General features: G+C 36.4%; 2 protein-coding genes and 1 pseudogene across 2 annotated transcripts; 1 reads left to right on the top strand and 2 right to left on the bottom strand.

The window, feature by feature from the left end:
• Positions 1–30,410: 30,410 nt before the first annotated feature.
• Positions 30,411–31,917, bottom strand: LOC143550109 (uncharacterized). The gene is made up of 5 exons (XM_077040836.1): positions 31,809–31,917; positions 31,648–31,705; positions 31,231–31,357; positions 30,923–31,090; positions 30,411–30,815 (listed from the first exon to the last, which is right to left on the bottom strand). The coding sequence occupies exons 1-5, from the start codon at positions 31,915–31,917 to the stop codon at positions 30,411–30,413; spliced, it is 867 nt and encodes a 288-aa protein (XP_076896951.1).
• Positions 31,918–32,028: 111 nt separating this feature from the next.
• On the bottom strand, positions 32,029–33,538 carry LOC143550105 (uncharacterized). Its single transcript, XM_077040833.1, has 3 exons — positions 33,385–33,538; positions 33,143–33,280; positions 32,029–33,026 (listed from the first exon to the last, which is right to left on the bottom strand). The coding sequence occupies exons 1-3, from the start codon at positions 33,536–33,538 to the stop codon at positions 32,029–32,031; spliced, it is 1,290 nt and encodes a 429-aa protein (XP_076896948.1).
• A 15,048-nt stretch (positions 33,539–48,586) lies between these two features.
• On the top strand, positions 48,587–62,514 carry LOC143550095 (WAT1-related protein At2g39510-like; annotated as a pseudogene).
• The last annotated feature ends 9,575 nt before the right edge of the window (positions 62,515–72,089 follow it).

Below are 72,089 nucleotides of genomic sequence, written 5' to 3'. Positions count from 1 at the left end.
ACTGAAACTTTGGTATAAAATGATTCATATAAATTCCTAGTCAAACGTCTTGGCACCCACAACCATAATAAATAGCAAACAAACAAACAACCAAATAAAAATTGTCTCAAACAAACATAATAATAATAATAATAATAATAGTAATAAAATAATAATAATAATAATAATAATAATAACAATAATAATGTTAATAATAATAATAATGTTAATAAGTACTACCTCCCATGCCCATGCCCATACCAGGCCTACCATCGCTGATGCTTGTCAGTTTCTCGGGTGCTCCTGGTCAAAGGGTCCCCACTGCCTATCCATGCGCTCACCCAACTGAAGAATCTCTCTCCTCGTATCTGCGTCCTCTGTGGCTTGCTGTGCGTTAGGATCAGCAATCTGTCCTGATAACCTGTCAAAAGAAGCGACGGTGTGAGTCTAGAACTGGTCAATGAGCCGTATAGCCCCTCGAAAGAGTACTGGTTATGGTATGATGAGTTGGGGCTTGCTTCTAATGATGAAGGTCCGCCCTGCTAAAAGTAAGTGAGGCGGTGGGTCTGACGTGACGGTGATCTTGTCCCCCTCTCAAGTATGTCGTGAATGGTCATCTTAGCAGGGTCCTCAGGATCCCAAATCTGTTTGAGGGCATCCTGAAACCTCCACTGTTCTAGGTTTCTACTAATTTGCTGGACCATCTGCATATTGATACAAACGTTGAGGTCTAGTGGGATCAGGCTAGGGATGCGTGTTCCTTCCCTGTCTGCACCATAAGCTTTGTAGAGCTTATAAATCCATTCACCACCAAAGATCGAGGTATTTAGGCAACTTGCATTTGCATTAGATCTAAACAGTTGATAGAATAGGTACGTAATATTGCAAGGTACCTAGTTCTAGATGCAATAAAGGTCCCATAAATCCCTCAATCCTACGATCCCCTCGCTCTGGCCATGCTGAGTGATAGTATGACTCGGGAGGTGGTGGATATACCTCTTCAGCGGGCCACGTAAGGCAGTGCTCTTTGTGCTGCTTGGATAGTATCTATCATCTCCAAAACTTAACAGCTCCCATGCTTGCATCCTGGTGTTTATTGGCTCACTCAAATCATCAACATCCTCATCTGCAAAGGTTATCCCGACCTCATACCATATGTGCATCGATTACAAAGACCTGAAAAAAGCATGCCCCAAAGATTATTACCCACTGCCTGAGATAGACTTGAAAGTGGACTCAGTAGCCCCCATACCGCTTCAAAGGCTTCCTGGATGCGTACAAAAGTTACCACCAAATTCACATGGCGGAAAAAAGATCAGATAAGACAACTTTCCACATAGACAAAGGCACATTCTGTTATAAAATGATGCCATTTGGATTAAAGAATGTAAGAGCCACTTATCAACGCCTGATAGATAAGCAGTCCGGGGAACAGATTGGAAACAACCTGGAAGTGTTTATGGACGATCTGGTCATTAAAAACCTGCAAGAAGATCAAATGATGCGAGATATCAAAGACAATTTCCAAAGGCTATGGAAGATTTGCATGAAGCTAAATCCTAGCAAATTATCATTTGGGATGGATGAAGTAAAGTTCCACGGCGTGATTGTCGCAAAAAACGGATTCAAATCTAATCTCGAGAAAGTACAAACAATCTCCCGCATACCCTTCCCAAAGTCACCGAAAGAGGTACGGACCCTAAACGGAAGGCTGGTAGCGATGAACAGATTTCTAAAAAATCATGCCACCAAGTCATTCCCATTCATGTCTACGTTGCAGAACTGCCTAAATAAATCACAGTTCCAGTGGACACAAGAATCAGAGCAAGCCTTTCAAGAAGTAAAGAAATGTTAGATCGAATTACCAACACTGACGGCACCGCAGAAAGACGAATAGTTAATTATGTACTTGTCCGCATCAGCCAAAGCGGTGGGAGTAGTACTACTAGTGGATCATGAAAAGATTAAAACACCGATTTATTATGTCAGCAGGATCTCTCAGATGAGAAACGAGATATTCCATCATGGAAAAACTAATCTTAGCACTAGTATACGCATCAAGACGCCTCCATAGATATTTCCATGGTCAACCCACGAGCATGCTGACGAATTACAAAATTCAAAATGTGCTCCAGAAACTAGAATTATCAGGATGACTAGCAAAGTGGGCCATTGAACTAGGAGAACATACCATTCAGTACAAGCCCATGCCAGCGATCAAAGGAAAAGTTCTGGCGAACATCATCGTGGAAGTACCTTCCGAGAAAGAAGATGAATGCAGGGCAGAGGAAAAACCGATCGTGATTATAGAAGAAAGCGAAGCATAGTCATTATTCACTGACGAAGCAGGTAATGATGAAGGGTCAGGGTCCGGATTGAAGCTAATAAGCCCAAGCAAACAAGAATTAACATATGCGATCCTCCTAGACTTTCAAAGCACAAACAAAGAGGCGGAATATGAAGCATTCTTGGCTAGGCTATGCATAGCTGACGAATTTAGGGCACAACACTTCGAAGCACACGTTGAATCAATGCTCATAGCCAGCCAAGTTAATGTTCATATGAAGCCAAGGATGAAGTCATGGCGTCCTACTTGGAGCAAGCTAAAAAACTGATCCGAAAATTTAAATCATGCAAAATAAAACACATTAAGAGAAGTGAAAACAAGTTAGCTGACGCGCTAGTCAAGCTAGCAGCAACTAGCTTTGAACAACTGGAAAAAGAGGTCAGCCTGGAAACATTGGCGGAACCATCTGTCTCGCCGAGACAATTCTGTATCACACAGAGTCCAGATGAATCATGGATGACTCCCATCAAGGTATACCTCGCAGTAGGCCTCCTACCACAAGAAAAAGTAGAAGCTTAGAAGATACGACACAAAGCGTTGCAGTACCAGACGAAAGAAGGAGTCATATATAGGAAATCATTCTTAGGACCATTACTACGTTGTGTAGACACTGATGACGCTAAGTACTTGATAAGGGAAATACACGAATTGATCTGTGGGTTACATGCGGGGCCCAGTATGGTCACGGAAAAAATCACCAATGCCGACTATTATTGACCAGGCATGCGTAAGAACGCCGTAAAAGAACTACGGAAGTGTGATACGTGCCATCGACATGCGTCGAATACCCTCAGACCTAAGAATGAATTGGTCCTAGTCTCCTTTGCATGTCCATTCCAAAAATGGGCCATCGACATAGTGGGCCCATTCTCTGAAGCGCCTGGAAGGTGAAATTCTTGATAGTAGCAATCGATTATTTAACAAAGTGGGTCGAAGCGAAACCCCTAGCATCGATCAGCACTACTGTCGTCGAGAATATCATATGGGAATTCATAATATGTCGCTTTGGACTACCTCTCACGATAGTCAGTGATAACAGAACCCAATTCGCAGACATGACCCTCCAAGAATGGCTCGCGGAACTTCTAGTTAAGCAGATATTCACGTCAGTGGCACATCCGCAAGGCAGTGGCCAGGTGGAAAGAACCAACCGCACCATTCTGGAAGGGATAAAATCAATATTGGGACTGAAAAGAGCTGGCTAGATAGACAAGTTACCACATGTACTATGGGAATATAGAACGCTGAAGAGACGAAGCCACGGCGAAATACCATTCAGCCTCACCTACGGGACAAAAGCGATGATACCGGCGGAAATAGGACTCCCCTCTTCCAAGGTACTCTTGGCCGAGAAAAATAATGAGCCTGAATTACACTTGAATCTAGACATGTTTGAAGAAAAAGGAGAATCGGGAGCGATGAAAGAAGATAAATACAAACGCCAACTCGAAAAGTAGTATTACAATAACATAGTAAAAACAAGCATGTTCAAAGTCGGTGAATATGTGTTAGGCGACAGAGAAGTATCCAAATAGGAACCGCCGGGAAAATTGATACCAAAATGGGAAGGCCCTTATGTGATCTCTCAGATATTAGGCAAAGGGGCATACTCCATAGAAAATATAGATGTGTCACAAATCCCAAGGACATGGAACGCAGCACTGCTGCGGAATTGTTACCTTTGAAATCTAAGATCATGTATTAAACGGGCCAAGGGCCACTTTTGTTTCAAGATTAATAAAATCCTTTCTCATTATTTATCTTTTCAAGCATATTCTTATGATGTTTGACAATAAACGCGTAACAGAAAAGCAAACATGAAAAGATCAGACAAAATAAACCAAAATCATTGCATTATTACTACCATAAGTGGAACGGAAGGTCTGCAGACAAAAGATAATCGGAAGCAAAAGTGATGCCCGAAACATATAAGTCCATAACTAACAATTCTTACATAACCATGACACATACAAAAAGGGTTAGCAAAACTTCAGAGTCCGCACCCCCACCAATAAGAAGTTAAACCAGCACAACACAAACTAAACTACAAACTCAGTCGTAGTCCACCGCTTCTCCCCCTTCTTCATGCTTGAAGCCATCACCGTCGTTGTCGCTATCACTGCCATCGCCTTCACCGTGAACACTACAAGAAGGACCGCCAAGTCCAGTAAACGCAGCTTTGAGTTGGACAAACCCATCAGGTCTTTCAGCTAACTTAGCGACAGTCCTGACCACCCCAAAGGACAAATTGTCATACTTCACCTGCATATTGTGGTATTGCTAATCATAATAGATCTCATGCATTGGGAAGTCGGTCAATGGGTTGCCAACAGCAGCAAGATCATGAGCCTCCAGGAAACAGGCCTTACATCCAGATTCGCAAGCAGCAACAAGTAGGTCCACAACGAAAGTCAATATGTTTAGGGCCATCCTTAACAAAGTCAACGATCTGAAAAAATAACAATAAAGTGATGAATAGAGGAGTTTAATAAAAAATATGGGAAAACACGAATAACATACCTCATGGATGAAGTCGGTCATCAACCACTTCTGGTCTGCTTGCAAGGTCTGAACAGTGAAATCACTAAGGAGTTGATCCGTTTGGTCGTCCCTAACAGTTTGGAGAACCGCATTCTCCTTGGCCAAAGTCTCCAACTGCGCATCCTTGGAGGCAACCACTGCCTTTAACTCATCCAACTCGGCTCGCACACGAGCCAACTCCTCATCCCTACCTTCAACGACACCATCACGGGTGGCCAAAGAGTGAGTAAGATCAACAATGAGGGTGTCTTTGTTTTTAACGACAGCCTCATGAGCCGACTCCTGCTCCCGTAGCATGTCAAGAGAATTCTTCAACAACTCAAGCTCGGACTCCACTCTCTAAAGCTTATCCCGAATACCATGCAACCGAATGTTCTCACGCTGACATGATTCTTCCCAATGCTTCACAGCTTCACCATGAGCGGTCAAATTCCACTCGGCAGTTCGCGCTTCATGGCGATGATCTTCCGCTTCTCGCAACAATCTTTCATGGTCAACATTCAGGGCTCCCTAATAATACTTCATCGCTATTCACTCACGCACAATTTCGTGAGTTGTAAATAGAGTATAGGCGGTCCCGCGAATATAGTCATCGAACATGTCACCCCGGGCATGACCACGTTGATACTCAACATCCGCATGAGGGAAGCAATGATTAGGAAATCTTGACAAACTCTGATATCCTGAAATCTTGAATAAGGGGTAAGACCTCAAAAAGGTACATAAAAACTCACATCATCACGAGGATGAGGACCAAAGAAAGGACCCTCACCTCCATCATAATTATCACCACCTCCACCACCAACGGGACCAGGCCTACTCCCACCGGCGCCGACACCGCCGACAACAGAGCCAACCCGAGTAGCGGAAGAATCTTGAAAAGTCGAATGCAGAGGAGTAGGTTGGCGTTCACTTACAACCTCAAGCGCTTGAACAAGCTCCCTTTCCCCATCCTCAGTTTCCGCCTCCCTTAGAGGTGAAGGAGACTAATGAGGCATATGGAGAAGACTATCCTCAACAACACGAGGCGAAGAAGGTTGACAGCCAATCTTTTCTTTTAATATGGGCTCACCAGACGACCCAACAATAGTATTTTTCAAGGAACCTATGATAAAACAGAGTTAGAAACAGAAGTATAGATAGGCATAAGAGTTCAAGAGTCTAACCTAGAGAAGAAGCGGATTTCTCTGCGAGCTTCTCACTGAGCCTCGCCTTCTTCATGATGGGAGAAAGAGTGTCCAGGTTGAGCGAACTCCCATAAGAAACAGGTTTCGCGGAAGGCTTCACAGACACAAAGATTATAGACTCAACATTAACAGACTCAACTTGAGTAGATTCAACCCGAATAGTTTCAACAATAGGCCTATCTCGACGCTTCTTCTTCTTGCGAGGCTTCTTGCCAGGAGAACTACTGAGATCAACATAATCCTAAGACACGGGACCTGTTAAAAGCAACGCATGAGAGTCAGGAGAAGAACGCAGTGAATCATTAGATTCTTCACTAGTCGATAAGATCATCTGCACACCATCCGCGACCATAGAAATTATAGGTTGAGGATTAAGAACTGGCTCACCAGTACCTTCAGCACCAACCAGTGGAAACACAAAATTCCCGCGGGTTTCATCAAGAATAGGGGTTCTCCCCTCAATAAATCACGCAGATTCATGGCCCAAGCTCCATCCTTAAGGAGCGAATTGATGACACTGCCAATGCCTACAAACAACAAAAACAAGTCAGAAGAGACACATAACGGGCGGAAGATAAAGAATACTCACAAAAACTATCGAGACCACAAATAGGAGTCTTGTGGGGCCGAGACCAGATCCTAGTCATCCCAGCAACAACCAAAGCATACTCTTCAATGTAATAAAGAGGAGTCTCTCGCGCAGTAAGAATTTGTACCAAGACTGATCTTGGAAATCACGCGGGGGTTCATCTTCAATGGGAACAGATGGATCTCGGAAATTCATCGGTACAAAAATGGCGTTGGTGCTGATAAAAAAAATTGTTGCTTCCACTCGTGGAGCCTCCCCAACAAAGGTCACCTCCTTGTCACAAAGAAGGAAACCATACCAACCACCCTTGGTATACATTTTATAAAACACCAAACACTTATCAACAAAATGTGTGATACCCTGGCTACGGTAGAAAAACTCAAAATGATGTAAACGCATCATACTCAGTGGATGAACTTGGGTAATGTGCAAGTTGTAATGCAACATCACATCAAGAACAAACGTGGTAATATGGAGACGGAAATTCTCGTGACCACAAAACTCAAAATACAAACTAAGTTTTCTCGGAGGAGCATCCATGGCAGTGCTACCACTGGGTGGAAATTCTGGTTCCTAAGCTTGAGAGATATGATATGATGAGATAATAGTTTCATAATCAGATCAATGACATTAAATGACGACATCACGTATAGACAAGTCGCTAGTCTTCTTTTTACTTTTCCCCTTGCCAGACTTCTTGCCGGCAGATGTATAAGCCATCAAAGTGCAGAATAAGCAGAAGGAAATATGAGAAAAATTGGGAAAGAAAAGAGGAAGATGAGGAGAATTATAAGGGAACAGCCTATTTATATTAATCGACGGTGGCGGTTAAAGTAAAAAATGGAAGTCTCCAAATTAATGGATGACCAATGAGGAAGTGACACGTCACGCGGGAAGTTAACGAATTCAGAGCAAGTGGGTGCATGAACAGCACACACGCACAGTTGAAAAGACATGTTTGATGCAATCGCCGTTTGACGTCTGCCGAGACAGGTTTGTTTCCAAAAAGATCTTATTTGTATCAGAAAATATGTGTGTACAGTCACTTTTCAGAACGTATTTAATGCTACACAACAATAGACTCGAGAAGAAAACATCACGGAAAGATACACCTGAAAAATACATAGTTATAACAGAACGTTATTTCAAAATTTTCCAATACACAGCGGAACAATAACATGGGGAAAATTCCAAAAATACTAAACCGTCACATAGATAACTGAAGCAAAGACGCTTGACTGGAATGAAGCTTGGTCCAAAAACACCGCGACAACTCACCAAGAGAAACCCAAGGAGCATACGCAATAATTTGGACCAGGCAACACACCAATTAGGATAGTCAAATTGCACGAAGGAAGAAAGTGAAGAATGGAAAGAAGCACCCAAAAATGGAATAAATAAGAACGGACACCCATCACTCATTTATACCCGAAGTAGTAAATGAGGTAGTTAGACAGCTGGATATCCGGTTCTAGAAAAAACCATTAGAATGCGGCCACGAGTCGCGAAACACGGAGAATTCAATATGCGGGGATGAAACCGTTTACTACCGCCATAAGTACCCGCTACCTAAGTAGCAAAAAAGGAAATGCTAGAACAGAATAAGTCCAGTATTCCACCAGCAGATTCAACCGCGGAAGCAACAATGAACTGGGGGGACTTGTGGGGGTAAGGTACCAAACACATCATACAAATAACAAATCAAGATGATTGACCACGGAAATGATATCTTCCGCGAGAGGTTACAGGCCATCGTGGAAGATACTCCCAAAACAGTGCAAAGTAACAAAGGACAGTAGAAGTGCTGCCATTAGTAGGACACGTGGTGAAATACCACTGTGTAGTACCTGACAGTTATATGTGTTAGTTCATGGTTTTGTCGTCTCGAGTCTTTGTATTGGTCATTATAATTTATTATTATTATAAGTCCCATACGTTATGTTATGGCTCATTCGTTAAGGATGTTTAATGAATGAGACCAATCGTGTTTATTATTGTTCATTCGTTAAGAGACTATCTCCACTATAGAAAGAAAAAAAGTAAAGAAAGATCAAATTCACTAGTAAATACTAGAAAAAAGGGCTTTCTACATAAGCATTGTCTAAAACAACGATTTTTATTAGCTATAGAAAAGAAAGAAACTTCATAGAAGTTGAAATATGAAGAAAGGGATAGGCCTAGCTATTTTAGTCTATGGGTAAAGTATCTAATTGATAGAGTAAGCACCGTAAAGATCAATTAGCGAGGTTTTGGCTGATACAATAAGAATTGCTTACTTTATGTCATGATGTGAGACAAACGTTAGTAATCAACTTATGTAATAGAGTTGATCCACTAAGGTATTTAGCAGCGGTGTAGGATCAGATCCCAAAGATAGTAAGTCTTTCCTTTCGAAAGTCTTTTTCAAAAATTCTATATAATCTAAATTTCTATATGATAAGAAACTGACATAGTTACCTTTTAGAAAATTCTAATGATAGCAGAAATGTCTATGTTTATTCTTCTAAAGGTGGGAGAAAAGATAAAACTAAAATAAACCGGATTTTTAATCCAAACATAAGATATAAGTTTGAAACTCATTTTATTAACTTCTTTTAGTTAACCCGAAAAAATGGGATAGATCTACGATAAATCTTATTCAGTTAGATACGGTAGATTCAAATGTGATAATGGGATACACAAAGAGTTGGCCGGCGAGCCATATGAGGTAGGAAACTCTCAAGTACGGTTATAAGGGAAGGAATTAACCCACCTATTCCGACTGGGGAGAACAGGCCATTCACCAGGGGGATTCTGAAATTGCAGAGGCTTGGTTAAGCCAAGCCGCTGAGTATTGGAAACCGGCTATAGCACTTACTCCTGGTAATTATATTGAAGATCATAATTGGTTGTAACAAATTAACCTTAATCGTTATTTTTACACGTCCATTCGTTAAGGATGTTTAATGAATGGACCTTAGTCGTTATCTATTGTATCCATTCGTCATGGAATGTTGACGAATGGGGTATAGCGAATGAGTCATTCGCTATACCATTTTGGTATCTTTTGTAACGAAGAAGAATGAAGACCATCCGTTATGGGATGTGCAATAAATGGCATTCATCTTTATTCCTAAGCTTAATTTAAGTGTTCTTAAAGTTATTTCTGGCGTACTCTTACTCTGCCCAGTTATCCTCCCAACACTTCTATTAACATTATCAAGTTCTACTAATCGAAAACGTATATCAATTAACTAGATCCTTGGTTCAATCGATATGACGGATTCTATCTATTAAAGCTCGTTTCTGTTTCTACAAGTGGTATCAGAGCAAATCCAGGGTTAGATTACGTTTTTGTTAAGGTATTTGATATGAATTAAATGTTAATTCATTGTTTAATTGGTCAATTAAGATCTGATATTATGTTTTACAATTTTTGTCGAATTAGAAGGTTAAAATGATCATTTGATGTTGGATTGAGTGTGTTTGGATTCAGATTTGATAGTGTAAGGTTTATTAGTACTGGACTAGATGATTGACTGAATTTGGTATGGATTATTGGTGATTTTGGATACAGTACGGAACAGAGTGTTCTGGTTATTGATTTATTGAGTTCAGACTTATTTTGGTATGATTATTGATGTTCAGATTGGTTGGTTCTTGTTCGCGTGATCAATACGAGTTGATTAAGCCTTAGTTTGTGTAATTTGGTTAAGAATTGAGTAATTTATCCATATGTTTGGATACTTTTAGATTGAAGTTTGGATTTGGAAATATTTCAGATCTGGAAATTAGTTTGAAGGTTTGAAGATACATATGTTCATTCGTCATGACCAACTTGATCATTCGTTACATATGTATTGTTCATTCGCTATCAAATCTTAACTGATTCGTGCCACGTGTTAAGTTTGTTACAACAAAATAACAAACTCATTCGTTATAGGTTGAAGCTGATTCATTATTAGTTATTCGTCATTCGCCCTCACTCGTTCGTCATTCGTTCGTCACTCATTCGTCAACCGTTCGTTAACAATTCGTCAACCATTTGTCACTCATTCGTAAACCTATTAGTTACCCATTAGTCAACCATTCGTCAATCATTCGTTAAGCTATTTGTGTTCCTCATTCGCTACTGACATTCGCTATTGTTCATCATTCGTGCTTACTCATTCGTCTTCCCATTCGCTATAAAATTTCAATTTTAATCCTTTAAGTTTGAAGTTTGTTATGTTTAAATCATTAAGATGGCTCGTTATTATGCACTGGCTTCTCAAATCGTGTTGATGCAGCTAATGTTACATCTTGATGCTGAAAATGGATCTCATTTGAAATGTCCTCATTTGATGAAGTTAATTGATTTTTCTAAATAGGAACCACGTTTCAGAGCACATCTAGGGTCTGTACATCCTGATTGTTCATGATGTCTTGATGATGTATACAATGTTCCTATGCTTGGTAGTGAAACTACGGGATTTACTCCAAAAGCTTTTTCTCAATACTCTCAAGAAGAAAAGAAATCTCTCGAGATTGAAACTAAGGCATATTCCACTTTAACTATGGCTTTACCTGACAATATTTTCCATCAAGTGGGAAGTATAAAAATTTGTGCCTCCTTGTTTCAACATATCAAGATGAGAAGTTTGGGTAACACTGAGGAAAGTAAAAAGGTGATGTTAAAGTTTCAATTTCGAAACTTTAACTTATTGAAAGGAGAGACTGTGGAAGAAATGCTCTTCCAAACTCTTATTCTAAGATGAATAAGTTAAAAATGGAACTAGGTGAGTCTGATAAAATTGACACTGTGAAGAATTCTCTTCCAAACTCTTATTCAACATTTCTCATGGTTCTTAAAGAACATAATTTCTTTAAAAATGATGATCTTACTGCAATGGAGTTTATATTAACAATTAAAGATAGAGAGTATGATTTAAAATTTCAAAATTCATCAAAAGAAACTCAAGATCCGACATTGTATGGAGGTTGTTTGCCTTTGAGTAATACTGTTGCTCCAATTAATACATTTCTTACTCAAACTACACAAGAGGGATAATCTTCATACAGTGATCCAAATGCATGCTTCATGACTTCTGGGATCAATGACATATGATGTGCTGAACGCGGTAGACATTCTAGTTTTATTTTATAAATCTAGACTCTCCTAATGCTAGACACCTAGACAGGCAAGTGTTCCTATCGACTATAGTAAAGCCTAATTAAGTCCGGATATCGAACCCACAGGACACTAGCAACACCTAAACTAGACTCTGACTAATAACTTAAATAAATAGATTTAATTGATTTTTGTGTTTTTTTAATTATGAACTATAAATTAAATAATACTTAAACTAAACTTACACGAATAAATAGGGGTGGAACTCAAATAGGGTGAAACAACTACCTAGGTAAGGAATCCTACTAGTCAACTCGTAAAATCTTAGAATTGGATTTATGATTGGTACCGTATTCTAATTATGGAATAACTAAAGTATGCTAGATCACCTCCCGGTCTCACCAACAATACCTAAGAACCCTAAATATCATTTAAGCTCAACGGTTTAATGGTTCGGATCACCTCCCGGTCTCACCTTACCTAACTATGCTAAGGTAACCAAAGATTAAATCACCTCCTGGTCTCTCTAATCACAGTATACCCTAAGGCGTAAAGGAGTATTCTTATGTAATACGATTATAACTCGGATCTGTAAGAATCTAAAGGAATCTAGGGTAACTCACTCCCATTCAATCACTACCCAAACCCGCAAAAGACCAAAACAGACGACACTTAATTACCTCCCGGTCTCTCAAGTGACTATATATAAGGTATCTCTAAACTCTCAAATACCGTTCCTATGGAATACGTTAACAATAAACCATAAACTAGTTGTAAACACACAGTAAACAACCTAATATGCATCCATACATGAAAGACATTCACAAAGACGTATATGGAACAAAAATTGATCATAAATTAACACCAAATACGCATAAGCATCATAACCAAATAAAATAAATACTTTACCAAAACAACACCAATCAATAAGAAATCCTAAACCAAAAATAAAACGAGTCTATAAAATAATCATCCAAACCCAGGCAGTATAACAATTTAGCCAATCATAATTACGAAAGAAACAAAGATAAAATATATTACGGTTCATCGTAAAAAGATATAAATATGATTGAGCTACTAGCCTGGTTAAATTAATTCACCTAGCTGCTTGCTTTAATTAATTGAGCCGTGTGCCTGCTTCTTTAATTCTCTTTTGGCCATGAGACTTTTTGACGTGTGTGCATGCTTTTCTTCTTTTCTTTCTTGATTTTTCTAAATCTGCACCAACAGGGGGTAGCCCCAATCAGCCGTGCGTCTCCTCCTCACCTCCTTGCGTGACCTCTTCTTTTATTTTTGTTTTATGTGGGCCATGATCCAATTAGGGATTGTGAGCTGTATATTCTGAATCAAAATATAAAAACAAGTTAATTGTTTTCATTAATTTTTATACCTATAAATGTATTTATGTTATTACGAGAATATAAAATTCCTCATACTCTTGTTTTAATTATCTGTACACGAAAAACTTGATATTTCTTGTTACTTTCTTTTTCATGGATTTTGAAAATAATAACAATAATAATGGTCCATTCAACCGTTAGTCTCAAGTTTAATAAAAATATTTTATTTTAGATCGTAGTCTCATGAAACTTTATAAAATCCAAATATGAGCCAACAAAGACTAATATTTTATAAAAACCAACTCAAGACAACTCAAAATTTTAGGGCATATTAATATAAATTATGTATATTTTAGACCATATAAAATATCCCCACACTAACCTTTTTCGTCTCTGAAAATGTATTTTGCAATGGAATCATAATTCAATATTGATCTTTCAAACATATAGGTTAATTCTTAAGCATAGATAAGCGCAAAAACTGCGATTGCCGATATTGTTGTCCACTTAAACCCAGCCACCTGCCTATCAAGCCCCCAATTGCATTAAGCGTTTTGAGTTTAAAAACACGGCTACACCTACCACATCTCAGACAAAGAGAGCTAGAAAAATTAGAGTCAAAGCAGATTGGTTTGACAAATCACCATAAGCCAAGGACTCGTTGATGGTACTACGTAGATGCACTCGGTGAAATTTGATGGAAGAATGGTCATGTGGAGACCGTACGAGCATACCCTAAATACTATTGGACTTTGTCCTATATATTCCCTAAAAAAATATTTGTTAACTAAAACCTTCGAGCCCCAATATTGTATCCTCAGAGTCACTATCCCCTTGTTAACACGTAAACTCTAAATCTCGTCTAGTATGTGCACTTTGGCCTCTTTTACTAACTTTGAGAATGCTTCTTTGGCATTTTACAATACATAACTTTCTTATGGTCATTTGCTTTTCGGACCAACTTTTCATAATACACTTTCAGAACATACTTTTCTTTTTCTTTTTTTTTCTCTTTTTTTTCTTTTTTCTTTTTTTTATATCACCCTAAAGTATATAACTATTTCTAAGCTCGTAAAAAGATGGACATGTGGTCGTGTGCTGGTTTGAGTGCATCTATGTCACACCCGACTTAGGGCATAGGCGTATGATCAATAGTTGGTACCTGTTTTGTAAATACATCAGAGTTGCGGGTTATTTTAGCAGAAGACTTTAGTTAAATAAAATATTAAATTCATTTGAAAACTTCTCAGATAATAAATACCCGATGTTTTATAAAGCTTGTTGAAATACCGTTTGTAATATTTTAATAATTAAAAAACTGAGCCATCATTACCTTGCGAGCATCTAATTCCATGAATGTCTTTCTACCTGTACTAATCTGTATTCCCTGAAATGTGGGGAAAAGTACATCAGCTATATGCTGGTGAACACGTATGACTCAATAAAACATTTTGAATGACATTATAATACAAATGTAGTTTTCTTGAAAATCTCAGCGGAAGCATTTCTACTTCCGGTATATGTACCACGGCCCTACACACACAACGGTATTCCCCGAGCCAAACGGCCCTAAACTGAGAACGTTTAAGCTCGTGGATTCATTGCCTTTGATTGAATGATTGTTTGAGCTTTAACAGTTATGTTTGGATCCAGACACATGCGTATTCGGTCTGAGTTGATATTATTCTCTACTTTGTATTATAATGTTCTAGAGATTTCATTATCTCATGTAGACAATGATTGACTCGTTAAGACAAACACCCGTTCGTCTCATTGAGTATAAATATGTTTTGACTGATTGAAAAGGTTAACGTATTCACGTTATAAAAGGTTTGAACGTATTTACCTGTGATTGTCTGTTCTGAATGATATGGTGATTTCGTTTGAAACCTTGACTTTGTATGAATGATTGATTGACTGACTGATTGATTGAGTGACCTATAATAAAATAGGTATATAAATATCCGGATCGTCTCTTGATCCGGCTATAGACCTTTTGTCTGGTTTAAATAGCTTTAAACCTTGATTGATCATTTGTTTGAATAAAATATTTAGACCCGTAGTCTTTTTGTTTATTTACCAAATCATATGATGAGTTTCTTTTTAATGAAGAAACATCTATAATCTGTTTCTTCTTCAAGAAGAAACATTCATTGACTGCTATGCATGTAAAACCTTATGTTTCTTACACATGAAGAAACAATGTTTTAATTATATTCGTTGTATATAAATGCTATGTTTCTTAATCGTGAAGAAACTATATTTATTTATGAATGTGAATATGATGTTTCGTAATTGTAAAGAAACACTATGATAATCCTTTGTATGTTAAAGCTTATGTAAACATATTTATGATCAAGGTTTGGGCTATACCCATGACTATGGTCCAAGACATATAATAATAATACCATAATGACTTAGGTCAGAACTCTTACCTTACACGGTATTCGAAGTTAGATACCTAAGTTCATACGAGCAGCACTTCTACGCTATGTAGCGTACTGGTGTTTAGATTGTCAGAATTTCGGGGCTAAGCACGAACTTCGAGGTTGACACGTAAAACGAGGCAACATATGGTGGTCGTCGTGTTGTGCACCTACTTCGAGATAGATTGTCGGGTTATTTTCGGGTGGCACGTACTTCGAGTATCGTCGGGTATGTGGCACAGATTACGAGGTGATGATTGTCGGGTCCGGCATGGAAACAGAGGTAGTGAGAGAGTAATTCTAGAGAGAGAATCTAGAGATGTGTGGTGAATGAGCTCGTGGCCTCCCCTTTTATAGCTGATTTTTGATCCTATCGCGATACGCGATAGGTCCCTTGTGGCCCGTCGCGTATCGCGCCGCCGCCATTTTACACCGCCTTATGCGGTGATGACACGTGGCATGTCATATTGTGCCACATGTCGACACGGTGTTCTACACGTGTCCGGTGACTCACCAAGCCCATCGCGCTACGCGATGGGCTGATTGTTACCCCATCGCGTATCGCGATGGGAACAAAGTTTCAGAATTTGCACTTTTGGTCCCTGTCTTTGATAGCTTGTCATTTCTTGGCCTAACTCCCATTGTCCAAAAATACAAAGGAGTCTCTCAAGTGGCTCACGGAGATGCGAGCGTGCGAAATGCCCATCGCCCAACGCCCTTCGCCCGTGCCCGAGCTCGAGCGCGTGCGCGTTGGGTGCTTCGTACCCTCCGCTAGGACCACTGGGTGCATGCTAGGCATATAAGAATATTATTATGGAAAATTTCTTCCTTATAAAGAGTTTCAATTTCTTTACCACTTTCCATGTGAGATGGGTTTTAATTTCCTTATTTATACCCATGTGAAATGCTTTCACTTTCTTACATCTTTCAATGTGGGATGGAATTTCCTTATTCCATATCCTTAACATAAGATGGAATATTTTAATTTCCTTATAGAATGGTTTTATTTTCTTTATTTGAATTTTCCCAACACTTATTTTAGGGAATAATTTTGATCCTCCAACTTAACTTAGTTGTCAAATTTGGATCGAAATTTTGGGGATGTTACATCCTCCCCACCTTGGAATGAATCTCGTCCTAGAGATTCGTTTGTGAATGATTTCTTACTCGTTTTCTTTACTAGCAAATTCTTTCTAATCTGTTTCTCGAGTTTAACTCGAACTGTTTGAATGGTTAAAATTCCTGATTTGTTGTTAACTTACATCTTTGGATGATGTATTCAGTTAATAGTTCAGAATGCCATAAGTAATTGTAAATTGCTAAGCACAGTGGCCAGTTGTGTTTAACTATTTACCTTACCTTGTGTATTCTAAACATTTACTGATGTTAACTAGATTGTATCTTGAAATCAGTCTACCGAATCCTTTATTCATATTGATAACTTTCAAGATATTCATTCTTGAATAATGATATCCTTTACTTATGATCTTGACGGATTCCTTCCGTTTATTTCCTTTATGATCTTGACGGATTCCTTTCGTTTATTTCCATTATGATCTTGACGGATTCCTTCCATTTATTTCCATTGATTATACCATTGAACTTTCTAAGGTTTGCTAACTGATTCTCCTTTGAGAAGACATACTTTTATGTCTAATGAAATTCATTATTCTCTTTATTTCATCTTTCTATAAATGATGATCATTAAATAACATAGTTTCTTATATTTCGAGAAATTTCGAATTTTAACTATCTCTTTTCTTAATAGTATTCTTTATCATGATCTGTATGCTAAGGGATTTAACTTACCATGTTATTGCTACAAAACCTTTCGTTTAAACATAAGTAGTCTAACTCTTTCTTAAGCCTTTGAGTCTCGGACTACTATTGTTTGTTTTTATTCTTGATTGCCAAATGCTCTTTGTGTTTCCTTCCTTCCTATTGTTGTTGATCCTTTAATTGCGTCTTTGAAAATTCTGTTTAAAATGCCCTTTTTCTCCAAAGATGAAACATGCAACTGCTTTCCTTCTACAGTCGTATTCAGAATGACCGGTTTTGTCATAGAATGTACACCTGACTGATGTATTGTTCTTGTTCTGTTTTTGACACTTTCCATCATGTCGTTTATCACAGTTCTGACAGATTGGTCTTTTGAATTTAAATGGTTTCTCTTTGTTTATGTTATTCTCTTGTTTGTTTGTTACCTTTTCTTTCTTTCACACACTATTTTTCTCTTTAACCTCCGTATTTCTTACAATACTATTAATTAAATATCTGGCCAACTCCATGGCCGAGGATGTAGTTTGTGGCATATGAGTTCTTACTTTATCTCTTTGGGTCACCTTTATATGTATTGAATAGCTTTGTTGTATTCTGAGTTGTCTAGATGCGAAGTTGATTGATAATATTCAAAAACTTAGTATTATAATCTAAGAGATTTGTAGCATCCATCTTATGGTTTAGAGACTTGGTTTGAATATGATTGTCTTCATGTATGGGAAAAACTTCTATAGTACGAGTTCTTTAAATACTTCCCATTTTATTTGATACAAGGTTTCTCTGCCCTTTAGAATGTTCCATTATTCTAGAGCATCACCTTTGAATTTCAGAGATGTGTACTAAGTCCTTTGAATCTTAGTACATTGACTAATGATAACGATGGACTCGATCTCTTCAAGTCATCGTAAAGTTGGTATAACACCTTGATTGCCATAGAACTCCTTTGGTTCGTAGGTTTTGAAGTTCTTAAAACTACAACCTTAAGTTACTAAATGGCTCTTGAAGTTCTTATTATCCGTATTGAAATGGTTTTTTCATGATGATAAGCATTTCGACTAGGGTGAGTTCTAATAATCTTATTTGAATGCTTAATTTTGTATATCTCCCATTTCATTATATCGATAAGAGATATCATTGTGTCAGGAATTCTCTCTTGCATTTTGACTAAATATCGTTCAGGAATCTCATGGTTAGATTGCGTCATATTTTTGTTGGTTCTCTGATTGGAAATTTCATCATTATTTACTGACTGTTTAGGTTAAACCTTCTATAAATGGAATTGCATCAGTATGAAAGAAACTTATATACTGATGATATATTGCGTGATATGTGAACCTAATGCTACAAGAAATCGTTTCATAGATGTGTCGTATCTTTTGAGGAATTTCCTTTCCACTTTTTCTTGGACCTTGATTAACCTTTCCTTAAGGTTTATTGTTTTGCGTTGGGCACAATCCATATGTTTTACCCTTTTGACTGAGAATGATATTAAAGAACTTTTATAAGATGATATATCCATATCTCTTAATTAACATAGCTCTTTCAGAATATCTTGTTGATAGGGTTCTACTAGTTTGTCCTTTATTGAATACTCTTGAAATGACTAGTATATACCTTGTGTACAGACAACCCATGAGAATTTCCATTTCTCTTTCTAGGTTTATTTACGTCCCTTTTTAAAATATTTCTTTAGCATTGGCTTGAGGTCACTTATCCTTGAGATTTTGTCCACCTAGACTTTTCCTTATACTGACATTCTCTTTCTTCCAGACCTTGCTAGGAGAATTACTTTAAGAGTTTCATTCTCTTGTTGTATTGCTATACTGATTATATCTATTAAGATCTTTATTGTCTACTCTTTCCAATGAATGATTGATTTCTTGAGTTTGTTTTTCCTTCTAGATGCTTTTGCTTATCTCCTTTTCTTTTGTCTTTCTTTGTTTTCCATTTCTTTCTTAAGTATTGCTTATACTAATTTGGTGACATTAATTTCGTAATGATCAGACTTATTTTCAATGTCATATATTCCTTTTAAGGAAATTCTAAATCGTATTCAAGCGTTTTTCCTTGAGTGTGAGTGTAGTAAGGATTTTGAAATGCTATTGTTTGTTCTTGATAATTGTCACCATTACTCTTTTCCCTTTTTTGACGATATTGATTTTGATTTACTTGATCCTATTCCTTGCGTATTCAGATTTACACTTATCAGAACTGGTGGAGTATCGAATGAATCTGAATTTCCTTCCATTGTTGTTTGATATGAGTCTTCGTTACTGGACACATGAATTAGGAGTAGAGACGTTTTCAATGTATCCCTTTCCTTTACTAAATCAAGGTCGACTGGTATAACTATTGTGATTGAAAATCTGCTTGAGATTTGATTGAAAGTAGGAACGCGTTCCTATCTTATTTGTACAGTTTATCTTATCAGTAATATTTGAATGTTAGATATTTTTCTGTTAAATATCTAATTTATCATGACCGATGATTATGTAATAAGATTGCTCTTTCTATTTATTGATTGTCAGGAAGATTCTTTGTTTGCCCTCTATATGGCAAATTAGGAACCGTTGATTGTTCTTGACTGATAAAGATTGTATAATAGCTGTCATTACTGGCCATATCTGATGGCTCAGATTTGAATGCAGTGATTGAATGTCTAACTATTTAGCGTATATGCCTAAAGTAGTTTTGTATATGACATTGATACGGATTATGTTTAGGGATATATAAACTTTCAGTCTTTGCTTATCCCTACTTATTCCACAAGAAATTATAGCTTAGGTACTAATATATTACTACCTAATTCGTTGAAACTGATGGCTCTATAATATGATTGATATTTATCTATGATCGAAGCCTAGGTATAATAAAATACCTAATTCGCTAAGATCGATGGCTCTGATACCAACCTGTCACACCCCGGCTTAGGGCCTAGGCGTATGACCAATAGTTGGTACCTGTTTTTTAAATACATCAGAGTTGCGGGTTATTTTAGCGGAAGACTTTAGTTAAATAAAATATTAAATTCATTTGAAAACTTCTCGGATAATAAATACCCGATGTTTTATAAAGCTTGTTGAAATACCTTTTGCAATATTTTAATAATTAAAAACTGAGCCATCATTACCTTGCGAGCATCTAATTTAATGAATGTCTTGCTACCTGTAATAATCTGTATTCCCTGAAATGTGGGGAAAAATACATCAGCTATATGCTGATGAACACGTATGACTCAATAAAACATTTTGAATGACATTATAATACAAATGTAGTTTTCCTGACAATCTCAGCGGAAGCATTTCTGCTTCCGGTATATGTACCACTGCCCTACACACACAACGGTATTCCCCGAGCCAAACGGCCCTAAACTGAGAACCGGTCGTGATCGTTTAAGCTCGCGGCTTCATTGCCTTTGATTGATTGATTGATTGAGCTTTAACAGTTATGTTTGGATCCAGACACATGCGTATTCGGTCTGAGTTGATATTATTCTCTACTTTGTATTATAATGTTTTAGAGATTTCATTATCTCATGTAGACATTGATTGACTCGTTAAGACAAACACCCGTTCGTCTCATTGAGTATAAATATGTTTTGACTGATTGAAAAGATTAACGTATTCACGTTATAAAAGGTTTGAATGTATTCACCTGTGATTGTCTGTTCTGAATGATATGGTGATTTCGTTTGAAACCTTAACTGTGAATGAATGATTGACTGACTGACTGATTGATTGAGTGACCTATAATAAAATAGGTATATAAATATCCGGATCATCTCTTGATCCGTCTATAGACCTTTTGTCTGGTTTAAATAGCTTTAAACCTTGATTGATCATTTGTTTGAATAAAATATTTAGACCCGTAGTCTTTTTTTTTATTTACCAAATCATATGATGAGTTTCTTCTTAATGAATAACATCTATAATCTGTTTCTTCTTCAAGAAGAAACATTCATTGACTGCTATGCATGTAAAACCTTATGTTTCTTACACATGAAGAAACAATGTTTTAATTATATTCGTTGTATATGAATGCTATGTTTCTTAATCGTGAAGAAACTATATTTCTTTATGAATGTAAAATTGATGTTTCTTAATTGTAAAGAAACACTATGATAATCCTTTGTATGTTAAAGCTTATGTAAACATATTTATGATCATGGTTTGGGCTATACCCATGACTATGGTCCAAGACATATAATAATAATACCATAATGACTTAGGTCAGAACTCTTACCTTACACAGTATTTGAAGTTAGATACCTAAGTTCGTACGAGCAGCACTTCTACTCTATGTCGCGTACTGGTGTTTAGATTGTCAAAATTTCGGGGCTAAGCATGAACTTCGAGGTTGACACACAAAACGAGACAACATATGGTGGTCGTCGTGTTGTGCACCTACTTCGAGATAGATTGTCGGGTTATTTTCGGGTGGCACGTACTTCAAGTATCGTCGGTATGTGGCACAGATTACGAGGTGATGATTTTCGGGTCGGCACGGAAACCGAGGTAGTGAGAGAGTAATTCTAGAGAGAGAATCTAGAGATGTGTGGTGAATGAGCTCGTGGCCTCCCCTTTTATAGCTGATTTTGGATCCTATCGCGATACGCGATAGGTCCCTTGTGACCCGTCGCGTATCGCGCCGCAGCCGTTTTACACCGCCTTATGCGGTGATGACACGTGGCATGTCATATTGTGCCACATGTCGACACAGTGTTCTACACGTGTCCGGGGACTCACCAAGCCCATCGCGCTACGCGATGGGCTGATTGTTACCCCATCGCGTATCGCGATGGGAACAAAGTTTCAGAATTTGCACTTTTGATCCCTGTCTTTGATAGCTTGTCATTTCTAGGCCTAACTCCCATTGTCCAAAAATACAAAGGAGGCTCTCAAGTGGCTCACGGAGATGCGAGTGTGCGAAGTGCCCATCGCCCAAAGCCCTTCGCCCGCGCCCGAGCTTGTGTGCGTGCGCGTCGGGTGCTTCGCACCCTCTGCTAGAACCACTGGGTGCATGCTAGGCATATAAGAATATTATTATGGAAAATTTTTCCCTATAATGAGCTTCAATTTCTTTACCACTTTCCATGTGAGATGGGTTTTAATTTCCTTATTTATACCCATGTGGAATGCTTCCACTTTCTTACATCTTTCAATGTGGGATGGAATTTCCTTATTCCATATCCTTAACATAAGATGGAATATTTTAATTTCCTTATAGAGTGGTTTTATTTTCTTTATTTGAATTTTCCCAACACTTATTTTAAGGAATAATTTTGATCCTTCAACTTTACTTAGTTGTCAAATTTAGATCGAAATTTTGGGGATGTTACAATCTAAGTCTTACCATCTCAAAGTTTTTAGATTATGGTAATCCTCCTTTAGCATCGAAATTTGGTTTCACCATTTTACAAATTATTAGATATATAAAATTAAGCTAAAGAAGACTATCAAAGCTAGTTGGGCCTACCGACACATCCCAAGCTTAGTGCGTTATCTTTTATTTAATCTCATACATAATAGTAGTTTAAAAAACCAATCTCAAATTTTTCTATCGTTTTCCATTATTTGCAAAAATTTTCGGTAAAAATTCGGAACATTTTTCAAATTTTTTTTACTTTTTTTTATTTTTTTGTTTTTTTGAAATTTTTAATATGATTTTTTTTATAGATAAAAATGTTAATTTTTCATCCACACACTTAAATGTCACATTTTCCTCAATGAGACAAGAAAAAGACAAAAATTAAAGAACATTCAAATATAAGTAAGTGGAACAGACTCCCCTGGTAAATATGATGATATTGCCTTGCCAGTCATGTCCTGTGCCCTCAAATCCGAACGAAAGCCTCACACTTCAGTGCTCTCTACCAAGCTGTCACTTACGAACGAAAGCGGCAATCAATAAGAAGATAGCCTCAACACACTTGAATCAAACCACATATCATCATTCATCCAATAACATCGACAGCAACCTGAAAGCAAACCAAGAAACATCCAGCGCAAGAAAACAAGAAAACCCCAAAAACAAAAATAAAAGCAAAGCAAAAACATTTTACCGGGTTGCCTCCCGGGAAGCGCTAAGTTTACAGAAGAGTCTTCAGCCAAACTCCCTCCTGAAATCTCAATCAGTAGGCTTTTCTTTATCCAACCCCGGTCTAACCAGTTTAGTTCCACCCGTCCAACATATTTAACCAAATAACAAATAGTGAAACTTAAAAGCATTTTAAAACATTCAAACGGGTCGGACCACCAATACCTAAACATACCTAGACCAAACCTAATACGTGGCATATAATGAGGAAAATGGTTATTCTAGCATTTTAGTGTTCTCCTATAACTCTTAATGTACCATTTTTGAATTCTCAAAACATGATGATCCAAGCATTTCCGCTTCCTCTTCAGTGGCTTTGTCGATTTCGGTGGCGATCCACTATCTAGTTCGTCCACATACCTACTAACATTCATATGATGTGGTGACTCAACGACCACCATATTCTGATCCTCATTCGTTGTCACTTCCTCTTCTTTTTCTTCTTCTGGTGACGTTTTGATCTCCATTGTTGGCTTCCCCATGATTAGTGTTTTTAAATATATAAGATCACCAACAGGGTCAAATTCTTCATGTTATTCAAAAACTGGTAAACCCATTAACTCATCACCAAACTCCTCCTCCCAAGATGGTGCATGCTCCTCCTCTTCGTCATCTTCCATCTAGTCAAGTGGCTCCACAACGGCATCTTCGCTCATATCCGTGTAATCAGGTAGCTCCAACTCCATCTCTTCTATCATGCCCTCATCATCATTATTCCAGAATTCATCATCTATTTCATAGACAGCTTCCTGCTCCTTGTAAGAAAAACTCTCATTTTGAATTCTAGCACTTATCTCGTCTAACCTAGCTTTGAGTTCCTCTATCTTACGAAGTCTTTCTAATTCTAACAACCTATCAAGCCTAGCTTCGAGTTCCTCTATTTTACGGATTCTTTCTCATTCTATCAACTTATCATGGATTCTATCGCCTTACTCTTTTGGAGTCTTTCACGTTCCTCTTGTTCGGCTCTTTCCAACATCTTCGATATAAAATACTCCTAAACTGACTCGATCTATTTAACATATTAACTAGACTCGACGAAATAAAACAACAACTAAAGTATCCTAACGATGACTAGACGCACTAAATCTAAGACACAAACTCACAAGACACACCACAACTCAAGACACAAAAGACCAATTAATCAATTAGGTTCAATCAAAGCTAGTTTCGCTGTCGCCTAAGTATCCCCGGCAACGGCGCCAAAAACATGATGTGCTGAACGCGATCTATAAAAATACTAACCTAACTTAGACATGCTAGTTTTAAATTTATAAATCTAGACTCTCCTAATGCTAGACCACTAGACAGGCAAGTGTTCCTATCGACTATAGTAAAGCCTAATGAAGTCCGGATATCGAACCCACAGGACACTAGCAACACCTAAACTAGACTCTGATTAATAACTTATATAAATAGATTTAATTGATTTTTGTGTTTTTTTAATTATTAACTATAAATTAAATAATACTTAAACTAAAACTTACACGAATAAATAGGAGTGGAACTCAAATAGGGTGAAACAACTAACTAGGTAAGGAATCCTACTAGTCAACTCGTAAACTCTCAGAATTGGATTTATGATTGGTACCGTATTCTAAAATATGAAACTTAAGGAATAACTAAAGTATGCTAGATCACCTCCCGGTCTCACCAACAATACCTAAGAACCCTAAATATCATTTCAGCTCAACGGTTTAATGGTTCGGATCACCTCCCGGTCTCACCTTACCTAACTATGCTAAGGTAACCAAAGATTAAATCACCTCCTGGTCTCTCTAATCACAGTATACCCTAAGGCGTAAAGGAGTATTCTTATGTAATACGATTATAACTCGGATCTGTAAGAATCTAAAGGAATCTAGGGTAACTCACTCCCGTTCAATCACTACCCAAACCCGCAAAAGACCAAAACAGACGACACTTAATTACCTCCCGGTCTCTCAAGTGACAGAATATAAGGTATCTCTAAACTCTCAATTACCGTTCCTAAGGAATACGTTAACAATAAACCATAAACTAGTTGTAAACACACAGTAAACAACCTAATATGCATCCATACATGAAAGACATTCAAAAATATATGGAACAAAAATTGATCATAAATTAACACCAAATACGCATAAGAATCATAACCAAATAAAATAAAAACTTTACCAAAACATCACCAATCAATAAGAAATCTAAAATCAAAAATAAAACGAGTCTATAAAGTAATCATTCAAACCCAGGCAGTATAACAATTTAGCCAAACATAATTACGAATGAAACAAAGATAAAATATATATTACGGTTCATCGTAAAAAGATATAATTATGATTGAGCAACTAGCCTGGTTAAATTAATTCACCTAGCTGCTTGCATTAATTAATTGAGCCGTGTGCTTGCTTCTTTAATTCTCTTTTCCCGTGAGACTTTTTGACGTGTGTGCGTTCTTTTCTTTCTTGATATTTTGAAATGTGCACCAACAGGGGGTAGCCCCAATCAGCCGTGCGTCTCCTCTTCACCTCCTTGCGTGACCTCCTCTTTTATTTTTGTTTTATGTGGGCCATGATCCAATTAGGGATTGTGGGCTGTATATTCTGAATCAAAAAATAAAAACAAGTTAATTGTTTTCATTTATTTTTATACCTATAAATGTATTTATGTTATTACAAGAATATGAAATTCGTCATACTCTTGTTTTAATTATATGTACACGAAAAACTTGATATTTCTTGTTACTTTCTTTTTCATGGATTTTGAAAATAACAACAATAATAATGGTCCATTCAACTGTTAGTCTCAAGTATAATAAAAATACTTTATTTTAGCTCGTAGTCTCATGAAACTTTATAAAATCTAAATATGAGCCAACTGAGACTAATATTTTATAAAAACCAAATCAAAACAACTCAAAAGTTTGGGGCATATTAATATAATTTATGTATATTTTAGACTATATCAACATACCTAGTGGACCGACTTCAAATATTTTCACTGCACCACCTACTGTAAACATGAAGGAAGATGAACAACATTTCCCTTCTCTTTGTGCATTTATGAGATCTTATGAAAATTTGATGGGTAGTAAGATTGCTACAAGTGAGCTGACTGATGAAGATCATGATCAAATGGATCCTGATGCTCATCGTGCCAGTGGAAGTGATCCGAAACAAGCTCACGGCTCGTCTGATGCTGGTTCGAGTGGTGGTGGTGAAGGTGATGATTGGCAGATAGTAGTTTTTCAAGACTCGAATAATGTTCAGCCTATCGAGTCGATCAAAACCAACACCGTGTTATTTATGGATTTTGAGAAAGGGGTGGTGATGAGTATTGCCAACATGGAGGATGTTGAAGAAGGTGAATTTTTCGATCATGCCCTTACTTGCGATCAGATTTCATTATTATTTGGGCTGAACGATGAAGAATTAGATGAGTTGGAGGCGGGGGAGGATGTGGAGGTTGTCAATGATGATGAGGTATTGTTTGATACGAATATTACACATGGGAATACTTCATTTTTATGAAGATGAGGAGATTGAAATGGAAGATGTTACAGCAGAGGAATACCCTGATCTTTATCATCGTTCAAACGTTGATCAGGGTGTTCCAAATTTCACTGAAGAGTATGTCAAAGCTGCTGAAGATCATCTCGAGAAAACAATGAAGAAAAAATAGAAAATGTTCGAGAAAGAGTCAAGCACGTCTGATTATGATATTGAAAGTTGATCCAAGAATCGAGGTAAACAGACTTGAGCTTCAAAGATCATTGAAGCTTATAGGTATGTTGATCGAGAATAGCAACTGGATGCTGCTGTTCGTGCCAAAGCCAATCAGAAAACAACATTCAAGGTCGTGCAAATAGTTAACGGTGACATTGTTTCTTGGTTGTATGATTCAGAACTGAAAGTTTGTATAATTAAGTGGGAGAACAACGTCCAGTATTTTCAATATATTACTGATGTTCTCCCACTGCTGAGGTGGGACGTGCGGACGCTTGCCAATCGGCCATTTTTCAATCATGGTGGAGATTGATTTGCATGATGGTTCAATCAATATCTGCTCTTCGAGGTCAACCACGTGTTTAAATTTTTTAAACCGCAATTCGAACCCGAAAGTATATTGATGAGATTGATCCTCATACGGGTTGGAGAAAACTTGTTCTTAAGGTTAAGCCGCCAAAAACTATGAAACGAGTACTAGTGAAGATTTTTCTGCGGAATCTTCACATATCGTTCAATCGATGGTACTATGATAATAGATCGGGCGAAGTGGTCATCGTGTTGGCAAAGGTATTGAAGACCAACTTTATACAAGTCATAGATCCGATGTGTCTTGTTAATTTATTAGAGACCGATAACGATGTGTTATTGGAGAACAAGAACCTGTTTGACAGACAAGAAGATTGGGATCGAGCTATGCAATTCCAACGTGTCGTAAATTTGTGTCATGCCTTCGGGATTCATAGTTGTCGAGATTGGAAGACCAAACGATTCAAGTAAATTAAAGACAAAGAGCTCAAGATGAGGGGGTGTTTGTTAGTGCACAGTTTTGTCGTCTCGAGTCTTTGTAATTTATTATTATTTTAATGTAAAGGGCAATTTAGTAATTATAAGTCTCATACGTTAAGGATGTTTGACGAATGATACCAATCGTAATTATTATTTTTCATTCGTTAAGGATGTTTAACGAATGAATCTTAATCGTTATTTTTACATGTCCATTCGTTAAGGATTTTTAACGAATGGACCTTTTTCGTTATCTATTGTATCCATTCGTCATGGAATGTTGACGAATGAGTTATAGCGAATGAGTTATTCTCTAAACCATTTTGGTATCTTACGTAATGAAGATGAATGAAGACCATTCGTTACGGGATATGTAACGAATGACATTCATCTTCTATATATAGGTTGTTATGCCTAAGCTTAATTTAAGTGTTCTTAAAGTTATTTCTAGTAACTGTTACTCTGCCTAATTATCCTCCAAACACTTCTATTAACACTAGGGTATAGACCCGCGTGACACGCGGGTGAAAGAACATGTCACTACAAATAATAAATTTAAACATACGGTCAAATTAAGATAATACTTGTTGCTGGTTTGTTACAAAACTATTATCAAATTACATTATCTATAGATTCAAACTTAAAATTTACAATAACTTAAATTAAACTGTACCAACAAAAGACATTAACAAAACAACTAAATAGGTTCTTGATATTAAAACATCAGTAACATCTTTAAAACTTATACCAACACAAACTTCAAATTCCTAACCACCTGAAACTTTACAAAACAATACAAAAATTCATTAAAATTAATTTAACATAACAACATGTTTAATAATTAATAACATCTAAGGATTGTTACTAAGTCTAAAAAATTGTTGTCAATATCATTCTTTTATTAAATCTATGAACAATATGCAATGTAAAGTATTAATATATTACCTTTTACTTCCTAATCGGACAACAAACTTTCGGAATAACAATCATAATAACTTTGATAGTGTAAAAAGGTCTTTAACATCTACTACTTGTATTAAATATAACAACAATACGTAAAGAGTTATATTTTACCTTAATGTTCGTCATCAGACTCAAAATTGTCGGGAAAATCTTCATAATCACTCTCATAATTAGAACATTCTTCTAACCAGTTGACCTTCGAACTAACCTCAGCTTCCAGCTCAAGATGCGCAAGTTCTTTTCTAGCATTTGCTAACTTTAACACGTCAAGCTCCCTCAACATCACCACATCATCACACGACAATAGTTGTTTCGGCTTAAAATTCTTATACTCTCCATTCTCAAACCTGATAACAACCTTGTTTTGATAAGGGTAAGAGAACCACTCCCTTACATGTTCATAAGGTAAAACCTCTTGATAAAGATCATGAAAGAAATGATGTAAAACATTTATCAAATTTGTTTCTTCTTCACATGGCAAATTCTTCCTAAGACCGATCTGATGTATCTGATGTTTAAACTGATTATCGAACAACATGACTATTTCAATATTATCTTTTTCTAAGGTTGCTAAATTGCTAAATACAAATTGATACTTACGGAATACTTTACAAAACCTCCAGTTCATAATCGTTGTCATTATTGGAGTTTAGGTATGTTGAGAAAGTTAGTATTGTTAAAGAAGAAGAAGATGAAGAGGATTAAAATGGAAAAAAAGAAAATTGATATAACAAGTGACGGTTTTATTGTTCCAAGAAAATTAATGATGAAATCTATCTAGTTATTATAATGTATAGTTAGCCTATAGTTAATAATATTTAATTAAATAGTATGATAAATATCTTAAATATTTTACATTAAAAAGGTAACTTATAAAACGAATTTTAAAAAAACAGGTTTATATCCAGAAATTTGTTTATAATATTAAAAATAACATATTATTTATAATTAAATAAAAAATGAAATATAGGATACCAAAAAATATTAAACAAAACAAGTTAAGTACAAATGTTGTAAAGTATAAAACAAAATAAATTACATTATAACCCTTACATTTATTATGAGATTCCAAATTGAATTACATATGAAATTTAAACAATTAACATTCTATGTTTGCAAAAATCTCCTTGTAAACAACATTTGTTGGTTTATTTATAAGCTTTGATTCTTTGTCGAGTATCACTAACTTAATACCATCTCTAGTCTTCACTCGTGACAAAAGCAACATAAAGCTGACCGTGAGAAAATACTGGATCTTTAAGATACAATCCAACTCTTGACAATGATTGACCTTGACTCTTGTTGATTGTCATGGCAAAACATACGGATATAGGAAACTGTCTTCTTTTTAATTTGAACGGAAGTTTCTTATAGAGTGTGATATCCGATATTCATACCAGAGACAACTTTTGCTTCAATTACACGTCTACCGAGACTAACAACTTGAAGGTGCGTTCCATTTCATAGACCCTTTTTATGATTAATATTCCTTAATAGCATGATGGGAACACCAACTTTAAGAACTAACCTATGATTAGGTATTCCTGACATCTTTAAACCATTTAACAAATCAGGGGAATACAACTACGGATCAACAGCGTCGGAAACGTCTTCAGATTCAGCCAAACTATCGGAACTTAAATACTGGACTTCGTCACTAGGAAAGAGAGCTAACATACGTTCGTTAATTTCTTGAACCACCTCATTCAAAGGTGCAAGCAGTGCGCGGTCCTGAAAGTAAGTAAGTTCGTTGAATCTATCTAATATATCAGAATATACAAACCTTATTAAATCACCAATGGAATCAACTGAGTTCAATATCAACAGATCATTTGGAATATAAATAACCGACTCTCCGTCATTTGGACCACCGAGTGTTCCTTGACCTATGTCTAACAGCCAGTCCGCAAACTCTTTGATGTTTTCAACTTCTGAAGATCGACATCCAACTAAAAGCCTCATGTTCTTAGTTAGTTTAAGAACCTTACACTTAGACCAGATATAAGAAGAATTGATGCAAGCATTGACACATTCACTTCTGGTACCATTAGTTACAACGGCAAAATTTGACAAAAATCACCACCAAAAACAACAACCTTACCTCCAAAAAGTGCTTCGGAAGTATTTGCAGAATCACCATTCATAACATCGTTTAAAGTTCTGTCTAAAGCTTCAAAAGCATGCTTATGAATCATTGGTGCTTCATCCCAAATTATCAAGCTTGTCTGTCTTAATAACTCATAGACGTCGGTATTTCCTTTAACCTAATTATAAGAAAAAAGAAAAAAATAAATACATAGCGTAACCTTACTAAAGTAAATTATATTCGAATAACAAATACAATGATATATAATAAAAAAAACTAATAATATTAAAAGTAACAAAAAGTATTTTGTAATATTACCGGACAGATGGAATCTTCTGTCAAATTAATGGGTATCAAAAATCTAGAATGTGCTGTTCTTCCACCCTCCAACAGCAAAGAAGCAATCCCGCTTGAAGCAACATTCAACACAACGTCTCCCTTTGCCCTTATAGATGCAGATAATGTCTTTCATAAATAAGTTTTTCCAGTACCACCGTAACCATACACAAAAAACACGCCAACTTTTTTATAAACCAAAGCGTTCATTATTTCATTATAAATCCCTCTCTGTTCATTAGTTAACGAATCAAATAGATGATTAAATTCGTTATTCATGGTCTCTGTATCATATGAAAGCTCTTCCACCATCAACGGATTAGTTTCTCTTGAAATTGTTCTATATCTGGAAAAGGCATTTGTTGATGTCTTCTAAGACTTGAGTTGTTGAAAATTAACAAAAATTCAATTTCCAGGAGTGCTAAGTTTTTTAGCTGCTCTTCATTAAGAATCAAACCTGAAATAAAATTAATAAACAAATAAAATTAATATAATATAAAAATTAATTGATGTTAGATTTCTGGAATAATTGAAAAGATTAAAATAAACATAAATCTTACCAGGGTTGTTTTGATCTTTTTGTTGTTTGTATAGAATACCGTCAACTAAAAGTTGACAAGCACTTTCCCAAACAAAATGAGGTCTAGATAAACTATAAGTAATCAACATTGTAGCAAATAAATTCCTTAAATAATATCCGGTAGAAGTGTGACTTGCTTCTTCAATTGCTTCTATGTATTCCTTATCAACATCTAAAAGACCTCTTTTGTAACATGCATCTCAAAAAGATTCACACACAACTCCATCAACTGTTCGAATATCTTCAAAACATTGAGGCCCTTTAACCTTATTTAATAATATTCTTAGATAGTAAGCTTCGTCGAATGCGGCTGGAACAGCATGAACTCTACCGATTGCAAAACCCCTCGGCCGAGGTTCCCATTTACGACATTGTTTTTTCCAAACATACTTTGTTGGAAACTCAGTATATGTGAGAGTCTTTGCAAGGTCATACTTCTTATTACACTCAAACCAACCAGTAAACATGGAAGAAGCATTGGTTGTTTTGTTTAAAATATCTTCAATATCTTTGTTAGCACCATATATTACGTGCTGTTCACCGGGTAAATGAAAAGCAAGCCTCATAACAGACGGAAACCTATAATGCACGTCAAATCCGAATATCCTCCATACAGCCTCGCATGCAGACACATATCTGCAATCATAAAACCCTTTGATTTCATCTAAATTAGGATCTTGGTTATCACCATTTTTATTTTGTACAAGCGAAATTGTTGCTCGGTCTGGACCCATATTAATGTATTTAAACAAATACTTTATAGATCCATCTTGATTGCACCACTCAACGTTAACATGTGCTTGAAATTTCTTTAATAGTGTCTTGTTGTATGGAACGACAGTTCTGTTATCCATCATTATATCTGACTTAACAACATATTGACCGTTATCTCTTCTTTTGTATACCGGAAAACCGTTTGAATCAACAGCTGTTTCATCATTAAAAAGTTTAGGAAAATTTTTGAAGCATCTTTTGTTTACCATGCAGGTGCACTTTGGGTTAGCATCACCACATGGACCGTGAATCATATGATCAGATACAAGCTTGTATAGGTCTGGATCACTGTCTTTGTTTGGTATTTCTGCAGAAATAAATTTATCTACATCTTTTGGATTATGAATCTTGCTACCCGGATGCAAAAATATGAAAATATGGGCATGCGGTAGACCCCTTTTTTGAAACTCTATCGTGTAAACAACTGCAATAAAGATAATAAAAGTTAATACTCAACAACATATAAATATTATTAACATTTATAACATACAAGTAGGTCTTCTATTATAATTGTATATTCATAGAATTAAATAAAATTACCTGCTTGAACCCTTCCAAACAAAGACTTATCCTTCACCAATTTTATCATTGCATCAAGCTTGACCTTGAAAAGATGACATAATATATCAGGTCTATCTTCCGAGTTTAACTTTGTATCCTTAAGAAATCTTTTAACTTCTGGCCAATTGGGATTATATGTTATGGTTATGAAAAAATCGGGATAGCCGAACCATCTACAAAGACACATAGCGTCTAGATAATTTTCATCATATATCTTGCACCGCCAGTAAATGAAGATGGTAGAATAACACGTTGACCAGCCGTTGAAACATTATTATTTCCAACAGCTTGCATACCTCGTAAACTTTGGTAAGTATCGCACCTCAGTTCATGTTGTTTACCTCGTATAAAATGTAATCTTTGAGCCTCAATCATCGTATATTTATCAACTAAAATTTGCTAAAACAAACGCCTACCATTTAACATGGTTGAAAACGTATTTGGCCTATCTTGAATACGATAAGCAAAAAACTCACGCATTGTAACCTTCTTGCGTGCTGCGGTTGATGAAGACGAAACATTCTTATGAAGTATATTAACCTGATAACCATCCTCACCAAAAGGATGAAATAACGGGTATTGAAGAGGTGCATAAAATGGATGAAGTTCACTGATACGCTTTAACGAACCAGACTTATTTGTAACAATTATATCTCGGTTGTCAACAGCGTCACCAATATCGCCAACGATTAAAGCAGCAACTTCAGAAGTGGATGGTAAGTTATATTGTCTGGCATCATGTTGTCTTGTTCCAATAATACGCAACTTCAAATCAAGTTGTGGGTTTTCTTCAAAACAATCTCGTACCATTCGATAAGCTTGGACCAAATGATTATTTGAATCTAACACTGTCTTCAAATAATTAATAATATGTTTTTCTTGGTCATCGACCTTTGAATTATTTTCACTGCCAATAAAAAAAATTTATAGTTTGATTAAACACAATAAAAATTAAACTAAAACAAAAATATGATAAATAAAGTAGAAGAATATTGTTAAGGTATTTACCCAAATACACGTTGACGATTTGAAATCTCGTTTTCCGTGTTATAAATGTAAAGTTGAGAAAACTGTGCTTTACGTCCTTCTAACGGTGAAAGACTTCCTAAACAATGATAGTTTTCACCGCTAAGTCGAAAAGTATAAGGTGCATTGCCTCTATCTATGGAATGGTCAATCTTTCCTCCCATAGACGTAAACGTAAACATCGAATTGAAACGTCTAATGTTTTTCAAGAAGTACTTGCTGATGGCGGTTTCACCACGAAATAATTGAAGATAACTTTCATCTGGTTGTCTAATATCGGGAAGTTCGACTTTTCCATTATAAAAACAAAGGGAAAAAGCTCCTTCTTCATTAGGATTGCTTGGTCTGTTAACTTCGGCTTTCCACAACAATGCATTGCAACTTGGACCCATAATGGATTGATTTCCATGATCAAGATATTCTACACAATAATATATCATGATATGTAGTTAATTCGTGTAGATAAACACATAATAATTGATTGAAATAAAAATAGGAAATATATACTATACCTGATGATATTCCTTTATAAACATCTAAAACATTTTAATAACCAACAAATGTTGCATGTTCACTTCAATCAGCCATAGGTATAGGTACTATAGGAGTTCTTTTTCTTGACCTTCTACGAACGGTCCTAGATGACTCAGGAATATCATCAACACAAGACGCGTTTGATCCTTCGTGAACATTACTTCCAAATATACGACCTGTTAATAATTAAATCAATAAAAGTAATTATAAAGGTAGTAAAAATTATTCCGACAAATATACATTTCAAAAAATTAGACAACCATTAACATGTAAGTTTTTCATTTATTTAAAAAATAAAAAAAAATGATAATAATTCTTATAAGGAAAAAATAATATACCTGAAGAGGTATTTTGTAGACCACTTTTGTTCATGTGAACTGAAGCAGTTCTTTTGGCATCTAAAATTGATCTTCTTTCTTTCCTTTTGGACGCAGCAGAGATCAAAAATGTTGTACATGTTTCAGGATCTTGAAATTAAAGGTAACAATATCAATATTTAAGACTAAGCAAGTGTTTAAATCCAATGAATAAATTTAAAGAGTATATGTAGTTATGTGAAATAAATTTAAATACTTACCGTTGTTTACTACATTTGAAGTTGTTGATGGAGACACATTCTCCTTATTAGATTGTAAACGCGTTACTTGTGTTGACGTGGTAATATTTCGCAAAGTGTTGAAGATACGATTAACTGTATCATTTTACATATTAAACATAAACATGAGAAAGAATAATTGATAACCAAAATATATAGTGAACAAAAATTTATTAACATACCAGGGACACAAGAATTTAGGGAGGAATGTGTTGTATGCGGATTAGAATTTGCAAGAGAAGATAAACGGTGAATATTGTTTTCTGAACATAAAATCGGTCTATTAGAACCACCTGAATTAAATACAGTAAAATTTAGTTTTCATTTCCAAAAATGTTTTGCTATAAAATAATAATGTATTAAACTTTACATACTCGGGATTTGGTTGGCGTTGTAATTTGAAAACTGATTTCCGTTTAAATGATATGGTAGCGTGACAATCGGTGTTGCTTGATAACACATGTAATTGGTATTATTGGAAATGGTAGACAATGGTGAATGTTGACTTTGGTCTAAATTGATACATAATAAAAATTAATAAATTACCATTATTGGTTACTTAAAAAGAAATATAAACCATATATAAGTGCTTAATTTTAAGAAACAAATAACCAAAACATAAAATACCAGAAGAGTTCTTTTGTACACCACTTTTCTTACTGTCAACTGAAGCAGTTCTTTTAGCATCTAAAATTAATCGTCTTTCTTTCCTTTTGGAAGCCGCATGATTCACAGATGGTGAACATGTTTGAGGGTCTTGAAATTAGAAAGATAATAATATCAATATTTAAGCAAAGTATATAGTATATTTTTGCGTAAAAATTTTTTATATACTAACCGTTGTTTTGTACATTCGAAGAGTGGACATTTGAAGTTACAATGTGGTTTCGGTTTAAATGATATGGTAGATTGAGAATGGGTGTTTGTTGATAATCCATGAAATTTGCATTATTGGAAACGGAAGACAATGGTAATCATTGACTTTGTACTACATTATAAAGATATTATAAATTACAAAAATCACATTAGTGGTTATTTAAACAAAATATAAACAATATAACATTATTTAAGTGGGTATAATAAACTTATATTTTATAACATACCAACGTTAGTTAGCTTATTTTGAGAAAATGAAGAACTTTCTTTTTTCTTTTATTTTTGGATGTGGACATGTTGAAAAAAAAATATAGCAGACAAACCTTACACGTAATGTAAGCCGACTTGAATGAACCCTACGATAGAAACATGGAGTATTATAGAATAAACACTCAAAATACCATTAGATAACATGACTCTAAATGAAACTCATTATCATTTAGAAATAGCGGAATAAAGTATATATATATACGGATTTTGATTAATGTTTTAATAAAGATTAAAATGTAAAAACCAAACCGGGAAAATATATATTTGTGAAATAACCACAAATTTACATAAAATATTTGTTAAACATACATTGTGACAAACAATCATCGAACTCAAAATCAATGAAAAAAGTTTTACCTAAACTGTTTGAACAGAAGATACTTAACTTTTTTTCCTGAGAAAGAAAGGTATAACAATAATCCAAAAGAAAATGGTTGGCCTTTGTTTGATTGTTCTAGATTAGAATGATTTATATATAAAAAATAATAATGTAATTTATATTAATTCTAAAGGAAACAATAAGGTAAGTTAGATATTAAGGAAAGTTTATTTTAGTAGGGTAATATGATCATAATTAAAAATATATATGGACCAAAATAACCAAATTTATGATGTTAATATGTGACTATATTTTATGATATTCTTGATATTATTTTGTTACTATTTGTGATTACATAAGTTATAAGTATTTGTATAAAAAAATAATAATAATAACAATAATAATAATAATAATAAGATTTTATAAAGTCATAATAGAAAGCATACATAAACAAACCTAAACAAGTTATTTGGTTACAAAAGCATATGGATAAACATAAAATATACACCCTAGTAGAAAAGTGAGGGACTAAGAGTTAACGTTTAAACATCAAAAACAACCCATCATAATTAACCACCAACATGAGTGAGTATCAACGAATGAGTAGCGGCGTTGTACTCGAAAACAGCTAAACTTCCAATCTGAAGACCATTCGAGCGAACAAAATCCAGCCAATGTTGAACCCGATACCTCTCATTATAACCATTGAGTTCAATAGCAATTTCAGTCTCGACATCAACACCATTTGGATTTATTAACATCAAATCTGTTTCAACATCCAACTTATTGTTCCGTGCAAACTCAACTGGCAAACGCTACAAACAAAAATATAATTACAAAGTTATGTTACTAAACTGTAAGGCCCCGTTCCCGGAAGCCCTACTTTATCGTCGGATTTACTCATAAACACAGTTCTACAAATCAGGGTTTATTAAAACTTTCGCGGAATATAAAATCGTAATTGTTTATTACAAAACATTTAATATTTTCTTTAAAATCATATAATAAATCATCATATTAAAACATCATTTCTTCCATCTTCAAATGCCAGCCGTTCGATCCATGCCATGTGCCAACCTCATGCTAACTCTTTAATCATATTCACCTGTGTGCATACTAAAAGTCAGCTACGCTGAGTGAGTTCTAGTTAATCAGGCGACATACAATACATACACATATCTTACATACATACGCATCTTATCCTTGTATAATTATCCATAAGAGGATGTCACATAATATCTATTAAAAGAACTATTACTATTACCCTGTTGTTTATATTCTTCATAGAAGGACACTCTATATATATATATTCTCCATAGAAGGAACATCCTATATACTTCCATAGAAGAAACACTATGCTTTCCATTAAAGGAACACTATGCTTTCCATTAAAGGAACACTATGCTTTCCATCAAAGGAACACCGGGCTTTCCATTAAAGGAACACTATGCTTTCCATCAAAGGAACACGGGGCTTTCCATTAAAGGAACACTATGCTTTCCATAAAAGGAACACTCTGTATATTATCCGTATAGGGAACTCTGTATATAAGTTATCATTTAATATCCATATAAGGAGACCATCATATCTATTCTTGGCAATACATGCAATATCCGAAGATCGTTCACATATCGACAAGAATTCATCCCTTCATTACATACAATATCCATATCTTTATTTATAACCTAATGGTACATGCAATATCCGAAAATCATTCACGTACCGACAAGCAATCATTCATACCATACACATATATCACATAGGGCATACACTTATCACTTAGGATAAGTGTATTGACTGATCACATCGAGTATGCACACATCCCCGAAAACATAACAAGGAAGTGGGGCTAGAAACTCACCTGAATGTGGTTACGTTCACCGTTAATGGTAATCCCTTTCTTGAGATGTGCATGACTAACTGTATAACAATTACACGTATCAATTAACTATTACTACTCGTATCGTATTTCTATCTTTATTTAACCCACAACGAACGGGGGTCCGGGGGCAGCTCCCCTAGCAGCGGGGTTCTAGAGGCGGCAGCCCCTAGCAGGGTCCAAGGGGCACATTTTTCACTAGGATTTTAATTTATTTTCTAATTCGTTAACTCATTCCTCATAACGAATTAAGCCTGATTCGCTAACTGATTCGTTACCGAACTTAACTTACGCGAACTTAATTGTAAGCGAACTTGTATACCAGCGAAGTTATGTACAAGCGAACATGTTCATGAGCGAACTTAGAGTGGCGAAGTTGTTCAGCAACGAACTTAAACCTCAGCGAACTTGGTTTGGCGAACTTGGCCCGGCAAACTTGGCTTGGAGAACTTAGTTGCAGGCGAAGTTGCCCAGCCGCCGCCTCTATTCGATCTTAATCCTCCATATTCATCTATGTTCTAACGTGAAATTCTAGGATATGGTATTTAACTAACCCGTGATCATTCCTATGGTTGTTTTTGAATATGATTTGACCCGAAAACACGTAAAGTTTGGACCTTTAAGCTCAAAAACGTTCAATACAAGATCTACGGTTTATCTTAAACGAACCGTTTATGTTCGCGGGTTCGTTAGGTTCGTTTTAGCATCAAGTTCGCAACTTTACGTTTTATTTATACCCGATCTATTCTCGTTTTAAGTTTCAAGGCTAACCGATTCTAAAAACATAAACTTTAAAGGGTCAAGAACATACCTTTAGTGTTCGTTTGGATCTCGTTTAACTTGTTTACGCACTCTAGATCTTGTATATAGCTCGCGTAATAAAGATCTAATACAAACTAACGTTCGTTTGGCCTCAAGTCCCTCCCGTCTCTCTCTCGGCCGTGTATAGGGTGGTGTGTGGTGTGTGTTTTGAGTGTGTAGAGGATAAGATGGAAAGTGTGAGGATTTAGGGTTTTAGGATGGTTTAGGGGATATTTATATCTCTTAAAGCCCATGGACCTAAGGACCATTCCCTTAATCCATCTTAATTAGTCCAAGTCCATGATCTTTTCCCTATTAGGTGCTAGTTAACATTATATAACACACGGCAATTTAACGAAACTTTCTTTATTTAATATTATAATATTTGGGATGTTACATAAACAATCCATAACATTACATTAATATTCATGTATAGTATGAGTTTACTTACAAGCCTTTTTCGTACAACCACCTCCAAAATGTTTTCTTCTAGAACATGAGGAACAATAATATCCAAAACCGGCTCATCATCATCTTCCACATCAACATCAACTCCTATAAATATAAATTTAAGTTATCAATGTATTACTAATATAAACTGTAATAAAAATTATAAGATAAAAGAAAATGTAAATAACTACCTTCTAGTAGTAGTTGTTGTTCATTTTCATCATCACTTTCATTGTCTATCACCATTGGAACATAACCGTACTCCGGATGATTCGTCGGACCGTTGTATACAAACTCATCATTGAAATTGACACGTTCAATACCATGGCTATCAAAAATATACATTCTAAATGTCCACGTACCTTGAAGACGTTGAAACACCAAATAATCATTGACAGCCAGTTTACAATGAAAGGACATGTCTTCCCACATACCAGCGAAAGCAAATCTCGGAGTAGTCAGTTTGACGCATTGGATGGTTAAATTCTATAACATTCCATCTGCAGACTGAGCAATGATTTCTTCATACTTTCCAGGCTCTAAACTAAAGTGTTTTTATACCTGATCATCTCTCAATGGCTACAATAAATTATAAATAAAACGAAATAGATTAAACTAATTTTATTATCCACATTTTATTTTACAAAACATATTGTTCACTGTTTAATAAAAAAAACAACACCGTTACTTACAAGATATTTAAGAGTGGGATAAAGAACAACAACATCAAGAACCATGTCATTTATATCTGGACTATATCTAACGTAAACAAATGTCCATTCATTTTCGTTAACGGGAGCAAAAACTAAAACATCTCCAAATATCAAACCATTGTCTTCCACAAATTGATTCCAGCCATTTTGAAAAACAAAACTCCCGTTTATAAATTCAATTTGAATAAACCAATCTTTGTCTTTGTGATACACTACAACCGGGTGCATATTAGAACCTGGCTCAAAAATTCTTTGACAAAACTGATATGGAAGTACCTTAAATAAATATGATGGTAATTAAAATATAATGGAAGAATTAACAAAATGAATTAAATATGTGGTTAATTACAATTTTACAAATACATACCGTCTGTCCATTGGAATTACCATAGAAAATGCAAACCGAGGGAATAACAATCTGTTTTGTCCAAAAAATAAATATAAATTAATAATAAAATTAATATAACAACAGTAAATGATTATTTAATTTATTCCATCGGATTTAGTAATAAGCCCAATGCAAACATCTGTATGCCAAAATCTTAATTAAACATTAAACAAATCCATTAAAACATTAAACAAAGACTAAACAACAAATCAGTTGATATTAACAATCTAATAAACAATCCTGGTTATTTAATCACTAAAATATTACAGTCATCATCCTCAACCATGCAAGGAGATTATAATAAAGTTTAAATAAGTTGAACACGAACTAAGTAAATAGACTTAGGGTTATAACCAAAACATAAACAACAAAACTGAAGATTCTGACTAAAAATAATCTTCGATCACTTTAAATTAGGGCTAAATACATAGGAACAGTTTGAATGAACACAATGAAATTATTAGACAAAATAATACTTACATTTTTCATGTATTGATCCATTTATTAAACGCTTCGAAGTTCTCCAAATCGTTGATTCAATCTATGTTCGTCTTTGCCGACATAAACTACTGAAAAATCGAAGACATATAATTTATTATGATAATTAACATAAAAGTAATTGAAGAGTCGTTAATTTTTAAATTGATTAAAAAGAAATATATGGGCCTAAAGTAATGGGCTATTTCAAATGGATCAACTTAAAAAGTTATACAAATATTGATAAATTATAATATAATTAGATATAATAAATTATAGCTGCTTTTGTAAGATTTAAATTATTTTTTTTTAAAAACTTACTAAAGTTAAAACATGATATATTGTTAAGAAAATATAATTATGTTTAAAGTGTATTTTCTTAACAAATATAACTATAAATTAAATATCTGATAAAGATATATGTATAGAAAAATATATTGTTAATATGTATAATAGAATCTATATTCATTTGTTATTTAAGTTAGTTTTTAAAAGTGTAACACAAATACTAAATAAAAAACATGTTATAGAAAATGTAACAAAATGATATAAATAAGGTGTTACCAAAAAACAAAGTTAAAAAGCACAAATAATTATATTTATAGAAGATGGTGGATTAAATTAAAATTATGTTTATAGAAGATGGTGGATAACATTATTGTAAATAAATTTCACTTGATTAATATAAATTATGTTTGTGTCACAAATTTTATTTAATGACAGAGTCATTTTTAATAGATTTTATATACAACCAAAAAGCAACCATTAAAATAATTAAATACAAACAGAAATTTAACCAAACATTCAATTAAGGATAAATCAAATGAACAACCAACTTCCAAAGATAGTCACTCCAAAAAACAAATGTTTAAAAAACCAAACAGAAAATATCCAAAAGTAATAGAAATACTTAAGATGTAAAACAAAACCGAATAAATTTAAAACCAAAGTTTAACCGTTCACTTAGAAGGGTTCTCCAACTTAGGAGTCAAAATAGATGTAACATCACATGCTTCATTGGTCTTTCCAATCTCTTCAAAACTCTTCGCCTTAACCTTAGTTGCAGCCATGCTAGGTTGATCATCAACTTCAAAAACTTCAACCAACTTTCTCTTTAGTTTGTCGTCAGAAGACGGTGAAACTACCTTTTCCTCACTTGCAAAATCCTGACCATCAACATTTGAATTTGGAGTCTGGTTATCTCCAATATTCAAAAGCTGTTATTAATAAAGTAATCAACATCAGACAATCATGTAACAAATGTTTGTTTCACCTATATATATAAATTTGAATTATAATACTTAACAAATATATATACCTTAACAGAACAGAACCAGATGATTGAAATTCCGACTTAGACGCTCCCAAAGAAACAGAATTAGAATCGGTTTGCTGAAAATTAAAAGGGTAACAAATAATTCAGTTAATGGAAATTACAATAAGTATAAAAAGAATGTAGCATTAAATAATTACCAAACGACTATGCTGCATTTTCTGCAATTCACTGAGAATATTTTTGTCATCAGTAAGCTTGTTTATACCGTAATCCTCCACACTGTTTCTGAAATTGAACTCTGCCACATCGATTTTAAAAGCAAATTTCTTTTATAAAAGAGATTCCAACTCTGCAGGGAATCCAGCATTTTCAACCTCATTCTGTAAAAAAAATAATAAATAAATACTTAAAAATACTAATTGTGAACTATTATGTATAAAAATCTTTAAATTTACTAATTGAAAATTAACCTGCGTTTGAGAATCAATCAATTCAGCTACAGTTTTGTTCATCAGCATTTTAGCATCTCTATCGAAGAGAGTCAACGACACCACCACACCAGTCGAATCTTGAACCCTTATCTTTATCTTGAATCTATATAAATTTTAAATTAGGTTACTACAAACAAAAATAGAATATTGAATATTTTGTAAATAAATATTTGAATTTGTTTTCACTAATTACCAAGGTGTATGAACAACACCTCACACATTCCATCTAACTATTTTGCATTCATATTCAGTTACCCCCTCACCAACATTTTCCATTAGTTTACGGCTACAAGTATTACACCCAATATAATACCACTCTGTATCTGGACATATGGCCTTAATTGTACCAAGGATAATGATATTCTTAGGCTGCAATAGCAAAAAAAAAACAAATTATGCAATATAATGGTTTAAATAGTGAATTTAATAATTAACTTACAAATATAATGGTACAAATATCACAAATGTTAAACAAATCTGTAGCTTTCAAAAACTCATCATCAACAGAAGAGAGCATCTTGACTGGAATCGGCTTACGAATAGAGACATCATTGGCAATCAGCATTTCGGCCAAACTACATATATAAACTTTACACATTTAATACAAAGTATAAGGGCTAAAATTTAAATAACCAAATCTAATATATCAAATAAATTAAGAAAACAAAATAATGTACCTGCTTTGTATTCTTTAATCTCAAATAAGTAGTCATTAATTAACAAACGACTAACATTAGATCCAAAAGAATTGGACACAGACTTTCTCTACAAACATAGAATATTAATGAATAATATAATAGATTAAGTAAGATTAAGGTGCTATGCTTGTATTTCAATTAACTTGAAAACACTAAATATTATTACCTTTACCATCAGAACCAGTGTAATACTTAACCCTACCAAACTGGAGAACAATAACGGCATGTGGTTCATCAAAATGATCAACAACATATTTAGAGAGCTCAGAAGCATAATGATCCCATAGCGTGAGATACAGACAGTTTCCACTAAAATATAAATAAGTGTTCAGAATCAAGATAATGTAAGTTAACAAAATTATTTAAATAAAATATCTACAAACAGTGGTACCTTAAATCACATAACTCCATTTTATGCTTGTTTTTGTCTTTGACGTTTGAAACATTCGTCTTGAAAACATGAAACACATGACCAATTATATCTAAAAGAAAGAATTAAATAAATTAAGTCAAACATTAACTTGAAATCTAAGAATAAATTGAATAAATAATTTCTTTGAATAGTAATAGCAATTTACCAATTGTGGACTTCAAAGAAATTTGTTTATTGATTACTGATTCAAATGAAATCATTTTGAATCCAAACAAACGACTTTCAAAATCTTGGCATGGATTAACATGAGTGTTTGGTCCAAACACTAATTTGTTGGGAGAATCAATAACTTTGTAGTTTGATCCATTTAGACCAACGCTAGGAAAACAATAGTAAGAGTAGAGCTTTCATTCAAGAATCTTTTGAATCGAAAGATATCAAGTTTGTAAACGGTGGCTTAGTTTCGATTCTCCTGTCATTAAAGATATAAGTATTGATTTAATGATATAATGTAGAAAGTATAACATATATACAGATTAATAAATACCGTGTTACCTCTTCATCCATTAAACCAACTCCATCAAAAAATCCTCGTTGACATTTTTGTTATCTTTGATACTCCAAAGCCTCAGAACTCTAACATTAAGAGTTGATGTTGATGTTTTCAGAACATCAATCTCATTTAACATGGTAAAGGTATGATCTTCCATTGACATATGCTTAAAATGAAATATAAAACAGTTAAATAAAGTGGCAGAAAACTAAAAAAAATTATCAAAAGTGTAGAAGCTTACATGATAAAGAAAATACGAATGGGATAAAATGATTATGAAAAATGAATATGTGATTACATATTATATAGTAGAATGTAGAGAGGTTTAATTTTGTTAAACATATTATGTATAGAAAGTTTATTAAAATATAATCGAATATAATCAACCGTATTATATTAAATTATAATATCCAAAAATAACTTATTGTTTCTAAAAGTATAAACATTTTTTAAAGAAATTTGAATTTGAATATAATCATACCGTTCATATATTCTAAATAAAATATTCCAAAAATAAGTTATTGTTTCTTAATATAATATCAAATACGGTTATTTTAGTCAAAAACTTTAAAAATTTAAATATCAAAATAATTAAAGAACATTCAATTCGTAAATTATTTATTTAATTACGGTTATTTTAGTCAAAACTTTCAAAATTTACGAGTTGAAAAGTAAGTCAAAACGTAAACTAATCTTGGAATTAGTTAGGTACATCAATTTTGTAATAAATTTGTAATAAATCATTGCCTAAATTATTTTTGGAACATGAATATTATAATTTAATATGTAATTGCAGGAAAATAAATCAAATAGTGAACGGAAATTGATCAACAATTATAACATAAATTGGAAAATCCCCGGAAACCAATTAAGAATACAATTATGACAGTTGACTACAGAAAATATTTTGAAATTGCCCGCAAATTAAATATTTAATTGGCCGGAATAAAATGATAATCTAAACGGAAATTGGTCGGAAATAAAAACATAAATAACAAAGTGGCCGGAAAACAATGAAGGGTTCAATTATGATTGTTGACTAAAGAAAATAATATAAAATTGACCGTAAAATTTATTTTAACATAAGGTTATGTTATAAAAATTAATTATGAACAACTTCATCGTTTGGCCGGAATATATTCATCGGATGTTATTATAATAATTAAGAATCTAAAGGTGAAAAAATCGTCTGTTAATTACCTTTATCATGTTCACCGGAGAATCGATCTGTTATAAGAAACATCAATTGCGAGAAAATACCTTATCGCATCTGGTATGACAAACCATGAATTGAACGTAAACCAAACGATTGTAGACCTTTCCAAAGATGGAATTGAAGAATAACATGGTGAATAACGGAGAAGGCGGAATACGACGGGCGGAATTAGTGTAGAATAGTAGCGGCGTATTAGGTTTAGCTAAGTTTGGTATGTTCGTATAGAGATTAGAGAGAAAAATGAGTGGTTGAATTGTTTGTGGATTATGGAAAATGGACCGGTTTTTTTTATAGGGTTTTGTGGTTAAGATGACAAATGGCACAATATTAGACAATCTTAGAATGGAAATAAGTTGACATGGAAGCCTAGGTGGACACCCTAGTAGAAGGACATGTGGAAGCATTGTGTTGATTTAATAGATTAGTAAGATTATCAAGTTCTACTAATCGAAAAGGCATATCAATTAACTATATCCTTGGTTCAGTGGATATGACGAATTCTATCTATTGAAGCTCGTCTGTGTTTCTACAATATGGGCGCACGATAGACCAATGAGAATTGGCTAACGCTGTACTCGCACCAAAAGTAAGAAAATCATTGGCCAGACTGTCCAGCCAATCAGGATTTGCTGTCATGCTCAGCCATGACGGGAGAAGCTTCCACGATGCTGGAAAGCTGGCCCAACCTTCTCCCCTTTTCGGCTATAAATACAGGATGAAGTTTAACGGTAAAGGGATTCGATTCCATACTCTCTAACTCCCTAAATATATTCCGATCACTTATCATACTGATTCTCACGCCGGATGGTGGTTACGAGAATTACCCCCCCCCCCTATTCCCCTTCTCGTAACGAGCTAACGATGTTTGGTTTTGCAGGTGTAAAGTCTGCCGAAACCCATCTCCGTTCGCAATAGTATAGTAGATAAGACAGTAGACTGGGCTTACGAGTCTGGTTTATCTATAAACTGATTCCTGGACGAGATATTAGGTTTAATCTTATCCGGTTAAACTTGGTGTTTCTTCAATAGTGTATGTTTAATGAATTATGCCCATGACTGACCATACATGAGTAGAAATGGCTTTGTTTAACTAAAAGCAGCAACTATAACAAAATTAATTACGAGTAAGAACCATGACATCAAGCCACCAAAATTAATTTAAATCAACTGGTTTGATGACTCATTCACTACCTATCTGTATAAAATTCTCTAAAACAAATAAATGGTCAGCTTTAACAAATTGATTGGATGATCATACACACCAAAAAGAATTACTGGTTTCCAAATTGCATGCTTGTCCTTCTCATCGTAATTATGCAAGTCCAATATGGATGACATTAGCATTTAATCTACAACATTATTATAAAATCCTATATGGTGGAGAAATAATAAATATAAAGTGAATTTTGTGAGGAAGGCCGAACTGTGAATTCCACTAACCTTAAAAAAAACAAAAACAAAAAAAAAGCCCGCTAACAAGAAGCTAATGAGCGGCAACAAAAACAACAAAACAAATTACACATCAAACCTTCTCTACTTATCCAACTCTTCAACCCGTCGCCGATAATGTTTTTGATCCTGATGGAAATATCCAGCGATAAGAAGTTGTACGTTATGAGCTCACCATAAACTCCAGCAAGTGACTAGAACTATAGATTGTGCCATCCTTTACTTTATCGAATGACCTGGAATGTGCTTGTGTATATTATTGGAGGAATACCACACCACTTATTTATCTCTTGTCATACCGGTAATGCCAAATAGCATTCCGTAAACAAGTGGTTGACAAACTCCATGCCGGGCCAGCAAGGCATCAAATATCAAGCACAATTACAATCTTGCACTTAATCAAAGCGCCTGGTATCTGTAAACGGGTCATGTTCAATCTCCAACCGAATGTATTCAGATTTAAAGGAAGCCAAGAATTCCAACTAAAAATCTTGCACTTAATTAAAGCGCCTGGTTTCTAGTTGACTTTCCGAAAAATGACTTTTACTCTCTATTCAGTTAAGACAGTTAAGTCTTAACATTGGCCTTAAATCATAGTGCTAAAATGAATGAACATTTTCTGTAACATACATATCAAAGATTGCCCTACAGGTAAAAATATTTTTCCAATTCTCCAAAATTAAAGACAACAATCATAGACAGTGAAATAGAGAATTAGTTCTCTTGACATAATGACATGCTAAAAGTCAAAATTTTTAAATGTTCAGGCTAAGCGTAGTGGGGCAACAAGTCCGGCGATTTTGAGTGAAAATCGCCCTCCTAGGCGATTTTAGGGCGATTTTGGGACCGGGGTGGGGGGGTGAGGGGGCTGCGAGAAATACATGTCGCATTTCAACTTGGAAAACTGTTATCAAACGGTCGAATTAATAAATGAAAAAAATTAATTAACAAAATATATATAAACACCCAACCAATTTCACCCTTTCATTTTATACCAACTCAACCTCCAAAACCCATTATCATCCTATTTTCAGCAAAAATGGATTTGACAAATACTACCGCCATTGTGGATCAATTTATTGAGAATAACAAGCCGACAGATAAGCTCATAGAAAAGGTGGAAGAGCAGGACGATGCGGTTACGATTTCATTTAGGACCGTGGTAAATAAGATAACTTCTGCTTCTACTAGTTCTCGCCCGCGCACGAGCTAAGCGTTTATCGTTCAAGATCGTGAGGCCACGAACGATTTGTTAGAAAACCACGATTGTTTGATGCAAGACTACTTCAACAACCCGCCTAAATACGACGACGCTAAGTTTAGACATCGTTTTCGGATTTCTAACGTTTATTTTGTGCATTGCAGGAGATTTGGAGCGCGAGTATTCGTATTTTCAACAAAAATGTGACGCAAGAGGAATGCTATTATTTTTATGTGTATTTTTTATTTTAAATTTTTGGGGTATTTTTTTATTTTAATGTTGTTTTTTTTAATTTTAATGTATTTTATTGATTTATTTAATAATGAAGTTTTAATTGTTTATTTTAATTATAAAAAGAAAAAAAAATAAGATGACGTGACGATGGGATGAGGCAGTATGAGGCTACAAACCATTACACTCTAAAATGAAAATTGCCCCAGCTAACGTAGCGTCACATGTCGAATATTGCCTCCAAAATAGCCTCTCCACATAGTCTTAGAGAAAGTCCATGTGTATAAATACCACTACAATCTTCAAACCATATATATGTTACACAGAACATAACCTGTAAAACCATCATGTCTAACTCTAAAGAGTGGTTTAATAGGGTATATGTCTGTGCCAAGCCTTATTTGTTTATGATTTTCTTGCAGACTTCATATGGTGTGAATGGCTTAGTTATCAAGTCTGCACTAAATAAAGGCTTGAATCATTACACTTTTACTATCTACCGGAATGCGTTCGCAGCACTGTTCTTCGGCCCTTTCGCTTTCTTCCTTGAAAGGTCTGTCACTTCGTTTAATATGTTACTACTGTATTTTACTTCCTTGTTATCATCTGTTTGATGTGCAAACAGGAAAATTAGGCCAAAGATGACTATTTCCATCCTCTTGAAGATCTTGTTGGTAGGATTACTAGGGTATGTATTCGCTATTTTGTACTGTTATTTGAAAAATGAAAGAGAAAGAAAACACAAAAAATTAATAGAATCACGATTCACGTACAATCATTGTTTTTAAAACCGGACTGAAGATCGAACCGGTCATCTTACTTGTTCATTGGTTGTACCGGTCGGATCGGTCTGATTGGATTAAAGAATCAGACAACATTGTAATAAATTAAAAAATGTAGACAATATATAAAATATAACAAATTCATCCTTTAAATACAAACTAAAAGAAATGTAATAATCAATTATAAACAACTTTAAAGCATTAATAAACGAATTAATTATCATTTTTAATACTAAAATTGTTTTAAAGTTCTATTAACTAACTATATAATATTTGCATTCATGAAATTAGAGTAATAAACACAAGTATCAAAAATGAATCCAGTTTAGCATTCTCTAGTTCTTGCGTCTCATTTATCTTAGTTGCGTTTTGAATATGGTTTGTTTCCTTACGAAGCTTTCATGCGGTAGAATGTAAACCCATAAACTAATAGTTATATAATAACAGTTTCATATAATTTTGTGTGCTCATGAGAAAACATATTTTCTCCCGACCGAAAACCCATTCTTTACAAAATTTTCCAAACTTTTTTTTTTAATTTTTTTGGTAATTCTTATTGTTGTAAACTGTAGCATGGGTGTTTAACATATTTGTATGAATGATTACTGGTTCATAGCAAACTGGAAACTAGTTTTCATGTAGTTCTTTAATGATAATGGTCGATTTTTAATAACAGGCCAGTCATAGACCTGAACTTGTTATATGCTGGAATGAAATTTACGACAGCTACTTTTGCAGCAGCTTTGCGCAACGTTGTTCCAGCCCTTACCATTGTTATGGCTTGGATCTTTAGGTATATATATTCTAAACATATAACTTTTGGGATGACTATGTGCGACATTGTTTCAGCCCTAACTTTTGATACGGCTTGGATCTGTATGTATCCTTGTTCCTTAAGTTTACTTACCTTTGATACGTTTGCTAACAATACACATGATTTGACTCTCTACATGTGCATACAAAATGGGGATTTTTTTTTATTTTCTATTTTTTCAAAATAGGAAGAGAAGTGAAGGGCAAATTAATGGTTTTTGGGGAGTTTTTTTTGTGTTTCCAGGTGACTCGTCATTTCAAATGACGGATCCTAAAAAAATTATTTTGGAATCTGTAACACTAGCCGTGCACTAGAACCTCTATATATTTTTAGCATCTGCCATTTGAAATAACGGATCACCTAGAAACACGAAAAAAATTTCTCTTTCCTAGAAGAAATCATTTTTCCTTCACTTTTTTTTTCTACTATTAAAAAAGATTCTACAAAATGGGATAAAAAATCCATAAATAAAAGCTTATGTAACATGTTCAGCCCACTCTTTAAATTTCAATCATATATAACTTAAGAACTTAGTGTTAATGTAATATTGCATAAGTGCGGGGACCTAGTTGCCGTACTTACAAACCTAGGGGGTTTTTGAGTTAGTTTTTCTCCTATTCTTGTCTAATAAGTAATTGTATGATTATAAATTGGGTTTATTTGTAATCAAGTATTCATAATTTATCAATCAATACAATAAAGGTTTAGACTTGAATCTTATTGTCTTCAATTGGTATCAGAGCTAGGGTTGAGGTTCAAAAATCACTGGCGAGGATTACCGATCAACGAAGGTTTGGCAAGTAAGGACGGTGAAAACCGCAAGAGATTGCGACGTGCTACGATTGTAAATCAAGAAGCGGAGATAAAATAACAAGATTCCGGCGAACAGGGTTTAACTGGCGGCGAACGAAATCTTCTGGTGTTCATCGAATTTTCGGTGAGGTTGGCGCCAAGTCTCCGACAAACAAAGAGTTATTCGTGGAAACCCGGGTTACGGAGAAAGTAGTTTCGTTTGTCGGCGGAAGGCATAAAACATAACAGGGAAGTTTTATTTTCAATTTGTGGATCTTATATAAAGTCATAAAATTGTTTTTGTCTTTTTTGACAATTAAGGCCTACGCAGTTGAATAATAAGTATTCTTGTTGAATAATAATTTCTTTTGACCATACCAATGACTTTTACATACCCTGTGCATCCGAACACTTTAACATGTGAAAGGTTCGGTTTTCTTCCTTTAAAACGCTCATACGGAGTCGAATCCTTCAAAGATTTTGTTGGTGACTGGTTTAGTAAATAAACTGAGTGATGAACCGCTTCTCCCCATAGGTCGTGTGGTAGTGACATCACCTTTAACAAACTTCAAGTCGTACCAAGTATGGTTTGGTTTCTTCTTTCAACCACCCCGTTTTGATGTGGGATGTATGGGGCCGTAAACTGATGTGCCACACCTATACTTGATAAGTAATCTTCCAACACATGGGATGTAAACTCACCCCCATTGTCGGTTCCTATGGTTTTGAGTTTCTTGCCCGTTTCGTTTTCCACCCTTTTCACAAAATCTATGAGTGAGCCCGCAACTTGGTCTTTCGTCTTTATTATGAAAACCCACATATAGCGGGTGTAGTCGTCAACAACTAGTAAAAAGAATCGGTTGCCTCCATGTGTCTCGGGAGTAATCGCGCCACAAAAATCGGCATAAACAAGCTCGAGTGGTACCTTTGCACGATAATTAGATTGTTTCGGAATATCCGATCTTGTTTGTTTGCCTAGCATACATGCATCACAAATTTGCATCGGGTGTTCGATTCTTGGCACTCCATCCACGAGTTCCAAAGACCCCGAAGGGCATCGAAATTCAAATGCCCCAATCGAGCATGCCATATCCATGCAACATTATGCAAATTGACTTGTAAGCAAACCGGAGAAACAACCTTTAAATTAATTTTATAAACCCGGTTAAAGGAACGCGGTACCTTGATTAGAAGTCTTCCATCTTGTTCGAATATCCATAAGATACCGTCCTGGATCCCGATCTTGCATCCTCCTTCGTCTAATTGCCCGAGACTTATAATATTATTTTTGAGAGATGGAATAAAATAAACGTCACTCAAGGCTCGTTGTTCTCTCCTTTGACCTTCTACTACTATCGTGCCTTGACCTTCGATTTCAACACACGAACCATCACCGAAACTTACTTTACCAGTCTTGTTACGATGGGCGTTGGAAAACCATTCCGGATTTCTCGTCATGTGGTTACTCGCCCCGTTATCAAGAATCCACATGTTTTTATCACATGCGGTTGAAGCATATTGCTTCGGATAAACCATGTCTTCTTTTAGAAAAACGACATCTTCCTCACTCCGAGCTACCGTCATCATGTTTAGAACTGGTCCGCCATCTTGAGTTAGGTTACTTTGATCGTTTGTCTCATTGTTTCGGTTATGACATGATGTGGAAAAGTTTCCTAGTTCATCACATCGATAACATTTAATCGGTGTTCTCCCCTTTGACCTTCTACTACTATCGTGCCCCGACCTTCGATTTCAACACACGAACCATCACCGAAACTTACTTTACCGGTCTTGTTACGATCAATGTTGGAAAACCATTCTGGATTTCCCGTCATGTGGTTACTCACCTCGTTATCAAGAATCCACGTGTTTTTATCACATGGGGTTAAAGCATATTGCTTCGGATCAACCCGGTCTTCTTTTAGAAAAACGACATCTTCCTCACTCCGATCTACCGTCATCATGTTTAGAACCGGTCCGCCATCTTGAGCTTGGTTACTTTGATCGTTCTTCTCCTTGTTTCGGTTAGGACATGTTGTGGCAAAGTATCCCAGTTCATCACACCGATAACATTTAATCTTTGACCGATCCTTCTTCACTCGAGGTTCTTTCTTTTCCCGATCCACAACCTTACCTTTTCCCTTGTTCTTTTGACTTGATTCAGTTACCATCTTGCCTTTCCCGTAACGCCTTTCTTTATTGCTTTTAGATTTCCATTCTTCATATGTATATGGGAATTGTTCTTGCTTACCGGACACGGGTTTGTCTTCATCTCCAGATCGTTCCTCAAACGCTTTTAGGAATCCAACGGCTTCAGGGAACGTCATGGTCTTTATATCGGTAAATTGTTCATTAGTAGCAACAATCGCTATATACCTCTTTCTCGGAACGGACTTCAAAAGCTTTCTCACAAGGGTCTTTTCTTCAAACGGTTCTCCAAGATTACTTGCTTTGGAAGCTATTTGGCTTATCTTGGTCGAGAAGTCATCAATCGTGTCCGTTTCTTTCATCTTGAGTACATCGAACTCATGTTGAAGAGACTCAATACGTGCTTCTCGAACCCTATCAACCCCAACGAAACTAGTCTTAAATGCATCCCATATCTCTTTAGAGGTGGAAAGGTGAGCCACTTGCATCACCAAAGCCTCCGGCATGCATTGATAAAGATACACAATCGCTAACCCATCTATCTTCGGGTCAACCACCGTTCCCGTTCTTGGTACAATATCCTCCAGCAACCCTTGAACCTTGAATATAGCCTTGATTTTTACCATACAAATCGTTTAATTGGTGGACGTAAAAATCGGAAACTGAATCGAGAGGGAACTCGGTTCTTTGGGAAAACCGACTTGATTACTTGGCCCATCTCCTTGATTACTTGGATTGTCTCCCATTTTAGTAACGAATAGGCTATGAGTTCAAAACAAAACAAAATAAATTGTGTTTTGTTCTGTTCTTTGAACTCTCGTGTCCACAAAAGAAACCAATTAAGAATTAAATTGCAACAAGAATACTTATTATTCAACAAGAAACCAGTTATTACGAACCGACAATGGGGTGAGTTTACATCCCATGTATTGGAAGATTACTTATCAAGTATAGGTGTGGCACATCAGTTTACGGCCCCATACACCCCACATCAAAACGGGGTGGTTGAAAGAAGAAACCGAACCATACTTTGTACGACTCGAAGTTTGTGTAAGGCGATGTCACTACCACAAGACCTATGGGGATAAGCGGTTCATCACTCGGTTTATTTACTAAACTGGTCACCAACAAAATCTTTGAAGGATTCGACTCCTTATGAGCGTTTTAAAGGAAGAAAACCGAACCTTTCACACGTTAAAGTGTTCGGATGCACAGGGTATGTAAAAGTCCTTGGTACTGGTCTAAAGAAATTAGACGACCGAAGCATTGTGATGATTCACTTAGGTACTCAACCAAGAACAAAAGCCTACCGTATGATTGATCCGAGCAAAAGGAGAGTAGACGTTACGCGGTATGTCAAGTTTGACGAGTACGCGTGGGCTGATCTTGACAAGCAAGAGGGCGAAAAGTGTCTGGAATGGACCGAGTTTATTGTCAGGTACGATATTGAACCCGAATCGGAGCAGGTGACAACCGGGTTTGGCACCGGATCCGTAGACCGACATGATAGCGGTGAGTTGGTTCATCTCAGAAACGGAAGTAAGTCATCAAGTTCGGAAGGTGGCATCCCACCTGTAAGCCCGGCTAGGCCCGACACTGCCCAAACGAAGAGCCGTTACAAGTTATTCAGCCGTGTCGAACTACTCGAAAGACCGTTTTACCCAAGAAATTTAGCGACTTTTTGGTTGAAGGTATAGCGACACCCACCGATCAAGACCCGACAACCGATGAGGTAAATCTCCTATTATTATTCGATGATAAACCGCTAAATTTTCATAAGCGAATAATGAAAAACATTGGAGAAAAGCAATGGAAGCGGAGATCGAGTCGATTGAAAGAAACAAGACATGGCGGTTAGTCGAAGCACCACCCAAAGTAAAACCGATAGGTTTAAAGTGGGTATATAAAATCAAAAGAGATGAAGCTGGGAAAATAACCAAGTACAAGGCCCGACTCGTAGCTAAGGGGTATGTTCAGAAATATGGGATCGATTTAGAAGATGTGTTCGCACCAGTGGCGAGAATCGAAACCGTTCGACTTTTACTCGCGTTAGCAGCAAACCGAGGTTGGGATGTGCATCACTTGGATGTAAAATCCGCGCTTCTTCATGGTGATTTGAAAGAAGAGGTGTACGTATTTCAACCGGATGGGTTCGTTAAGAAAGGTGAAGAAAGAAAAGTGTACAAGTTGGCTAAAGCGTTATACGGTCTACGCCAAGCTCCAAGGGCGTGGAATACTAAACTAGACGGGTCGTTAAAGGAACTCGATTTCACTCGATGTAAACAAGAACAGGCGGTTTACAAAAGGTGTTCCGGTTAAAGGCTACTACTCGTTGGAGTTTACGTTGATGATTTGATAGTCACGGATACAAGTGTGCTAGAAATTGCAAATTTTAAAAGACGAATGGAGTCAAGGTTCGAGATGAGTGACCTCGGGTTGTTGCATTACTATATATCTCGGGATCGAAGTGAAGCAAAGTGATCGTGGGATAACGTTAAATCAAAGTGGTTATGCAACAAAGATCCTAAATGAAGCAAGTCTTTGGGAGTGCAACTCGACTCAATTTCCTATGGAACCGGGCTTAAAGGTGTCTAAAGAAAATGAGAATCCGAAGGTAGATCCGACCAGTTATAGAAAGATAATCGAAAGCTTGTGGTATTTAACTCATACGAGACCCGATTTGAGCTACTCGGTTGGTTATGCAAGTCGGTTCATGCAATCACCAACTCAAGCTTATGCTCAAGCGGTTAATATATTCTCTGATATCTAAGAGGTACACTAGACTTCGGTATTACTTACTCAAGAGGCGGAAACAGTATGTTGCACGGGTATAGTGATAGTAGTCATGCAGTGGATATGGATTATGGTCGGAGCACCTCAGGTTTGATTTTCTACTATGGTACATCACCGATATCATAGGTTTCTCAGAACCAAGGAACGGTGGCGTTATCATCATGTGAGGCTGAATATATGGCAACTACATCGGCTGCATGTCAAGCCTTATCACTTCGGGGGTTTTTGCCAGAGATGACTGGAGAAAAGGAGGAGTTCGTGACGTTGAAGGTGGATAATTCATCGGCTTTTGCCTTGATGAAGAACCTGGTTTTTCACGGGAGAAGCAAGCACATCAACACACGATACCATTTCATTCGGGAGTGCATCGAGAGAGAACAAATCAAGGTGGAGCATTCTAGTGGAGATTTGCAAAGAGCAGACATCCTTACAAAAGCGTTGCCACGGTTGAAGTTTAACGAGATGCGAAGCTTCATCGGTGTCACAAGATTAGGGGGTGATTGTTAGTGTAATCTTGCGTAAGTGCGGGGACCTAGTTGTCGTACTTACAAGCCTAGGGGGTTTTTGAGTTAGTTTTTCTCATATTCTTGTCTAACAAGTAATTGTATGGTTATAAATAGGGTTTATTTGTAATCAAGTATTCACAATTTATCAATCAATACAATAAATGTTTACACTTGAATCTTATTGTCTTCACTTAGCAGCATTAGGAAATTTGATATGTTTTTTCTAAGCAAATGATTATTTATATATTAGTAGACTTGAGACGGTGAAGATGAATAGTTTACATAGCCAAGGGAAGATCATAGGGACATTAGTGACGGTTGGAGGAGCCATGATAATGACACTGATAAGAGGCCCTGCACTTCAATTTCCATGGACAAATCACCATAGTCATCATAATCAAACTTCTCTTAACATTATCAGTACTCAAGACCACATTAAAGGATCTCTCATGGTCGCCGCCAGTTGCTTTTCTTGGGCAGGTTTTATCATTATGCAAGTAAGTTTTCCTTTCATATTACAATCTTGTTTCACGAATTATATGAAATGAAACAAGAATACAGAAGCATTTGATGAGTCCTGATTGAATCATCTATGGAATACTACATCAAAGTCAACTTTATATAGTCTTTGTCACAAAAGTAAACAGTGTCGGATCCCGGAATTTATTCATGGGAGTCAATCAAGAGGCTTAACCAAAATTTGAAGGGATGCAATCTGGATTTTTGCGTGTAATGTACAATTATTTTTCATAAGGCCAATCCTTGCCCCTTCTTTTTGGGGTAGGTCCGCCCCTGAAAATAAATACTTATAATAAATTGAAAGTAATGTTAATATTAATTGTGTTTTCTAAACTATTACTTCCTAAAAATGCGATGAATAATTAATCACACTGAAAAAGCAAAAAAAAAAAAAAAAATGAAACGAGAGATTAAAAAGTTAGGATATCTAATACTACGCACAATACCAACTTGGTATTTCTCTACTTCAAATCTTGTAAGCTACAAAAACCTTTTAAATTAAACAAATCTAGTCTAACAAGTGAACCAAGTCACTAGCTTCGACTGCAGCACCTTTACGACTAATTTTCCGTGAAGTGTAATGCATAGCCAAAAGACATAACAATGTTTGAAAATAATGTTTATATGATATTAGTACGAAAATTTTGATGAAAAAAAAAAGCTAATTGTCTTTGTTTGTGTGGTGCAAAATAGGCACTTGCATTGAAGTCGTACCCGGCTGAGCTCTCTCTCACAACGCTGATTTGTATAAGTGGCTCATTGGAAGGCTCCATACTTGCTCTTGTGGCTGAGAGAGCCAATACCTCAATATGGTCAATTGAATGGGACATCAAACTATTTGCAGAAATTTACAGTGTAAGAAAAAACATAATGATCTTCACTCTTCATATCTATCCGATTTTTTGCTGACATTAATATATCTGGTTCATCGGTTATTAGCGTTGGATTAATCTAATCTTAAAAAAAGGTCATTCATAATTGCAGCTAATAGTGATTCACCAAGATGTTGTAAAATTTGGGTAGTTTGGTATGATCTTGATCAACTAGGTATAGAATTTTAATTGTGTCCCAAATATGAGCTTCAAATACTTGAAACGGATTTTGGCAATTGAAATGGAACAAGGAACTAGATTAATGGTTTAGGGTGTCAGTTTGTATAGGGCCTTAAACACAAATAAGCATATACTACAGTCTACATGTCTCCATGCATGCATGTTTTTAATTCTTTACCTCTTCGTCCTCTGAATATACTGACACAAATGTATGAATTGAGTTACTTGTTTGTAATATTATTTTGGCTAACAGAAAACGTAAATCAAACATTTTGATCTTTAAAAATATAGAATTGCTCATGGTATTCTCAAATATAAGTGGCACTTGTTGGAATTAATTACCAAGGTTCACATATATGGGTCGAAATTCATAAGAGCAATTTAACTAGTTGATTTAACTTGAGTTTTTGTTTAGAGTGAAATGTGGTTTTCGTTCATGTGGTTTGTCTAAATTTGTGATTTTAGTCCAATAGTTTCAATTGTACGATTTTCGTCACTGTGGTTTCATTTCACTTGCAAATTAACCCGACCTCACTAACCTCGTTAAGTCTGGTCGTTAAACCCATCAATGTGCACCTCACGTGAGGGGCAGTTTAGTACTTTTCTCCCCAAATAAACCCCAACCCTAATTCGCAAGCCCTCTCACGTGAAGGGTTGAGGTTTATTTAGGAAGAATAATGACAAAATTGCCCTCCCGTAAAGTGCACGCTGATGGGTTTAACGACCACACTTAAAGGGGTTTAGTGAGCCCGGGTTTGATTGCAAATAGAATAAAACTACATGGACGAAAATCGCATATTTGAAAATATTGAAGTAAAACTTCATATTTGGACAAACCAGATGGACGAAAACCGCAGTTTGCTGTTTTGTTTATTTGAGTTTTGAGTGTATATTTTGGGTCAATGGATAAAACATAGGATTGTTATGTTTACTTCGGAGTGTGTGAACAATCCAAAATAGTAGGAATTCATAGTTTTCAATTAATCAATAGTAATAACCTAATCCTTGTGTTACAATTTATTCCATTGGAGTTGCTAATTTGTTTTAGCAATGGCATTGCAAAGCTTTTTGCTTATTTTTAAGAACTTCCTTTTCTTCACATGGTGTGCATATAGGGAATAGTGTGTTCTGGATGCGCATATTACATTTTTGGAGTCGTAATGAAGGAGAGAGGGCGGTTTTTGTGACAACTTTCAACCCTCTTGGGACGGTTGTTATGGCCATTTTGGGGTCTTTTATTTTAGCCGAGCAACTGAACTTGGGAAGGTATGCTCATGATCTTAGTTGATCACTTTATTTTCATTTTTTTCACAATTCATAAATTGAAGAGACCCGTTGTCACACTCTAATCAGACTATATTTTAACCGGACCCACACATTGACCAATCAAATAACTTTTATTTTATTACTTCACAATGTCTATTATATTTTGTCTCTTTGCATACCAAACACTAACTTAAAGTTATATTTTATTAAGGTCTTAAACTTTATTTAAAACAAAGTGTAGGTCCAAAACGACCACCGAACAGTTTTGCTTTAGATAAACGTGTCGAGACGGGTGCGGTAAATCAAACGACCGAACAAAAATATAAAGATAATATGGACAGTGAACGATCTCGTTGTCGGTTAAAAGATTTGATATTTAAAAGATAGAACCGACCCACCCAAGGTGAGCTACCCTCGGGTGGTGATTTACAACATACAACACACAAATAAAGAACAATATTCTCTATTTATAACATAATACAAGTAAACTAGAAGATCTTTCACCGTTGAAGCTAAACGTGTGCACCGAAGCTCTCGTTTCGTGTCCAGTTTTCTCGCCGACATAACTTATTAACTTGACCATAAATATATAATGGGTTTCGTAATTTGATGTCGTAAGTCATTAAAATTGGCCTTACACAAAGTGAGCTTGGAATACTTGATTAAGACTATCCACATTGGTCTAGGTAGTTGATACATGAGATTTCCTTAATATTTTAAAATGACAAAATGACAAAAGACGTCCTTTATGTTTTCACGGTTTTTCAATGGACGTCCTTTGGCAAAGTTATTGACAGAAAACATCCTTGATATTTGAAAACTCTATCACGTTTTGTCCTTTGACTCTAACCCAGTTAAGTATTTTCGTTAAATTTGGTCATGAGCAATACACATGAGGGTATATTTGTAAATATATTTAATAACTAAAAATAAAACACACACACACACACACACACATATATATATATATATTTGAGTGTGTAAAATAAACTCTCTCTCTCTCTCTCTCTCTCTCTCTCTCTCTCTCTCTCAACCACCACCAGCTAACCACCACCGTAATTAACTGGATTGGATGTTGCCCCCATTTATACACTCAATTCTCACCATAACCCCTTTTATTATTCTCGTTTAATGTCCGGCAATCACTAAATTGATGTTGAGCCGGCCAAACTAAACATGGGAAGGTGATTGGATATAGAAAAAGGGCAAAAATGGCATAGTTGTATCAAAGATTAAAAGGCCAAGAACCGATTGACAGAGATAATAAGGTGAATCTGTGTAGAGGTTAAGGTTGGTCTATGTTTCTCGTTCACCGGCGCCGTTGCCTTTGTGCCAGAACCCTAGCATCGCCAGAAAATCCTAAATGGGTTTTGGATCTCTGGTGTCGGGACCCTAGCTTGTGCCGGAACCCTAGCAACGGGTTTTGGATCTCTGGTGCATCGCTGCGGTGGTGGTGGTCCGGTGGGTTATGTGGTGGAGAGAGAGAGAGAGAGAGAGCTTTGAATTTTTCTTTTATTTTTATTTTTAATTAGTAAGTAAATTATATTTATGAATTTTCAAATATACCCTCATGTGCATTGCACATGACCAAATTTAATGAAAATACTTAACTAAGTTAGGGTCTAAGGACAAAATGTGATAGAGTTTTCAAATATAAAGGATGTATTCTGTCATTAAGTTTACTAAAAGATGTCCATTGAAAAACCGTACAAACATAAATGATATCTTTTGCCATTATGTCTTTTAAAAACTTATATTTGATGTTCATTTATACAGGAATCTTTATAAGTTTTCACGTAATCACGACCTTTTACATTTAGTTTTAATAATCGATTTTTGTTTTTCTAATCAAATCGATTATCACTGTAATGTATATGAGTTATTTTAAGAAAATAAATCCTTTTCTAGTATAATAATTTATATATTAATGTACGGTATAAAAGAATTGAAAATGTTAAATAAAAAAACGAAATAAATAACATTTTAACCAATAACTACATTTAAAATGAAAATAACTTTGTTATACAAGTCTTTTAAGCACACGATTTACATCTAATAGAGCATTCACATCCCATGATTTATGTATATCTTCATAATTTAACTAACAGTCATTATTTTTTAAAATTTATCTCTTATTTTAAAAAAACTTCTAGCATTTCATTCTCCTCTCTATTTTTATTTAACTTTTTTCACATTTCTCCATGTTTATATTACAAATTACCATAATGCTTATGGTACAAACAAAAATGAAATGAAGATGTAAAAGAGAAATAGACAAGTACTATACATTTTAGAGACGAAAATGACCAAAAGAAGGGTAGATTAGGTCATGGATCCCAAATTTTTGGACGGGCAAAACCCTTGCATATGAACATCTTCACCCCGGGCAGTCGCTACAATCGTGCCCTTCCTGTGGGCCGTGCCACCTCAACTACAGGTGGCCTCCGACACTAGTGATGGAGAGAACTTAAGAGACTTTAAAGTTTATGATCAAGAACTGAATAACAAGTTTTCAAAACCTTATATGTGTGTGTTAATAACCTTTTTAACTTCATATCACCGAAAATATAATGAATATTTGGATATGAAAGCATAAAGCAAAACTTCTAAATTGGACTACAGTACTTCTTCCCGCCGTTTTGTGGGAAATAAATTTCATAAGATATTAAGATTGTTTATTTTTTTAATAGTGTTATCGGAGCGGTAGTTATAGTGGTTGGCTTATATATGGTCTTGTGGGGCAAAAGCAAGGATCAAAACCAACAAGATCAGGAGTCATCAATAGATCAACAACACTAGCTATGATGGCATGAAGACAATGATGTTTAAACACAACATTGTTGAATCTTGTGAGAAAGCATCATATGCTCATGAGTCTGTTTGAGGAATAATCATGTTTTATGTGTTTCTTTGGTTCATCCATCATGTTTACTCACGTTAGAAGAATGACGAAACTCACAGCATAATAAAATGTTAGAAGCTAAGAAAAGAATCATAATATCATATTCACATGTACAATAACAACATAGCATACACTCCTCTTTTTTCTTTCTTTCTTTTTTTTTTCTATGTTGTAACAGCTTGAATTTAAACATGTTAATGTCAAGAAGGTTGGATTCACTAAATCTTACTTTCAATCTTTATGCTCTCTGTTTACTAAATATGTTTAATGTTATTCGTGTTGCTTACAACACGTATATCCCGTCCATATGATAATATTGTCGAGTACGCGACATTGTGAGAGTAGGTGAAGAAACACGGATCCGATCCCAGAGTATGGGTCCTGGATCCAATAAGTCCACAGGGTAAGATACGATAATTACGATCAATGATATGAGTATAACTCCCCAAAGTCCAATGACCAGAACCTACAAAACAGACACCGTGAGTCTCATTACAGGAAGGAAAAGAGGGGGGGTCTTCCTGTAACCACCCTCCGATGTAAGAATCAGTAACATTCGTAAATAGAGAAAGTACTGAAGTAAACAGACTAAGTGTAGTCAGAATGCAAGTGAGTGAATGAATACCTCATACCGTTTGACAAGGTATTTATAGCCGAAGGATGTGGGAAGGTAATTGGGCCAGCTGTCTTCTTCTAGAAGATCTTCAATAATCGCCTGGACGCGTGTCCTTTCATGATAGGTTAAGCTATACGTCCCATGTGCATGGGTATAACAACCCGGACACGTGTTGCCCAATGATAGGACGGATCGCACCCTGACCATGTGCACGGTTATAACAACCTGGCCAGGTGTCCTTTGTTCATTGGCTGGTAGGTCACGTATTCCTCACGTAACAATCGTGGATATTCTTCTAGCAGGTAATTGGTTGGTGACAGCTGTTCCGCTGGCACTTCCTCTCGATCGTTTGAGCGGACTGATGTCCTATCCTGTGGACGACTTTCGAGGGTCAAGGATGCTTCCGCGTGTGACATGAGGACATTCTTCCTCTATCGTGATATGCGGGTGATCCGTATGCCTCGCGGGTGGCTTATTAGAGATTCCTCTGTGACCCGCGGGTGGTACTTAAGGGTACTTGGGTCTTTTTGGTACCCTACCTCAATAAGTCCCCCAGTCCAGTGTTTCTTCCGCGTGAGGTCTTTATGCGGGTGAAATTTTGGACACTAATGAATTTTGGGGATTTTTGAATTTCGAAGTTTAGGTGAAAATATCTTCTGTTGGTATTGATAATCATGAAAAAAGGACAAGTTGACCACTCGCAGGCGCGTGAATAGATAATGGGACGTTTTTTACGGCTGTCACTGTACCCGACTGTGCAGCTTTTTCTCTTTTTCGAATTTCCCGCATGACGTGACAATCACTAATTGGGCGATGATCTTCTCTCTCCACTGTTCATATCCCATCGCATTAATTGCGATGGGTATAAAAGGAAGAGAAAACTTCCTATTGAAGCTTTATCGCCTTTGATTTTCTTGAACATCCTTTTGCTTTTTCTCTGATAAAGCACTGAACATTCTTATAATCCTTTTACTAAATTCGTCTATAATATCGAATGTTCAGACTGAAGTTGATGAGATAGAGATCGCTTGGGACCATTCAGAATATGAGAAGCTACTGGAGACGTATGGTATTCCACCCGAGTGGGAGCCAGAGTTTCCTTCTATCGGTTCAATAGCCAGTTTCCCACCGCCTGGGAAAATGGCTTTGTATGCCGATTATTTTGTTCATGGGAATTTTCGGTTGCCCATAACGAGATTTCTTCAGAAGGTGTTAACTGCCTATGGGATTCACTTATCTCAATTGCATCCCCGTGCTATGATGCGGATTCGTCATTATGAATTTGTATGCATAGCACATGATATGGTGCCACATATTGATCGATTTCCAGTTTTTTACCGTCTTATTATCCGTAATGGTTGGTATACGTGTCAAGGGTTTTCTGATCGAAGTATCGGATATGAAGTCGAAAAGGTATCCACGGATTGGCGAAGTAAGTTCTTTTGGATTTCTGAGGACGTGGTGCCGCTAGACATGGTTCGCCGTCTGGTGAATTCTTCCCTTCCTGACGTTGTTTCCGCTGCTCATGAGGGTCAAGAATGGTATCGTATACTTACGATGGAACCAACACCTATGCGGAACTTGCCAGAAGAAGCTCTAGTATGGGCAGGCATGAGCCGTTTGTGGCCAACAGAATTTATGGAGCCCACTTTTGTTGACTTATATGAACGTAAGTTATCCTTACTGTTTTTCCTTCTCTTGCGATGTATTCTATTATTAATTTTTTTATCTCCTCAGGTCGAAGTTCGATATTCAATGCCCTTTTTGAAGATAGAGGTCGTGTCCGACATGGTATCCGGGATGCCGGTGACATGCCTATTCTTGAGAAGACTAAGTCCCGCTTCCTTTTCCCAAAGAAGGTGCGGGTTGAGCCTATTGTCTCGAACGCCACCTTTGATAAAGGTGCGTATGTTTTAAACCCTCATCCGCTTTTTGCTATTACTTCTGACGGGACGATCGCCACTTTATTGTCGAGTAATGACGACGGCGATAGTTCTGACTTCTCGATCTCCCAAGGAGAGAGGGAATCTGATGATGATACACCTGAACCTTCTTCTGTCTCCCATTTGTTGGCAGAATTAGAGAGAAAGAGAGCTTTTATGGCTTTTCAAGCAGGACAAGCGGGTGTCAAGACTGCGGATACTGAGGCGGCTCCTTCGAAGAAGAAACGAAAAATTCGCCGTCCTAAGAAGCCACAATATAGCCTTGCTGACCGTATTAACACTGTTGAAGGTACATATTAATCTTTTTAAGTACTTTACCTTCATAAATTGTGTAGCTAAAAATGGCTTTTGTTTTTGTATACCCACTGATCTTTAGTGAAGGTGTCTCTGAGAAGTTGCCTACACCAACTCCTCAAACTGAACAACAACCATCTCCTTCTCCAGAGAAGAATGTGGAGGATAAGCCTCCGACTCCTCCTAGCAATATTAACACGGAGGAACAACCATCCTCACCTTTAGCAGAGGAAAGGGTGCCAATCCCTCCGATTGATACTGTCACTATAGAAGGATCTAACGCCCAGTCTGAAACTGATACTCGTTTTGACTATCTTTTTCAGGCTGGGGGTGGTGCATATGGTCATCAGGACAATCCTGTTGTTAATGAGGAGGATTACAGGACTGGGGAGTCTCCTCCTCAGCCTCCTTCCCAACAACCTTTTTCAACCCCAACTCGCCTTAAACCTTCGGGTTCTCGTTACTTCGGGGATACGGGCCTGGGTGATACTCATGAACTATTTGTCCCTCCATGGGGCATTACTAACGGGTCACGGTTCTCTCATCCTAGAACGTGTATGGATTTCGTTGAACACTGTACGCTACCTACTGAAATGGCGTATCAACGCGATCTTTCCCGCCATGACCTACATACCAATGTGGCCTACCACCTAGCTAATGCTTTAGCCGGTATCCAAGAAGTCCTAAGTGAGTGGCGTACCTTAGGCGGGAAAGTGGGAGAGGCCCGGCGGGCCACTGAGGCTGCCAAGAAAGAGGCTGAGGAGTATCGCATTGCTGCCCAAACTGCTAAGTGGAAGCAGGCTGATGCAGAGAATGCCCTCAAGAGTGAGCAAGACCATAATGCTAGTGCAGCACGCCAACGGAAAGAAGCTTGTGAGAGGAAAAATGCCATTCGTGAAGCTGATCGGGCAAAGGCTCAAAAGGATAAAGACGATTTAGCCCGTGCTCAGGAAATCAATTCCTCGTTGGAAAATCAAGTGGCCCTTCAGGGTGCCCGAATTCATAATCTTGAGGCGGAGCTAAAGTTGCAAAAAGAGCGAGTCGAACTCAAAGACCAGAGTGCTGCTGAAACTCAGACTGCCTATAACTCTCTTCTTCAAGCCCATGAGGAATCCATCGCGGAATCAAAGGAGTTCCGAGCACGGACGGAACGTGCGGAGCAGGACCGTCAATGGTTCCTTACTCGAGGCGTTGATGCTGTAAGTTATTCTTTATTACTTGTTCTCTTACTCTCATTCTTTTGATATTGGGGACTTATGTTTTTGTCCTAACAGGTCGTCCGCCATATCAAAGGAAGTAAGGAGCTGAATTATAGTTTTGCCAATGTGATGGCTGCTTCCTCTTCACTTGGGCATGTCACGGGCTTTCATGAAGGGATGAAGTATTCTCAAAGCAATCGCTCATTTAAAGATCATCCGCTTCATGGAGTTGATGTCAAGCAAGCCCGAGCTACGCGGGTAAAAGAACATGATGACCTAGTGTTCCCGCTTCAGCAAATGCTTCCGGAGTTTGTGTCCGCAGATGACGGTTTACGTCTTTTGAAGGTCTATCTTGGTGAAGAGTCTGAGGATGATTCTTCGGAGGATACTTCATCAAAGGCTCCGGAAGACAAAACGACTGTAAACTCTTAAGATAGATTCATAGGTTTTTGTGACTTGTAATTTTTTCTCTTTTTCTGTAATTTTTTTTTTGAATAATTAATGAGAAAAATCTCCTTGACTTTTGTGGACATTCAACTGTTTGAAGAAAATATCTCTAAAAGATATTTTTGAAATTTACAATTTTTTTTAAAATGTTTAAACGCTTGGATAACTAAGATGATGTGGCGGAGAGAGAAACTCTTTGAAAACAAATGACAAGACGTGGAAAACGCCAGTGACAGCCTGTTTGTATTATCTTGAAATTCCCGCCTGACGTGTCAGCCATCTGGTGGTCCGCGGTTTCTCTCTCCTCTGTCACTTTATGGATCACATTAATTGCGATGGGTATAAATATAACCCTTGCGATTTCCATTTAATCTTTATCGCTTTCAGATTTCTCCCAAACACTCTAGACTTTTCAACCTTCTCTGAGATTTTTTCCTCTTTCTGAGATTCCTTCATCTCTCTGTTGTTAAAATGGTGAAAGAAAAGAAAAATACCCCTGCTATTAAAGAGGTTGAAGTCTGCCTTAAAGAAGAGGATTATAATGACGTTGTAAACGTATACGGATTGACGACGGAATGGGAACCGGAGCGTCCTGCTAGTGGTTCTATTGCCACTAGTCCCCCCCCCAAAGAAAATGGCTGTCTATGTGGACCATTTTACAACGGGGAACTTCCGGATTCCAATTACCAAGTTTGTCGAATCGATTTAGACAACATCTTTCCCAGATCCATCCGTTTGGGATGTTGAGGATTCAACATTTCGAATTCTGTTGCCAATCTCGCAACCTTGAACCGACTGTCGGCATGGTTTCCTTGTCTATAAAATGACTTTTCGCGATGGATGGTACAGTTTTGCATCCATCGAGAAGAGGACCATAGGTACGGAGTGGCTCCGTAGTCTTCATGGCTGGAAGCCAAAATTTTTCTGGATCCGAGAAGACGTCATTCCCTTCAAGATGACAAAACGCAAGGCGGACGCTCCTATGCATGTGGTTCCCGCCAGTGCTCATGAGGATCAGGCGTGGTATAAAACGTTAATATCCACGCCCACTCCCCTGCGCCCAATTCATGAAGGGGAAATGGTGAGCGCCAAGATGAGTCGTTTGTGTCCATTCCCCAAGTTAGAACCATATTACGAAATGACCAACAAGAGTAAGCTTCGTGTTATATATGTCTTCTCTTTATGAACGCCCAATTTCTTACTTTTTTTTTGTCTGTACAGGTGAAGGTTCCGCCTTCAGCACTTTGTTGGATCATGAGGGGGAATGATGGTGCGCCGCCCCATCGACAAGAGGGATGCATCCTTTCTTGAGCGCACTAGTTCTAACTTCGTATTTCCCACAGCTTTCCGCTCGGAACCCAAAGTGTACGAGACGATGTATGCCAAAGGTGAGGCATATGTTAAAGATTGCATCCAGAAAGGTGAGGGCATTTTGAAACTCCGACCTGTGACTGCTATTACTTCTAGCGGAATGATTGTACTATTTTCATCTAGTGAGGAGTCATCACTTTACGAAGAAGGTTGTTCAACTGATGTTAATAGAGCTGTGGGTTCAACTGCAGGTCTTACCCGTCAACGAGCCACTGCTAGTCAGTCGGCGGGTCAAGATGACGCGGGTGCTTCTGCGGACGTCAAGGGTCCGGAAGCTGATGATACCACCGTTGAGGGTAAACGTCCAGTCGTTGATGCGGACGTTTTCAAGGTGGTGGGCAAACGTAAGGTTAATCCGGTGAAGATTGTCTTAAAGAAAAAGAAAATCTAAAAAGACAAATCCTGCTGCCTTGGAAGCGCGTCTAGAACAACTTGACGCGGAGGATCCTTCGTTAGGTATGCAAAACCTTTCTTTATTATGTTATCTTATTTGGATTGGAGTACTCCTAACCCTTCATTAATGGTTTTCAGTGAACCTGGATAACCTTTCTGAAGGTGTTTCTGGTTTAAAAGACTTACCGCTTCGTCCGCCACCACCGCCTCCTAACACTGTCAAGGAGCCCATTGAGGTGGTGGACGACTCTCCTTTGAATAACAATGAGGCTGACACTTCTGAGCATGACCGAAGATCGCCTTTTTATTATGTTCATTCTTTTAGAGTTCAAGGAGGCGTGAGCATGTTCCCACACGCTCCTCAAACTTCTCCAGCTCCTCAGGAGGAAGATCCCGCCCCTCATCAACCACGCTGGATAATACGTCGGGATTCTACATTCCGAGACGTAGATGTATGTTTCGAATTTTTGCGGGAGTGTCTTCCTCCTGCTGAGTGGGAGCGTCGTCGCCATAGTGTTCGTCAAGAGTTATTGAACTCTCATTCTTACTATGTGGCGAATGCTATTTCCTCTAGCCAAGAGATAACTAGAGATTGGTTGGCGATGAATGAGCAGTAGGACGAGCTGGCGGCCTCTGCAACTGATGCCAAAGAGGAAGCTCGTAAAGTGATGAGCGAATCCCGAGAGGTCCGTCAGGCTCTTGAGGCGGAGAAGGTTGCTCGGTTTGCTGCTGAGGAAACCAAAGTCGTTCTTCAAAAGCAACTAGAAGAACAAGCCAAAGCAATGGTTGAACAAGCCAAGTTGATTGAGGCCCTTCAAGCTGAATCGGCGGCCAAGGATAAGCGCCTATCTGATCTTAATGCCAAATACCATGACCAAGCTTTAGAGTGCGCTGGCCATAAGATGGATCTTATTCAGGCCAAGGTGGATCAAAAATGGTTATTGGCAGAAGCCATTCCCAAGGTATGTCTTTTGTTTGTTCCCATAAATAATTTAAGTATTGAAGGTCAATTAAACATAGTTGTTTTAACAGGTCATCGCCGATGTTCGGGCTAGCGATGAGCTTGGGAATTGTATTGCTATCCTTCTGAAAGCTTCTAAATAAGCTGGTCGCCAACTGGGCTTCCAAGAAGGTTACCAATTTGGCTCAACTTCGAAGCTTCCTGAAGAGTACATCCTAGCTGGGCAAGACATTGTTGCCTTCCTTAAGCAGAAATCGAAGGATTTTGATTCGTTGAAGTTTTCTTTGACAAATCAGATATCTGATCTCGCTGATAAGGAAGACAACATCCAGCAGCTAAAAGCTCTTCTTGAACTTGATGAGGAAGAAGAAGATGCGGAAGATGCGGAAGGCAAGGATGCTGAGCATGATGATGTTGCCACATAAATTTTTCTGTTCTTGTAATTGATCCTTTTTTATCCATGTTGTAATCTCTTTTGAGTAAATAAAGAAAATTTCAATTCTTCATCCGGTACACTTTGTTTATTTGTCATAATATAAGTGTTCATAGGATCTTCGTTGTGTGTCAATAAAGGATTACAAGTCATAAGTGACTGAAAATAAAATTTCCATTAGAAAGGCATAAGCCGAATTACAAGAAGCAAAAATACATAAATTGTAAACATTCAATTGGGCACGCAGGCCAGAAGAACAAACTATATATAACATTTCTTTAGTTGAGCCCCATTCCAAGTCCTAGGGATCTCAGTCCCATCCAACTTTTCCAACTTGTAAGCCCCTTTAGATAAAACTTTCTGAATTTTATAAGGTCCTTCCCAAGTTGGGGCCAACTTGACCAGAGGCTCTTGCCCGGAAGCTTCATTATTGCGGAAGATAAAGTCTCTCGCATCGAATTCACATCTTTGAACCCGCGAGTTATAGTATTTTTGCAACTGTCGTTTGTAATTATGCTCGCGGATTGATGCTAGTTCTCTCCTTTCATCGAGTAGGTCAAGATTCATCCGGAGTTCATGATCATTATCCTTAATCATAAGAACTCTGGCGGATGGGATACCAATCTCAGCGGGAATCATGGCTTCTGTGCCATATGTTAAACTGAAGGGGGTTTCGGAATTACTGGAATTCCTTTGAGTGCGGAAGGCACATAGTACATGGGGCAATTCGTCCACCCATCCCGTTCGTTTCGTCCCTAATCTCGTTTTGATTCCCTTTTTGATCATCCGATTGGTTCTTTCGACTTGACCATTCGCTTGCGGGTGGGCTACAGAGGTGAAAATTTGAGAAATGTGTAATTCTTTTAGCCATTCTTGTAAGCCACTGTCCGCGAATTGTGTTCCGTTGTCACTAACGGGCTCTAGGGGGAGGCCGAAACGACATATGATGAATTCCCACAAGAATTTTTTAACACTCGCTGGTGTTATAGAAGCAACTGGTTTGGCCTCCACCCATTTTGGAAAGTAGTCGATGGCTACTATTAAGAATTTGACCCGTCCAGGGGCTTCAGGGAAAGGTCCCATGATATCAATAGCCCATTTTTGGAACGGCCAAGCTGAAGTGACTAGAACTAACTCATTCTTTGGTCGTAGCGTGTTAGGGGCATGCCTTTGGAAAGAATCGCACTTTCTGATTTAATTCACCGCATCCAAGTGCATCCCCGACCAATAATATCCGGCATTCATTAATTTCGCCACGACCATGCGCGGGCCAGTGTGAAGACCACAAATGCCTTCATGAACTTCTCTGATTAGGTAATTCGCGTCCTCGGCATCCACACATCGTAGTAATGGTCCAAGGAAGGAACGTCGATATAAAACACCGTCAAGTATCTGATAGTTCAAGGCCTTGTGCTTTATCTTCCGGGCCACTGCCTTTTATTCCGGAAGTGCTCCGGATGACAAATATGCTATTATGGGTGTCATCCAGGATTCTACTCCCGTTTGGATCACTAAAACTTGATGCTGCGGAACAGACGGGCGATCTAATATTTCGATGCGGATGTCTTTAGCAAAATGTTCAAAGTTTGTTGAAGCCAATTTACTGAGAGCATCCGCTGATTTTTTCTCGCTTCTCTTTATATGAATAACTTTGCAAGAAGACAATTGGAGCATCATATCTTTCGCCTGTGACACATATGAAGCCATGATATCATTTTTTGCTTCATATGTGCCGTTAATCTGTCCCGCGATCAACATGGAATACACTCGGGCTTCCAAATGCTTAATCCCAAGCTTTTTAGCTATCTTTAAGCCCACCAAGAAAGCTTCGTATTCTGCCTCGTTGTTGGTACTTTTGAAGTCCAACTTTATGGAATAT

The sequence above is a fragment of the Bidens hawaiensis genome, unplaced genomic scaffold (assembly GCF_021521415.1).
Source record: "Bidens hawaiensis isolate Kalapana, Puna unplaced genomic scaffold, B.hawaiensis_p1.1 tig00000978_1, whole genome shotgun sequence".
Classification (NCBI taxonomy): domain Eukaryota; kingdom Viridiplantae; phylum Streptophyta; class Magnoliopsida; order Asterales; family Asteraceae; genus Bidens; species Bidens hawaiensis.
This window is presented reverse-complemented; position numbering and strand designations above follow the sequence as displayed.

Excerpts from the sequence above, each read along its gene's own strand:
- LOC143550109 (XM_077040836.1), bottom strand. The coding sequence starts at position 31,917 with ATGTTGATTACTTATAGTTTATCTAGACCTCATTTTGTTTGGGAAAGT. Across the intron at positions 31,358-31,647 it reads CTCCTGGAAATTGAATTTTT|GGCAAAGGGAGACGTTGTGT; the intron begins GTTAATTTTCAA and ends TGCATCTATAAG. Across the intron at positions 30,816-30,922 it reads AAGCACTTTTTGGAGGTAAG|TGTAAGGTTCTTAAACTAAC; the intron begins GTTGTTGTTTTT and ends ATCTGGTCTAAG.
- LOC143550105 (XM_077040833.1), bottom strand. The coding sequence starts at position 33,538 with ATGATTGAGGCTCAAAGATTACATTTTATACGAGGTAAACAACATGAA. Across the intron at positions 33,281-33,384 it reads ACCATCTTCATTTACTGGCG|AAGTTAAAAGATTTCTTAAG; the intron begins GTGCAAGATATA and ends CCAATTGGCCAG. Across the intron at positions 33,027-33,142 it reads GTTTGGAAGGGTTCAAGCAG|TTGTTTACACGATAGAGTTT; the intron begins GTAATTTTATTT and ends TCTTTATTGCAG.